Source organism: Caretta caretta, chromosome 13 (assembly GCF_965140235.1).
Source record: "Caretta caretta isolate rCarCar2 chromosome 13, rCarCar1.hap1, whole genome shotgun sequence".
NCBI lineage: Eukaryota > Metazoa > Chordata > Testudines > Cheloniidae > Caretta > Caretta caretta.
In genome coordinates this window covers 21,001,459-21,071,367 of record NC_134218.1, presented here as the reverse complement: position 1 = coordinate 21,071,367, position 69,909 = coordinate 21,001,459, and the positions used below count along the sequence as shown (strand labels likewise).

At 44.2% G+C, this 69,909-nt stretch overlaps 3 protein-coding genes across 11 annotated transcripts in view; 2 read left to right on the top strand and 1 right to left on the bottom strand.

Moving 5' to 3' along the window:
• Positions 1 to 32,101, top strand: part of RPN2 (ribophorin II) — a 32,170-nt gene extending 69 nt beyond the window's left edge. Inside the window, exons 1-19 of one of the 5 annotated variants that reach the window (XM_075118800.1) lie at positions 62 to 76; positions 819 to 901; positions 1,480 to 1,673; positions 4,374 to 4,469; positions 5,893 to 6,068; positions 7,788 to 7,863; positions 10,436 to 10,570; positions 14,473 to 14,649; positions 15,146 to 15,264; positions 16,239 to 16,344; positions 19,327 to 19,418; positions 20,475 to 20,589; positions 21,360 to 21,554; positions 22,152 to 22,238; positions 22,879 to 22,974; positions 24,763 to 24,838; positions 25,630 to 25,759; positions 28,968 to 29,041; positions 31,742 to 32,101. In XM_075118800.1, the coding sequence (XP_074974901.1) occupies positions 1,509 to 1,673; positions 4,374 to 4,469; positions 5,893 to 6,068; positions 7,788 to 7,863; positions 10,436 to 10,570; positions 14,473 to 14,649; positions 15,146 to 15,264; positions 16,239 to 16,344; positions 19,327 to 19,418; positions 20,475 to 20,589; positions 21,360 to 21,554; positions 22,152 to 22,238; positions 22,879 to 22,974; positions 24,763 to 24,838; positions 25,630 to 25,759; positions 28,968 to 29,019 (1,893 nt within the window). In that variant the 5' untranslated portion in view covers positions 62 to 76; positions 819 to 901; positions 1,480 to 1,508 and the 3' untranslated portion in view covers positions 29,020 to 29,041; positions 31,742 to 32,101. Of the gene's footprint in view, positions 165 to 806; positions 902 to 1,479; positions 1,674 to 4,373; positions 4,470 to 5,892; positions 6,069 to 7,787; positions 7,864 to 10,435; positions 10,571 to 14,472; positions 14,650 to 15,145; positions 15,265 to 16,238; positions 16,345 to 19,326; positions 19,419 to 20,474; positions 20,590 to 21,359; positions 21,555 to 22,151; positions 22,239 to 22,878; positions 22,975 to 24,762; positions 24,839 to 25,629; positions 25,760 to 28,967; positions 29,042 to 31,741 lie in introns of those variants that run through there. The other 4 variants (XM_048820095.2, XM_048820094.2, XM_048820098.2 and 1 more) reach the window with 4 other exon arrangements.
• A 2,510-nt stretch (positions 32,102 to 34,611) lies between these two features.
• GHRH (growth hormone releasing hormone) lies at positions 34,612 to 57,863 on the bottom strand. Of its 4 annotated transcripts, none has more exons than XM_048820625.2 (7): positions 57,755 to 57,863; positions 43,116 to 43,216; positions 39,481 to 39,618; positions 36,924 to 37,028; positions 36,017 to 36,151; positions 35,508 to 35,607; positions 34,612 to 35,036 (listed from the first exon to the last, which is right to left on the bottom strand). In XM_048820625.2, the coding sequence occupies exons 2-6, from the start codon at positions 43,193 to 43,195 to the stop codon at positions 35,538 to 35,540; spliced, it is 528 nt and encodes a 175-aa protein (XP_048676582.1). In that variant the 5' UTR covers positions 43,196 to 43,216; positions 57,755 to 57,863; the 3' UTR covers positions 34,612 to 35,036; positions 35,508 to 35,537. The 4 variants fall into 4 exon arrangements, with proteins under 4 accessions (XP_048676582.1, XP_048676583.1, XP_048676581.1 ...); XM_048820626.2 differs by lacking the exon at positions 57,755 to 57,863 and adding an exon at positions 48,252 to 48,986 and having other exon boundaries at positions 36,017 to 36,148; XM_048820624.2 differs by lacking the exon at positions 57,755 to 57,863 and adding an exon at positions 48,252 to 48,984.
• Positions 57,864 to 58,128: 265 nt separating this feature from the next.
• On the top strand, positions 58,129 to 69,581 carry MANBAL (mannosidase beta like). 2 transcript variants are annotated; one of them, XM_048820394.2, is made up of 3 exons: positions 58,129 to 58,306; positions 63,907 to 64,103; positions 67,175 to 69,581. In XM_048820394.2, exons 2-3 carry the CDS (start codon positions 63,930 to 63,932, stop codon positions 67,280 to 67,282), a joined length of 282 nt encoding a protein of 93 aa, XP_048676351.1. In that variant the 5' UTR covers positions 58,129 to 58,306; positions 63,907 to 63,929; the 3' UTR covers positions 67,283 to 69,581. The 2 variants fall into 2 exon arrangements, with proteins under 2 accessions (XP_048676351.1, XP_048676352.1); XM_048820395.2 differs by lacking the exon at positions 58,129 to 58,306 and adding an exon at positions 58,422 to 58,560.
• Positions 69,582 to 69,909: the final 328 nt, after the last annotated feature.

Sequence of the window (69,909 nt, the reverse complement as noted above, 5' to 3'; positions counted from 1 at the left end):
GCCGGCGCCCTGGGCGGAAGCAGACACGTTTCTCCTTCCCTTGGTGAGGCGGCCAGGGGGAGAATGGCGGCCCCGGGTAAGGAGCGGCCTCCCCCTCCCCTCAGGGCAGCCGCCCCTGCAGAGCGAGATGGTTCCGCCTGTCCGGGGTGATCCCGCTCCCTCAGGTGGGGGCCCGGGCCACTCGGTCTGGGGAGGAGCGCTCCCGGGCCGGTACGCGGCAGCCCCGCCCGAGCGCTGTGTGGCCGCCCAGGGAAGCGGCCCGGGCCCCGCCGTGCCCCGGCCCTAGGGCGGCTGGTCTGCCCGGTGCAGGGGGCGTGTGGGAGCCCCAGCCCTAGGGGCCCGGAATGGGGGGGGCGGGCTTGGGGGATCCGTTATCTCCCGGCCCGGGGAGTTTTTGTGGCCCCCGCTTCAAGCGGCCGGGGGCTGACCTAGGCACGAGGGGTTCCGGGTGTCGGTTGTGTCGTGGTGCTGGAGGAGGGAGGCGTCGCGGGTTCCCTGCGGATGGTCAGGCTCGGGACTTGCTCGGGCTCCTCTGGCAGTTCGTTCCCTGGGCGGCTCCCTTCCACCGAGCTTGCTTTCGGTCCCGCCCTTACCCAGGGCTCGGTGACCTGCGCTGTCCCAGGCGAGCAGGGCAGTCACACTGGCTCATAGATTGAAATTGGTCTTTAATGTCTTTGGGGCTTGATCCATTGATTGTTTTGAAAATTAGGTCAAAAGCCGTGAGCCCGACCTGATCCTCTTTCTCTGTTCTTCTGTTCTCTCTTTTTATGCAGTCGTCCCACCCCTTGTCATTCTTTTCCCCTTGCCTTTTCCCACAGGGCTGCCAGAATTGGACTGTCTAGCACTGTCTATTTCTAGTAGTGCCCTTGGCGATTTTCCCATCTGGCAGTGGAAAATACAGGTCAGCAGAGCACAATTGTGCAGTCAGGGTGCAATCCCACACTGAAATCTTTCCTGCACTTAGTTTCCCCAGCTGCCCTCTGACCAGCTCTCCCCCCTTGGGAGCCCTTTTGGTTACCTAGGAAACAAGTCAAGTCTTTAGCTCCCTAAATTGCTCACAGGGGACTCCTGGGTGATCCTGCACCTTAAGTATTGTCTTTCACGTGTCTATAATATTCTTGCAAAGCCTTATGTCGCCACTTCTGACTTGAACAGTTTTACTGGTCACTATTCAGAGTGTCAGAACTATTCAGTGGCTGCTGTGGGTTGTCGCTAGGGATCTGAGAGAGTATCACCTCTGCAGTGCTCCTAGCCTGTGCCATCCAGAAGAGTGAGAGACCAAAAGTGGCCTTCAAACTAAGTTCTCCTGCTCAGTTCTGTGGAGTTGATGGGCCAGAATAGTTATTTCCATTTGAAGTGTTTTCAAGTTGGGTGGACCACATGGCTAGTCCAGCAATGCCAACTATTCACTAATGCCAAACATGCCTTCTGCTAATGAAACAAAATGCACTCTGCTCAATAGCATCTTTCTTTTTTCAGGTTCACACACCCTCTTCCTCTTGGTTTTAATGGTTGTGGCCAGCATCCGAGCCCTGACACCTACCCATTATCTCACAAGGCGTGATGTGGAGAGACTGAAAGCTTCCTTGGACCGCCCATTCAATGATTTAGAAGCTGCTTTTTACGCCATTGTAGGACTCAGCAAGCTAGGAGTGCAAGTATCTGATGAACAAGTGAGGAGATGCTGCAATAAATTGTATAGTCAAAAAAAATTCACTTCTCTCCCTCTCACCCTTTTTTGTCATGAGATCTTTTTCATATGTTGTCAAATCCTAGGTTTGGAGACCAGTTGGAAGCATTTCTGCATATGAGTAACTTGGTTAGGTACTTCCTGTTGCACCAAGTGTTTCCAAAAGCAGTAACATTAGAACGGTGCCTGAAATAACTTACTAATATTAATTATTGGTCTTTTTTCAAGCTAAGTATCTGATTTTTCTTGGCATTTCTTGAGCTATTGTGTTGTACTGTGGAAAAAAATATAATACAAGAAGTGCAGCATTTTGTTGATCTGTGATCAGTAACACTGATTACTGTGAATTTTACCCCTACCATACCATATTACTATATTGCATTTTATTCGGGAAGACGCACAGCTACATTTTCCTCTACAGTAGATCATGCTTAATAACAACCCAGATATTAACAGATTCTGGTTAATAGCAACACTTTGCTGGGAATCGGTCCCATGCCATTTACTTCATTCTTAATGGGGTTTGGTACTGGCAACAGGCATGCAAGCACACAAGGACCTCACAGGAGGTAAGGGTCTGTAGGCTGCGAGGGGAGCAAGTGGCAGGGCAGTAAAAGGGAGAAGAGCTGCAGCTTGAATGCTCATGCTGCGTGGTACCTCTTACTGTGCTCTCCACGCAATTTTGCAGGGATGTAGCCAGGAGAGGCACCATCCCAGCACTTTCTTCCCTGGCTGCAGCCTTGCAAACCTGTCTTCTGCTTATTGGCAACTGCTGGATAATAGCAATGTTTTGCTGACAACTGAGGCGTTGCTAATAAGCTAATACTGTAGTTACTACTCATAAAATGTCAATCCTGACAAGACCATTCATTTTACTACATTAGCTTGTATTAGCATACCTTTCAACTCACTTTGTCATTGCTCCTCAACTGTGGGGAATGGCTTTTTGTCATGCTGGTTTACTCAAAATGTTTCACTTTCATTGAAATCAGATGACCACTTTGCAGTTGTTAAGTTGGAATTTGCACTGTGCTCCTGTCCCATTTCTAGTTGTTTTTTTTAGCGAGTATAGTGGAAAAACTCCCACATAATTTTCTCCTGTTGCCCTTGGCTATAATACAGATATATTTCTAGAGTGTGTATCACAAATATGTCCTAAGCTCCTAGCATCTTTACGCTCTTTTCCTACTACGAATAATTCCTCGATATCTTTAGCGTTTACATCTTTTAAACATGAGTAGATATCACATCACCCTACTCAGATGTCACCTAGTTAAGCTATACATAGTTATCTATTTCAATCCTTCCTCATAAATAGTTCCTCTAGCCCATTAATGGTAGTGTTGTTGTTCTCTGAACTCTCTCCATTTTGTCAGCAGTAGCGTAGCATTTGCTTACTGTCAATATGTGTTCAGTATGTGTGATTTTTCTACTTATTTTTTGTAGGTCTTATACTTTTTCATGGTTAAGAGTGATAAGAACGGCCATACTGGGCCAGACTAATGGTCCATGTAGCCCAGGGGTTCTCAGCCTTTTTCTTTTTGAGGCCTCCCTAGCATGCTATAAAAACTCCACAGCCCACCTGGGCCGCAACTGTTTTTCTGCATATAAGGGCCAGGGTTGGGGGTAGCAAGCAGGGCAGTTGCTCGGGGGGCCCTGTGAAACTAGGTTGCTAAGGCGGTGAGGCTTTGGCTTTCTGCCCTGGGCCCCAGCAAGTCTAATGCCAGCCCTGCTTGGAGGACCCCTTGAAACAGAGCCTGGTTGCAGACGCTTCAGAGGCAATAGGAACAAGGCAATTGTCAAATGAGCCAACCCAAATTGTCCAGTCCCAGCTTCTGACAGAGATTTAGGGACACCCAGAGCATGGGGTTGCATCCCTGACCAGTTTGGCTAAAAGCCATTGATGGACCTGTCCTCCGTGAACTTACCTAATTTTTTGTTTAACCAGTTATACAAGTAGTAACAAAATGCTAGCCAAATAGTCATAATATTTTGATACTCAAAAATACTATGTAGTGTTTAGCTTCATCCAGTAGAATAAATGTATCCAAACCCTGTGGTACAGACTTTCTCTCCAGTTATTCAAGGAGCAGCTATTCATATAACATCTACAAATGGTTGAAAACTCTCTCCTATTTTTAACTTATGTGCCTTATCGTAATGATCTGACCTCTGCTTATCCCTTTAGTCTGTCAGTGAGAAACTTGTCATAGGATGCAGTGAAAAATTCATATTGCTTAACTTCAAGTTTGTATTTGTTGAGCTGATTTCCTTCCTGTTTATTTTTGGAAGTCTGGATTGTCATCTGTTAACCATTTCATGTTAAATTTACTGATCAACTGTGTTTTAATCTGTAAAATCACCATTCACATGGATTTCCTCTGTCCTTGAAGGGGTGGCTCTGCTAAATACATTTTAAGTCCAATATGGTTAGTAAAATTGGACACAATTTTAATTCAGCATTCATTTGCATTGCAGACAACATGCAAATGATTTCATCACTGGGCTTTCTAGAGTGTGTTTTCCTACTTTGGGTTTTTGGTCAATACAGGAATGAAGTGAATTGCATGTAGTTGTCTCCTTTGCAAAGAGTGTTTAAGGTCTTCTTAGAGTGTCCCTGAACTCCATTTTTAGTGGCAACAGGCGTGACTCAAATCATAAATTGACTTCTCTTTCTGCACAGGCTGCATGTAACTTCATCAAGTCTAACATGGATCCCAATAGTGTCGATTCCCTTTTCTATGCTGCACAAGCCAGTCAGGCTCTGTCTGGATGTGAGGTGAGTTCAAGCCCCTAATTATAGTAGTTTCAACATTTGCTCTTGTTCTTGGCCAAAACGACTTCTTCATCGTGTGTTAGCATGCTGTAAAGTGGTTGTGTTTTATTTTATGGTTTACAAAGTATTTTGGGATCCTCTAGGATCAAGACTATGATATAAAATCACCTTTTCCTAGAGGATCCCCAGGCATTTAATAAATCATACATATAAAATACAACAAAAACACAGCCACCTTGCAGGATACTAACAGCAGGGGGAAGTAGAAGTTGATATATAAACAAGTATTTTGATCCTGAACAATTCTGAACATTTGGACAAAAATTTACTTTCTTCACCTCACCTTGAGTTTTAATGAGGTAGAGAGCAATATAGCTTTTTTTTTACCTCAGCACCATCAGCATTTTCATGCAGGGGCATAGCTTTGAGGGCCTTATAATTTGTACATTCAAAAACTACATTAACATAACATTGCATGCTTGATTTTGCAACTTAAAGTTAGAAAATGCCAGATTTAGAGTGACCAGTGCAACCTTAATTCTGCCCCCTTGTGTGTCCATCCTGTGTACTGAATGCAGCAGCGGGCCCCGTAGAAAAGTATTATGTGGTCATATAATTAAAGACTGTGTCACAATACTCATATAATTAAAGACTGTGTCACAATACTCATGTATGCATAAGACCACTTGATTGCTAAGTTAGGTATGTGTCTTGTTACAAAATGTTCTTTAATATGTTCAAAATTCACATACAACCCAAACCTGACTATACCTGCCCCCATTGCTATACAGTCCTCACCATCAAGTTACTCTGTATCTTTTTGCCACGTGGCAACACTGGTGGTCATCCTGCAGATATCCCTTCTGCCCCTAGACGGTCACCCCCTTTTATCAACGCAAATTCCCCTCCACATCATTCCTGATGTCAGAGGATCTCAGGGTTGTGAAGGTTGCTGCCTGACCCTCCACCCCTAATGCCTTGACCAAGCAAACTGCATGCATGAACAGATAGCGGATATGGTATCTGAAGCAGAGCCAGCCTCTTTTGGGGTGGGGGGTAGTCTTCATGTTGTTTGGGCTCCTCTTGGTGAGTTATTGCATAGCCAAAAAAGGAGCCACTATCTTTTTGATAGGAATCACTAAAACTGGTCACATTATACTTTATAAGCACTTAGGGACAAGGACCATATTTTTGTTCTGTGTACAGCACCTACCACAGCGTGGCCTGGTCTGTGACTGGTGCTCCTGGATGCCATTGCAATACAAATATGATTTTTATTATTTAACCTAAAAAATGACAAATGACAGAGGACCTTTTCCCCCTACCAAATTTTGCCCATTCTTAGGTCAAATGTGGAGCACCCGTTCATTCTTGAGGACAGATTAATTTAAACATGGTCTTACATTTTCTGTGTGTTCTGTCTCAGGTTGCCATTTCAAATGAGACCGGAGAGCTGCTTCTTGCAGCTGTCAGTGAGGATTCCTCAGTCAACCAGATCTTCCATGCCGTCGGAGCCCTGAGTGGCTTTGGGCTTCCTCTAGCATCCCAGGAAGCACTTAGTGCCCTCACTTCTCGTCTTAGCAAGGAAGAGAACGTCCTGGCGTAAGTTTTGCACAAAATAAAACAATTCACTCAGCTGCATATTCATCCTTTGTAAAGATGGCTTCTTTTAAAGTGAAGGGCACTTGCACATGTATGGGGTTTTTTTTATAATGCAGATTTAGTGAATTAGACACTGTATTTCCAGCGGTGACTTCTATCCACTCCAGTGTCTATTGCTTGGGAGAATAAAATGCTTGTGAATGAGCGGGTGAAAATATGCTCTCTTCCCTTAATTGTTCACCTTCAGGTTTTGCAAACCAGTTTTTAATATTTTCATTTTAGTTTAAGAACAATGAACTTAGAAGAAACTGACTGGCTTTTTAAAAAAAAAAAAAAAGTTCATTTGTTTTGATCTCTGTAGAATCTGGCTTGTTCTGCCTCAATCTGCTCACAGGTCGAGAGAGCTAATGGGGGGGGGGAAATCCTTTGTCTGGTGACACAAGCATTGTGATATTTAGCATCAGAAGAATTTAATAGCTTTATTCGAGTTGATGAGCTTGGAAAGAGAATGCAGCTGTTCCTAAGAAGGTGGGGAAGAAGAGAGAAAGCTTTATAGGTGCTAAGACACTCAACTCCCACTGACAGACAACGGGAGATCAGCACGTCAGCAGATTGTAGTATTGGGACCGTTGATGGCTCAGACCTCTGAAGTTTCCTCCACTGATTGGCAGTGATTTGACAATATTATCTCACAAGGTGTGCTCCACAAGAGCAATTTCTGTGTTTTGAGCATCCAACTGAGGCTCTAAATAAGAAGCTCTGTCCTGCCAGTATTATAACGTCAATGCAGTTTGTTTGACACTCGTGTCAATCAGTGTTTTAGTTTGCTTATTAGGCAGGAAATGTACTCAAGAAAACCAGATCCTATGTGTAATAAGCACTCACTTTGCCAGTGAATAACTTGCGAATCATGACCAAAATGGACATTTACTATTAAACATCCTGTCAGAAAAGTACATTTGATTGAAAGTCTTGACCCAATCTTTGTATACTTTGCTTGTAATTACACCCATTCCTTTTCCCACACCCAGCTCTAAGCAATTTTCTGCTCACTTTAAAAATATGCTGAGTAATTTTGTGTAGTACAGATAAGTGGTAGCAAGAAAGTAGAGACCTGAACATCCATCTTTAAAAAGGGGAAGAGGGGGTTTGTGAAAACTGTTACACCCCGAGAGTGATCACTGTAATTTAACACTGTAATTTTAACACTGTAATTTACTTTGAATAATGGTAGGGCCCAGACTTTCAAACGTAAGTTCCTAATGTCAGGCCCCAAATCCATATTTAGGGACTTATACAGGTGTTCTCATTTTCACAAGTGTTGATAGCAGTTGTGCCCATCCAAACTTCTGGATTCTTATAGTCTCTGGAAATCCTTAAGCACTGAAATGCAAAAAAATTGACTTAAGGATTTATCAGTAATGCAAGTACAGTATTTTTTTTTATACATGCATTTTCCTTAACCCAAAAGTGTCCCTTTACTTGACATAGCTGAAATTAAATATTCAGTTTCCCGTGTACGTCTTCAGGTTTCTATTGCCCCCTGAGCGCCCCCTCCACATTCCCAAATCGACTGACGGAATGTACTATCTGCCTGTGTTTTCCATTTCAACTGTAATTCAAACTGTGTAATTGCTTTGGTTTTAACAATGTTACGCTTTTAAACGGGTAAAATCACACACTACTTGCTCATCCCTGCTTTGATTTTCATTGTTCCAGAACCATTCAGGCATTACAGACAGCATCTTACTTGTCCCAGCAGGCAGACCTGAATGGCATTGTGGAGGAGATAGAGGTAGGAACTTGCTTTATTCTTAAATTGCTGAGGCAGTCTTTAGAAATCTGCAGCTCTGAAAGATTGTTTTAGAATGCAGCATTGGCTAACTCCCTCCTACCCTGCAGTGCTGGAGTTTGTTCCAAAATTCCTGTCAAAGCAGAATTCTTCCCTGTGAATAAGGTTGAACAAGTATGTGGACTCTAGCTCTAACAAAAGTGACCTTAAATTCACATTAAACCCAGAAAATTACTAGGGTGGTTCAAGCCAATTAATGCCTTTATTTACTACTTCTGTTTTTTTTCTCAAAACGATGCAAGAATATTTTCACACGGTCCTAATAATGTAGGACTGGAAGGGATATTAAGACATCATCTGGTCCAGCTCCCTATGTTGAGGCTGGACCAAGTATATTAGACCATCCCTAACGGGTATTTCTCTAATTTTCCTTTGAAAACCTCCAATGTCGGGGATTCCCCAGCCTGCCTTGGATACCTATTCCACTGCTTACCTATCCTTATAATAAGAGAGTTTTTTCTGGTGTCTAAGCTAAATCTCCCTTGCTGCAGATTAAGCCCATTACTACTTGTCCTACCTTCAGTGGACATGGAGAACAATTGATCACTGTGCTGCTTCTAATAGCCCTTAACATATTTGAAGACTGTTATCAAGCCCCATTTTCAACATTTCCTCATAGATTAGGTTTTCTAAACTTTTTATCACATTTGTTGCTCTCCTCTGCACTCTCTCCAATTTGTCCACCTCTTTCTTATAGTATGGTGCCCAGCATTTGACACACAGTACTCCAGCTGGGGCCTCACCAATGTCCAACAGAGCCATGCAAATACCTCCTGTGTCTTACATACGACACTCCTGTTAATACAACCCAGAATGATATTAGTCTTTTTTGCAACTGCATTACATTGTTGGCTCATATTCAGTTTGTCATCCACTATAACCCCCTTTTCTACAGTACTACTGCCTAGCCAATTATTCCTCATTTTGGGGATGTGCATTTGATTTTTCTTTCCTAAGTGTAGTACTTTGCACTTGTCTTTATTTAATTTCATCTTGTTGATTTCAGACCAATTCTCCAGTTTGTCAACGTTGTTTTGAATTCTAGTCCTGTCCTCCAAAGTGCTTGCAGCTTCTCCGAGCTTGGTGTGATGTGCAGATTTTATAAGAGTACCCTGCACTCCCATCATCCAAGTCATTAATGAAAAGCTGAGCTCTGCAAAACACCACTAGATACATCCCCCAAGTTTGACAGCAAACCATGAATAATTACTCTTTGAGTATGGTCTTTCAACCAGTTGTGACTCACCTTATAGCTATTTCTGTATATAGCTTTTCAGGTATCAAAGTTAGGCTGACTAATCTGTATTTCTTTGGGTCCTCTTTGTTCCCCTTTTTAAAGAGAGGTACTGTGTTTGTCTTTCTCCAGTCCCCTGAGACCTCACCTGTCCACCATGAGTTCTCAAAGATAATTGCAATCATTCCAAGATTGTTTCAGCTACTTCAAGTGCCAAAGGATTAATTTCATCAGGCCCTGCCAACTTGAATACATCTAACTTATCTAAATATTCTTTAACCCTGTTTTTCCTATTTTGGCTTGTGTTCCTTCTCCCCCTTGTTGTTAGTAGTACTTATATTGAGTATCTAGTCACAGTTTACCTTTTAGTGAAGAGTTATGCAAAATAGGCATTAAATGACTACTTGATGTTGTCCATTATTAGCTCTCCTTCCCTGCTAAGTAGAGGACCTACACTTCCCTTTGTCTTTCTTTTGTGCCTAATGTATTTAAAGAACCTCTTTTTATTGCCTTTTATATCTTAGCCTTTCTAATTTTGTCTATAGACGTTTTTGCTATTCTTTTATATGTTCACCCTTAGCAATTTGTCCCATGTTTCTATTTTTTGTAGGAATCCTTTTAATATTCAGGTTATTAAAGAGCTCCTAATGGAGCTATATTGACCTCTTACCATTCCTATCTTTTCTTCTCATTGAGAGAGTTTGCTGTTGTGCCTTTTAATATTGTCTCTTTGAGAAACTGTCAGCTCTCCTTTCCCTTAGATTTTCTTCCCAGGAGACCTTACCTAACAGGTCTGAGTTTAAAGTCTGCTTTGGCCTTGTTCTGCTGCTCTCACTCCTTTTCTTAAAATCTTGAAATCTCACTTCATGATTGTTTTCACCCAAAATACCTTCAACCTTCAGATTTACAACCAATTCCTCCATGTTAGTCACAATCATGTCTAAAATGACTGTCCCTCTAGTTACTTCCTCTACCTTCAGAAATGACAAGTTATCCTCAGTACATTCCAGTCACTTACTGGACATCCTTTTATTTTGCCATACTAGTTTTCCAACAGATATCTGGGTAGTTAAAGTCCCTCATTACTACCAGGTCTTGTGTTTTGGATATTTTCATAGCTATAAAGGTTGTTCAGATTACAGTAGAAAAAATTCTCATAGTGATCCCAATACAAATACTCCATGAATGTACGTGTAATAGATGGAATTAATCTCAGTAGTTCTGCTGTCAGTGGTACTTGTCTTTACTTTTCATACAGTTTTTCTCTCTTGTTGCTGCCAGGACCTTGTTGCCCGCTTGGATGACCTAGGTGGGGTATATCTGCAGTTTGAAGAAGGACTTGAGACTACTGCATTATTTGTTGCTGCTACTTATGGACTGTCAGACCATGTGGGTACAGAGCCAGCGATGAAGGAGGTATGTACCAGATCCTATGATCCAGAGGGTATAGTAGCTGGTAAAAAAACACTTGTGAAAGAACATTAATTATTGTATCTGGAGATCATTAAAAGGTGTAAGCAGCATGTGTAACTGAGATCAGAATTTGACCCATAGGAAGCTGGTAAAAGGGAACTATGCAAGCGCCCATTATTTAACTACCAGCCAGGAGGAAAGTTGGTCTTAAGTACCACAGATATAAAGAATTATTCTCAAATTTACCAAAGGAAAAGGCAGTTGCATCCTAGATTTTCTGTTTATTGAGGGAATTTGTTGAAATAGATTGAAAAAAGAACCCAGTGTTTTGGCGGCTGTTCCCTATATTTCACATTTCATATAGCACTCTGAAACCAAACACCTTAGTTTGTGACTCCTTAAATGGAGAGGTCTACCTGATTTCTACAGAGAAATATACTCGGGAGGGAAGTAGTCTTCCAATAATGTACTCTTAGGACATGAATCTAAGCACAAAAGTTTGGTTCTCCGACACTATGAGCATCAGTAGGCAGAACAGAAATATGTACATAGCGAGAGTAGATAGAAATTAGGGCTGTCAAGTGATTAAAAAAAATTAATTGCGATTAAAAAATGTTTTCTACATTTTCAAATATATTGATTTCAATTACAGCACCGAATACAAAGTGTACAGTGCTCACTTCATATTTATTTTTCATTACAAATATTTGCTCTATAAAAAAAAACAAAAGAAATAGTATTTTTCAGTTCCCCCATTACAAGTACTGTAATGCAATCTCTATCATGAAAGTTGAACTTACAAATATAGAATTATGTACAAAAAAACCTGCATTCAAAAACAAAACAATCTAAAACTTTAGCGCCTACAAGTCCACTCAATCCTACTTCTTGTTCAGCCAATCACTAAGACAAACAAGTTTGTTTACATTTGCAGGAGATAATGCTGCCGGCTTCTTATTTACAATGTCACCTGAAAGTGAGAATAGGCGTTTGCATGGCACTGTCATAGGTGGCGGTGCAAGATATTTACATGCCAGATGTGCTAAAGATTCATACGTCACTTCATGTTTCAACCACCATTCCAGAGGACGCGCGTCCATGCTGATGACAGGTTCTGCTCTATAACGATTCACAATGGTGCAGACTGACACATGTTCATTTTCATCTTCTGAGTCAGGTGCCACCAGCAGAAGATTGATTTTCTTTTTTGGTGATTCGGATTCTGTAATTTCCGCCTCAGAGTGTTGCTCTTTTAAGACATCTGAAAGCATGCTCCACATCTCATCCCTCTCAGGTTTTGGAAGGCACTTCAGGTTCTTAAACCCAGGGTCGAGTGCTGTATATATCCTTAGAAATCTCACATTGGTACCTTCTTTGCATTTTGTCAGATCTGCAGTGAAAGTGTTCTTAAAATGTACGTGTGCTGGGTCATCATCCGAGACTGCTATAAAAAGAAATAGATGGCAGAATGAACGTCATCAGCATGGAAGCATGCATGTCCTCTGGAATGGTGGCCAAAGCATGAGGGTGCATACAAATGTTTAGCATATCTGGCACGTACATACCTTGCAATGCCGGCTACAAAAGTGCCTTCCCAACGTCTGTTCTCACTTGCAGGAGACATTGTAAATAAGAAGCCGGCAGCATTATCTCCTGTAAATGTAAACAAACTTGTTTGTATTAGCAGTTGGCTGAACAAGAAGAAGGACTGAGTGGACTTGTAGGCTCTAAAGTGTAAAAGGGTTTTGTTTTTGAGTGCAGTTATGTAACAAAAAAAATCTACATTTGTAAGTTACACTTTCACTATAGAGATTGCACTACAGCACTTGTATGAGGTGAATTGAAAAATACTGTTTATTTTGTTTATCATTTTTACAGTGCAAATATTTGTAATAAAAAATAATATAAAATGATCACTGTACACTTTGTATTCTGTGTTGTAATTGAAGTCAATATATTTGAAAATGTAGAAAAACATCCAAAAATAGTTAATAAATTTCAGTTGGAATTCTGTTGTTTAACAGTGCAATTCATCGCGATTAATTTTTTTTTTAGTTAATCGCGTGAGTTAACTGCAATTAATCGACAGCCCTAATAGAAATCATTATTGCGAGCCCTCTGCAGGATCATTTACTTAGTGTCTTTTAGGGTACAGTTCACTGAACCTCAATGTACTATTATAACCTGCTTTATGTAAGGACCTCAAAAAAGAAGCTATGCTGAGCCACTTGGTGCATCATTCAGGTAATAGCAGCAATGGAGGGGGTTGAGCATGACGCCTGTGTACGGAATCTGAGTTCATTCTTGGCCCTTTTTCATGCTGCTGCCAACAGACTTGATGCTGGAGTAATTTGGATGTCGCTTTTGACACCGAGGTTCTGGTGAACACAGTCGCACATTTCAGACTGTCAGAGTACCAAGACAGAAAAAAATAAATTGGTCCAATTAGAGAAAATTGTTTAGCGTTGATTCTAAATCAGACTGTCAGGAGCTCTTTTGTTGGATGACTTTAACTGAATGGGGAAAATACCTCTTTTTCAGAAGCCACCCAAGTTATTTTAAAGTTTAGCGGGTTTATAATATTTAAAACAACTCCCCTTACCGTTTTCATGGTGTTAAACCAGTGTATCTGTTGACGATTAAGTCCCCGATCCCTCAAGATGCTCTGTTCTGGAGAAGAGCACTTGGTGAAATTGGCACGTAATAGAGGATCTGATGCTTCCATCTGGGTGCCTTCAGTTGGGGTCTCATGTCCACTGACCATCAGTAGGTGCAAACATGAGAAAAATGAGACATCAGTAGATATGAACACAGTGGAAACTGAGCAACTAGAGGAACTTTAAATGTGTTTGAGAAAACTAAAAGGAGATTGTTTAGGAGGTGACTGTGGCGGGTGGTTTTGGTCCGGTTTTGTAATGATAAACAAACTGTATACATTCCTCGGATATTGGGCGGACACTCTGGGACGTGAGGTGTATATACAGGCCTCTTATTGGCTTTGAGTACAATGCCATTTTCATATCCAAAGTTGGCCCCAATGCCTGTGCTTATATCAAGGGGTAGCCTTATATTTTTAAACAAATAGGAATTCTAAAGATTCTTTATTTATTCAGGCTTCACCCTTGTGTCTTGTGCTGGGAACTCTAGACCCAAGAACAAGAATCCTAAGTCTTTAGTCTAAGAATCTAGTCTGCAGAAGAGAAGAATGAGGGGGGATTTGATAGCTGCTTTCAACTACCTGAGAGGTGGTTCCAGAGAGGATGGTTCTAGACTATTCTCAGTGGTAGAAGAGGACAGGACAAGGAGTAATGGTCTCAAGTTGCAGTGGGGGAGGTTTAGGTTGGATATTAGGAAAAACTTTTTCACTAGGAGGGTGGTGAAACACTGGAATGGGTTACCTAGGGAGGTGGTAGAATCTCCTTCCTTAGAAGTTTTTAAGGTCAGGCTTGACAAAGCCCTGGCTGGGATGATTTAATTGGGGATTGGTCCTGCTTTGAGCAGGGGGTTGGACTAGATGACCTCCTGAGGTCCCTTCCAACCCTGATATTCTATGATTCTAAGGTTCAACCCAGTCGAAGTATAGGTAACTAACCTTCCATTGTTACAGGGCTGACCTAATAATAGTTTAAACAAAATGAATTTAAAATAAAAGAAACATCAATCTTGTGGCTGTTGGGTACTATATTTGTATTTGTATGAGACTATTTTGCCAATCATATCTGCAGAGAGATCTAAGGTAAAATCACCGGCGTATAAGTCAAAGCTTCTATTCCTGCACAAGGAGGTTTTTAGCACTTTGTTAGGCTGGGCCCTTCTCAAATGTTGGGGAAAGTGGCCCTCCCTCTCCTTCCTTACCCGCCACCCCCCCATGTTTGGCTGACATGATTGGTTCCTCTTTGTTTCAGGATCAGATAATCCAGCTGATGAATGCAATTTTTAGCAAGAAGAACTTTGAGACACTCTCTGAGGCCTTCAGCGTGGCTTGTGCTGCAGGTTCTTTATCCCAGAACCGCTACCACTTGCCCATCATCGTCGTCCCTGATGGGCCAGCAGCTGTGTCTCATCATCAACCCATTCTCAGGGTGAGCTCCTAGACTTGCATTTGTCCATAATCTTCTTGGCTCAATCTGCAGTGTTACAGGGATGGGAAGCCTTCGTGCATTGGATAACTCCTTTCACTTCTGGCACCAGGGCTCAAGTGCGTACTTAATTCCTAAAACCCACATTTAGTACCTATGTGAAATGAGTCTTATGGACCCCTGTGTACTGGGGATTAAGCAGAGACACCACCACAAAAAGCACCAGAGTGTTCCGTGTAATTGCTTTTATTAGGAGAATTAATAATGTTTCTGATCATGATAGGAAGGCATCATAAGGAACTAGGTAGATTGAGGATGCTGTGTTTCAAACTTGACATGTTTGTCAATCAAATCATGGGGAATAGTAGTAGAGGGCAGGGGATTCCTACAAGTGAGTTGTCTTTGGATGCTTCTCCGTCTTCCAAGAATTAGCTCCCTGAGGGGTAGCCTTCCCAGAAATGTGAATCGTACTCTTACTAATCACGTTTTCTCTTTCTAGCTGCAAGTGACCAATGTCATGTCACAGCCACTGACTCAAGCAGCTGTGAAGCTAGACCATGCCAAGTCTGCTTCTACCAAAGCCACTGTCCTTCACCAGATGCCGTTTGCCATTTCAGGGTAAGGAACAAACCTGTTTCTGCTGTTTGACATAAAGGAGCAACCTCTATTATTATAATAGTGGATTTTTTCCCCTCTTCTCTGCCTCTCATAAGAAAGAAACGCTTCTTAAATGATGGAATACTCAAGACACAATAATGATTTATTGGTGAGCGTAGTGACTTTGAGTGCTCTTTAGTAATGATACTGAATCATTGCCACATGTCATTTCCCCACTGATGCAATTCTCCCCTCCCAACAATATTTCTGACTGCTGGGAGGGAACTTCTCCTCTTTCCCTAACTCCTTGGATGGATGAAGAATGATTTTGGCAGTACTGAGCTGTCTGCTTAGGACTGCTTTACTTATTTTGGGTAGTGTGGTATATGCTTATCCTAACTGTTTGCTCTGACACCAGACTTGCACCTGGGATGTGGACTTAATGAGAGCCACATATGGTGCTCTAAACAACCACGTTTGGGGTTACTGCCATAATCTATCCATTCAGACTCATCTAGCAAGGGTTTGTGAGGGTGAGATGGAGTTGCCCCACCTTCAAAAGAAATGATCATTCCTGACCTCCATTTTACTGTGTACATCCACTCTGTTATAAACTTACTGTTCCTCTGCTCATGACCGTTAACCATTGCAGTTGCTGTAGATAGAGCATCTCGTACGTCTTTGCCTACAAGAAAAAATGCTGTAATAAAACTACAATGTAGTGTACCTAGAAAATATCAGACTTAAATGTAGAAGATATCTTTATTTTTGGAAGGGTGAAAGTCTCTTCTCACCCAGAAATGCTGTATTCATGCTAATATTTTTCAATTTTTATATGCTGCTTCTCTCAGATACTTGTAAGCTGTAGTAGAGGAAAATCTAGTATACCTTGCTCTTTGGAGTCTTTCACTTCTGTATAGTTGCACAAGTTTCCCATATGGGTATTGTAGAGCATGTGTTTTCTGTTCTTTATATCTCTGCTCTTGTTGTCACAGAGACATCTTTGAGCTGAACTTCATGAATGTCAAACCTGCCAGTGGATATTATGATTTCTCCATCAGCGTTGATGGTGACAGTCGATTAATTGCAAACAAAGTTGAGGTGCGTGTGTTTTGATTGCTGTCTAATTGTGAAGTGTTTATTCAATGGAACTACTTTTAATTTAGACCATATGAAGATCTGTCCCATTGTACTGAATGTGTGCCATCACAATCTTCTGCAAAGCAACAGACTTTGATTTAGCCTAAGGGGGTTGAGCATGGGGCTCAGAGTCAGGAAACTGGGGGCAGAGGGGTGTGAATTCCTCTGCCACTGGCCTGCTCTGTGACCTTGGGGCAAGTCGCTTCACCTGTTTGTTTCCCTTTGTGTAAAATGGGCATAAAGAGCCTGGAAATCTACTGATGCAAAGTACGGTCTAAGAGTTGGGTATTATTATTGTTATGGCTTTGCCTCAGGATCAGAAACTAGATCTGGAGGGGGCAAGGAAGGGGATCAATTAGTTATTTCACTGATTATTAATCACTTAATAGGTAATATTCGTACATCAGATACAGAGCAAAGATTAGTAATGTTGGCGATGTAAAGCAACTGTTTGCATAACATCTATTAGTATGAAATAAGGGAAAAACTCACTAGAAATGTTGGTTCTCCAAGCTGTTCAGAATTTGAGCCCATAAACTTCAGGATGTGGTTAAAGAGCCATGTTACACAGTTCCTTATATAACTTGAAAATTAAGTAGTTGATCTTTTTTTGTCTTTGTATGTACTCTACATCTACAGTCAAACTTATGTTCCTTTCATCCTGAAAAGAGGGAGACATGGATGTTCGGTTCGTGTCAGAGCAAGACTGAGAGAGTCAAGTTGTGGGCGCAAATTAAAAAGCGCTTGTTCAAACACACCTCTGCTAGTAGAAACAGTCGCCCGCTACCTGTTGTTCAAGGAAATGTAGTTGTGAATAAATGTTTGGGATTCTACTTTTTCCCCAGATTTGCTCCAGGGAGAACGTTCCATTCACAAAGTCACTGCAGTGGTGACAGTTGGGAACAATTGTCACTCTCCTCAAGTGATGATGTGTATTCTGGGGGGTTAACTTTTTGCCCTCAGTTGCTGCTAATGAAAAAATTAGCATTTAAAATCTTACCGTTCAGTCGGCACAGAATGGCAGGGAGGAGGACACTTATTTACAAGTGCTGGCCTCTGCCATGCATATCAAATTGGCATTGTAATTGTAGTAATAATCGCACTTAGAGTGTCAGGAAGGGATTGATGGTCTCGCTTAAACTCTCTAGAGGCATGTGGCGCCAGGGGGAATGCATTAATGCCCATGGCTTTGTGTGATTGTCTCCTAATAATAAGACTCATTGTTAGCAGGGAGGGCTGCGGGGGAGCTGTGTGTTCGGAGGCTGTCATTACCATTAATTGTCCCTAATGCACAGTAGTTTTTGACTGTAATGAGCTAAACTGCAGGGTTATTACTCCATGTGGAAAGACTGCATTTCCTGGCATTAAAATATTTGTGAGATGGGCTTGTGTGTAATAGTCAGTAAAGGGAACTTTACAGAATAGCACTGAGGTGCTCTCAGTTGCCTTTAAAACTGGAAGTGGATTGGATTCTCACTTCCTTTGTTCCTGTCCTAGAACCAATATGAAGTTCTGTTCTCTGGCTAGTTTGGGGCAGGATCCACTAACAAGGAGAAATCTTATGGGTAACATCCCTATTGAAATCTCTAATTCTCAGCTGTAAAGAAACAGTCAAGATTGGCAGAGCCAATCTTTTTTTCACTTCGAACAGTGCAAATAAAGTTCTTTATGTAAAAAAATTCGCTTGTGTAGCAGGGTTTGGCGCTCATGAGCAACCGTACAGTAACAAACCGTAGTACATGATGGGAAATCATCTTGGCAATGAACAGATTTTTAACTCTCCAAGGAATGCTTTTATAAGATGATGTGAAGGCCAAAATTATAACAGGGTTCAAAAAAGAATTCTAGAAGTTCATGGAGGATAGGTCCATCAATGGCTATTAGCCAATGTGATCAGGGATGCAACTCCACACTCTGAGTGTCCCTAGCCTGTGACTGCCAGGAGCTAGGACTGGACGACAGGGGATGGATCACTCAATGACTGCCTGTTCTGATCATTCCCTCTGAAGCACTTTGTATTGGCCACTGTTGGAAGACAGGATACTGGGCTAGGTGGACCAGAGCTCTGACCCAGTGTGGCCATTCTTATGTGAGGAGAACAAATGTGCTAATTAAAAGCTCTACTCTGTAGCGACTATTTATGATTGGGAGGAAGCTGGATGTAAATCCCACTTGATTTGTTTGGTTACTTGGATTGTCAACTCTTGGGGCAGGGGCTGTTCTATTTGTACAGCACCTAGCACAGCAGGGTCCTGGTCTGTGACTGGGGCTCCTTGGGACCACGGCAGTACAAATAATAACTTGACTTTAATCATAAAGGAGAATTTGCTAAATCGAAGTAGAGGCCAGTTGCATTTCTGAGTCTTTTGGCTTTGCCTGGTGGTAGGAGATTGTGCAGAAAGACCTACCAGAGGTCTAAGGCAAGAAAAGTATAGCAGGTTACTGTCAGACTTGTTGGCTAGATATTAATAGGAACTGAGAAAGGTAGAAATGTATTTTAAAAACTGCGAGCAGAGTAACATGCATAGTTTCCATTAATTTTAAAAAACTTATAGTGGGATCTAGTTGCTTGAACCATCTTCCTATCCTGCCCTTTGAAGAGGGGTACTGTTATCTAAAAAGGGTCAAGTAACCACCTGACCATAATAGACAAGCTGTACTTTACTGATCTCAGTGTGAGGTCTGGATTGTTGGCGCATGAGTGCAGGGGTTGGTATGGGAGTATATTCTTAATGAATGATCAGTCCTGGTCAGATTTGTTTCTGTCCTTCTTTCCTCTCTACCCCACCCCCAAATTCTGGCAAAGGGGGTATTTCAAACCTGTTTTTGATTACCTCTTAGGCATCTGGGAGTAAGGGGGATTTCTAGACTTATAAAGGAAAACGCTGGCATGAACTGTCTGTGTACGTGTACTGTTAATTTCCCTATTATGCTTGGCTGCAGTTGAAAGTAAAGGTCTCCACAGAAGTTGGCATTACAAATGTGGATCTTTCTACTGTGGATAAGGATCAAAGCATTGCACCAAAAACCACAAGGTAAGGCAATAGTGTGTGAGATGCACTGGTAAATGACAATATTGAGCCGAGGCCACTGCTCAGTACCTCCTAATCTTGTGCTATGGAAGCTCAAGTAGTCTTTTGTTTCTAAACATCATCAGAAGTGTATCTGTGCCTTCTCCTTTCAACTCACAAATCCTTGAGAGCTCACTGGGGGGAAGTGGCTTTTTTTAACTGAAGAAAGTGGTGACAGAAGCTAGACAAGCCCTCAGTTATTTCTATGCAGCTATTTCATATTGACAATGCTCAAGTTAGCAGATATAACTAGTTAAAATAATGGCTTAAGTGCTCGTGGTATTGGCAGATTTCATCTAGAGGAACCTCTGAGACGAATGTGTGGTGTAGGGTCATGCTACTGCAAATAGAGCTGGGTGAAACTTGTCAGCTGAAACTTTATTTTCAGGGAAAAATGCAGATTCGGCGACTCTGAAATGTTTTGCCAAATTGTTTCAGCCAAAAAATTCTGAAAGTTAAAACCTCTTGTTTTGTCATTTCCAAAACATTGAGTTGGGGGTGGTAAATTTTCATTTTGAATTTTTCTTCAATTTTATATTTTTAAAATGCAAACGAAACATTTTGTTTCTGGTCAAACAAATAGCTTCGTTCGACCCCAAACCAAATTTTTTTTTACTTTTCACTTTTCTGGAAATTTAGTTTTCAGGGTTGTTGGTTTTTTTGAACTGCCAGCAAACCAAGAAATCCATTATTTGCACAGCTCTAACTGTAAATCATTTTTTGTGGGGTTTCTTTAAATCCAATATTTTTCCCCTTAAAATACACACTATACAAATAGCTTGCAGAAATAAATCATGCTAAATCATTACTTTTTCCCCCTCAGTTTTGTGGGAGGGTAGTGATGGAACAGAGATCCATTTTAATTCTCTGAACTGATGGTCTGTTTTATCAAGTAATCTGCAGTAAGTCCCCCATGAGTAAATCATGACACTGTTAGCCAGACTTGCATGTCAGTCACTCCAAACACTCTGTTGGAAAACCATCTCTAATCATTTTTTTATTCCGCCGCCTCCTCCCTAGGGTAGCTTATCCAGCCAAAGCCAAAGGATCATTCACAGCTGACAGCCATCAGAATTTTGCCTTGTCCTTCCAGCTGGTGGATGTGAACAGTGGAGCTGAGCTCATCCCTCACCAGGTCAGAATGAATTTATGTAGTTATCCTGTCATCTGGATGCTGCTTCTTGAGGCATCTTAGGCAGCAGTTGCTCTTTGAAAAGCTTTCTTAGGCTTTGAAAACCATCCTGTTGTCTGTGTTTGAAACAAATTGTGATGGGAAAATGGTAGATAAATACTTTGTGCACCCAAAAGGGAGGGAAATAAGATTGGATCTGAACAGAGTGAATCTAGTTCTCTTATTTTGTTTCATTTTAAATAAGCCTCTGCTAAGCTTTACTTCATGGCTTATTTAGAGAAACAAATACAGAGAGGAGGAAGTTTCATCCTGTGCTGTAAAAGTGCATTTCTACCTGGGACACAGAATGTTCCCTGAAACTCTGATGCCTAAGGGTTGCATTCGATGTAGCAACCTCGTGGTCCATAGACCAGGCATGTGTCGATCGTAAAACATTGCACGTAGAGCTAATTGCAGCCACAGCAGGAAATGCCTGGCACCCAAGAGACTTTGTGGACTGCTCTGGTTCCTGTATTAGAGTGTGGCTACATTGGGAAGGATTGTGCTGAAGCAATTCAGTAAGGTGCCCAGTAGTCAGGACTCCTGAATTCTATTTCTAGCTCTGCCACTGAGTCACTAACTTTAGGCAAATCACTTGCTACCATGTGCCTCAGTTTCCCCATCTGTAAAATATGAATACTTGCCTGCCTGCCTCATTTGTGTCAAAACCAAGATTTCTTCCTGTGATGAAAATCTCTCTCTAAGTATTAAGCCATTATCACTTTCCTTCTCAGACATTTGTCCGTCTTCACAACCCAAAGACTGGGCAGGAGGTGGTGTTTGTCGCAGAACCAGACAGCAAGAATGTGTACAAGTTTGAACTGGACACTGCTGAGAGAAAGACAGAGTTTGATTCTGCCTCTGGTACCTACACCCTTTACTTGATAATTGGAGATGCCACTCTGGAAAATCCAATCCTGTGGAATGTGGTATGTTGCCGACTGTGCAGTGACATGGTTGTGGGATCACTGACAGTGTAGCGAGACGCAATAATAGACGCCTAGAAGAATAAAGAGACAAATGCTGTAGTTCTGTGTGGCTGATCTTGCTTCCTTTGATGGCATATGTAGACTCTTGGTTTTAAAAAATATAATATATATACATACTGAATCAGTGCAAAAGCAAGACTAGAATGACTTTTCAGCTCTGTGTATCATGGTTGAGCAGCCATGGAACAGGCTCTCTGAGATCAATCTTGTACTGACTGGGCATAGGCTCAGAGGCAAGCCTTCCCTGGAAGTAACTTGTGTGTACCAGCTGGGATTTGAACATATCCAGCTGAACAGTGCTAAATGAAGGGCATTCCCTTCCCTGTTCAGAAAAGGAAATGTCAGTTTAAAATGCAATTCAGTAGGTCTGTGTGGTAAGTTGTTCGTTGTAGTGTGGCTGAATTTCTTAGTCGTCTTTAATGCTTTCATTATGTTGGGGAATCTGTCTCGGGGGTGTGTGTGAAGGGGGGGTGTAATAGCCTTTATAGATCATACACCAGAGTCATAGCTTTGTAAGTTTGTTCAATTCCATTTCAGGCTGATGTTGTTATCAAATTCCCAGAGGAAGAGACTCCATCCACAGTCCAGTCAAAGAAGCTTTTCATTCCCAAGCCAGAAATCCAGGTACAGCTCAAAAGATGGGAATGAATTCTATTTTTGATACCCAGTTTCACTTTTACCCTTATCAGTGACAGTCTTAAAACGTAGCCTTCCATATGAGAGCATCGTCACCATGTTAGTGATGCCCATTGGAGGAAAACAAAAATAACTTCTTGGTGGATAGGGGCTTGCATTACTTATCAGTAGGCAGAAATAAGCTCTGTGTCCCAGTGGCGTGGCAACAAAATATTGTGCCATCATTGAGGAGATCCAGATCTGAGCAATGGGAACACATAGTTTTGTTAGAGATCACACTTTCTATGCTTCATCAAATGGAGACCAACGAAAGCTTCCAGCTCCTAAAGATCGATCTCTCTCACACTCTCCCTTCAGGTCAGCTCATGGAGTAGCATCCATGATGCATGCTGAGTAGAAGGAGATTCCCTGTTTTACAGACTACAAGGGAAAATTGACACCGCAAGAAAGCAAGGGATTACGTTTTGGAGGAGGGAGACACTTTCACAAGAAAGACATGGAGAGGGCCTTTGATACTTAAAGGGGCCACCCCAATCAAAATTAGTGTGTGGGACCTGTGACCAGGACAGAAACTGTTGAGGTGAAAGCTATTCTTGTGAAGTGCTTCTAAAAGGACTTCTCTCTACAGCACCTGTTCAGGGAACCTGAAAAGAGGCCTCCTACAGTGGTATCCAACACATTCACAGCCTTGATCCTCTCCCCGCTGTTTTTGCTCTTAATTCTGGTAAGTTGAATAGATTCCATATAGAATTTCTCTTCTGCCCACAACCCAAAACTAGCACAGTAAACAACTTCAGCCACACCTCTTACCTATTCTCTGGTTAGGAGTAATTAAGCCAGTCTTGCTGTGATACAGAGGGAAGAGCAATGTCTTTCTAGCGGTCCCTTCTAACTCAGATAACTCTCTGGTTCTGTTTCATTCTATGCTGGTCTCCCAGCAAATCATCTTAAGGCACTGAACAGGTTAAAGAAAATGTAATAAAGTCCCTTGGCAGAAGTGCAGTTTTGATTCCCAGGCATCAAGTGAGAGGCTATCAGGTGACTAGAGGAATTCTTGCCTCACTCACTAGCATTACTTGTTGACTGATATAGCTTCTCTCCAGTCCTTAGGAGGAGCCTGATGTTAACAAGGCAGGGCATTATGGAAATGGGATGTTACAAGCAAATTAATGGAGCTACTCTGGTCCCAATCTATGTGCAAAGGGTTGGACTAGCTTGTCAGTTCTAACTCCCTGTCCCTAAATTGTTTATGCTCCAGTTAGAAAACTAATAGCACTGATTAGGATGAGGCATTGTACAGTTTAAGCTTCTCCCACATGGCTCTGCTGACATTCTCAGTTCTGACCTCAGTTGCCCCTGCTGTTCCAGGTTTAGATTCTTCTAGAACAAAGACAGTCATACCAAACTGCATGGCGATTTTTTGTGATGTGGACATGCTAAAAGAGGCTGAGAGACCACCAGATTGATTCCCACTTTTGGACCTAATCAGCATTTGAGTCCCTATTGCTGGAGCTGAAATGTACAGCATCAGCCAAGCACCTGTCGTCAATTAAACACCACTTTAGAACTTGCTTAGTATACTTTACAATCTCTCTGCTCATCAAGTTAAATTATACCTGATTTGGTGGGAAAAACATATGGCTCCTCTTTGAACCCTCACCCTTACCTCATAGTGCGTTCCAAATGCAACCTCTCCTCTTCTGAAGGCTGGGGGGCAATCAGATAGAGCCGTGTCCAGTTACCTTCAGAATCCATGGTGCACTTGTTGATGACTTACCCAACGCCCCCTCAGCGATGATTCTCCTTTTCATCGTCTCTTCTACTCCCTTCAAACTGACATTATTACATGGTCCTTCATAACCTTTTATTTCTTCTAGAACTGTAGCTAGTTTCATCCTGGGTTCAGTAACAGAACATCATGTTCACTTTTACCAGTTTTATTCATATGAATTTAAGGCACATCAGATTTTTCTGAGGGAAGAATGGGTTTGGAGGCTTTGTTTAGCAAAATACTTGTGAGATCCTGCAGACTCCAAGATAGCTGGTATCTAACTCTTAAAGAAATACTAACTGACTGGCTGCTTTCATGAAATCAGAAACAGATTCGTTATTGCAACTAGGAGCAGTGTCTTCTGCCTTAACAGCTTGGCAGAAGCGAGATGGTATCTTGGGTTGACCACTGTTTAAGGGCTTGTCTACACGAGGAAGCTGTTGTGAAATAAACTCAGGTGTGAATTAAAGCTACACCACACAAAGACACTGTTAGTGCGGTGTGGGGAGCTATTGTGGAATAGCGGTTCTGCAGTCGCTCTCCCACAGCAACTACTCCAGGCTGTTTCCTCCTGTGGACAAGCAAACACGTTGGTTTTGCAGTCTTGGCCATTTTAATTGATGCATTTGAAGTAACTCCAGTTTAAAAGGCATATTGAAGAACTTTGTGGTTAACTGATGACAAATAAAAGCTAGTGTCTAATAAAGCCATTGTGATTGGGGTTTTATTTTTTTCTTTCAGTGGATAAAGATTGGTGCCAACATCTCCAATTTCAGCTTTGCTCCCAGCACCATTATCTTTCACCTGGGACATGCTGGTAAGTGTCAGATGCTCTCTGCTTTGTATGAACTCCTTCCCACATGGACTTTACAGATGAGTACTCTGATGATAAATGGACTCACAACCTATTAACTGTAATGACTTAATAGCATAACATTTCTCTCCCTCCTCTTTCTGCCTTTCAGAATTGTTAATATGGTGATAAACTTGTTTTGTCCATCTGCTTATAACAGCTGTCATTATACTGGGCTCCTCTTGCACACCACTTACCTACACTTAATAGCACTCTTCATATCAGAGGTCACTATTTTTGTTGTGTATTCACCCTTTGGTAGATGGGGAATTTTTTTGTGGCAGTGGAGTGGGGACGAAGGCCTATGGGATCTCCCTGTACTCCTTCCTGAGTCTATTTATACACACACGCACACACTGTAGGCCAACTTGTCCTGGTCAGGAATGGATGGGACCTAGTTTTCTCTGAGAGCTCCGAGTTCTCATTTGTTTTTTGGTCCCTCACAGAACCCTGGAAGATCCTCCTCCTCTAACACACTCAGATGTTCTTATTGCATCCACCAATCTTCCATTTGAAGAGAATTAGACATAACTCACCAGTGCTACTCTTTCATCACCCACAATGGCACAAGGCCCTTGTTCCCATGGAACTGACTGCAGAGGCCCTCTGGTTCTCCTGGGCCAAGGTGCCAGGGAGAGACTGGAATCCAAGGCTTAGGGGTGGCAGCACAGTGTGTTTTGTCTAGTCTAGTGCCATGAGCAGTTTTAACTAGGGTCTTGCTTTAAAATGAGACTTCCTGTCTTATCTCTTCATAGCCATGTTGGGGCTCATGTATGTCTACTGGACTCAACTTAACATGTTCCAGACTCTGAAGTACCTGGCCATCTTGGGCAGTGTCACATTCCTGGCAGGCAACAGAATGTTGGCCCAGAAAGCAGTAAAGAGGTAAGAGGAAGGGAGGTGGCTGTAACTGTGTAGGGTCTGGTTTCCAAAAAGCCAGGGGAAGGAAGACGGCCATGTTGGACATCAGCAGATGATCTAGTGCTGAGCACCAAGTTACTAGTTTCCAGTTCCTGTCATATTTAGAAGCAGGCAGCTCTGCCATGTTCCACTGGCCATTTTCAGCACAAACACCTGATGGAGTGCTAAATAGCAAGTAGTCTAGCTGCTTGCAGTGGGGGTGGCTGGAGAATTACCAGCTGTAGGGTTTTGAGGAGAGTGGATTATAAAGCAGTTCAATGAATTGATCAAATACTTTGAATTTTGAGACGGAGTTTGTGCTTTTCCTTTGGCATTGACAGAACATGGGTTTTCCTCATAGGCCAAGACTTTTCAACTTGGGGCCTAAATTAAGGCACCTAAATGAATGGGCTGTTTCTCAGAAGTGCAGAACAGCCAGCAGTAAGCATGGCGGATAGTAGGGTTATAAGGAATAGCCGGCATGGATTTGTCCGGAACAAATCATGCCAAACCAACCTAATTTCCTTCTTGGACAGGGTTACCGGCCTGGTGGATGGGGGGAGCAGTAGACGCGATATATCTTGATTTTTAGTATTGCTTTTGACACAATCCCACATGACATTCTCATACACAAACTAGGGAAGTGTGGTGTAGATGAAATATAAGGTGGGTACAAAACTAATTGAGAGACTACTCAGAGTAGTGATCAAAGGTTCGCTGTCAAACTGGGAGGCCGCGTCTAGTGCGGCCCCACATGGTGGGTCTCTCTCGTGTCTGGTACTATTCAATATTTTCATTAATCACTTGGATAATGGAGTGGACAGTATGTGTAGAAAATTTTGTGAATGACACCAAGCCACAAGCACTTTGGAGGACAGGATTAGAATTCAAAATGACCTTGACAAATTAGAGAATTGGTCTGAAATCAACGAGATGAAATTCAGTAAAACAAGTGCAGAATACTTCATTTAGGAAGGAAAAATCAAATGTACAACTACAAAATGAGGAATAACTGGCTAGGCGGTAGTACTGCAGAAAAGGATTTGGGGGTTATAGTGGATGACATTGAATATGAGCCAACAGTGTAATGCAGTTGCAAAAAAGGCTAATATCTTTCTGGATTGTATTAACAGGAGAGTCGTATGTAAGACACGGGAGGTATTTGTATGGCTCTATTCAGCATTGGTGAGACCTCAGCTGGAGAACTGTTTTAGGCACCATACGTCTATGATTCTAAGGATTTCACTGAAGCTGTTGGTGGCTTAGCACTTGTGAGAGCCAGCCCGCTCATTTAGATGCCTAAATGCAGACTTGGGAGCCTAGAGATCTGAGGTATCCAGGTTTGAAAGTCTCGGCCATAACGCTTTCCTTGGAAAAACTGTACTTACAACAAAGCACATGCTCTGAAGAGTGTTCACTCCATGGTGTATTAAACTATGTGGATGCTTTACATCAAACATTTACAGTAACTTTCATTGTAAGGGTACTCTGAAGTTTCAACCTTCCACAGCTCCACTTACTGGGTAAATGCTTTTGTGGTGAAGGGGATGTTGCTTTGACTTCCTGTACTGGTATAGGGTTGATTCAATTCCCATTAAAGCCACTGGAAAGACTCCTGTTGGATTGGCCTTTAAAAGTCATCAGCCATGAGACCACTGTTCTAACTTGCTGTGCATGTGGAATTTCCCTCCCTTCCCCACTATTATAAAGACCACACTTCCCAAGAAAGTTGGAAATGTGAGCATGTAACCAGCTACATTCCTGATGTCCTATGCAAGACCGTCCCTAGCCTGCACAATTGCTTTCATTCTTCCCTGTGGCTTACCCATCTGCACAAACCTTCCTAGTGGAAGCAAACCTTTATAAGAACATAAATCTAAAGCTTAGTTAGTTGTCCTGACCCCGTAGATGTATCCTTGGCCCTCTAATCAGAGTATCCGTAGATCCTTCTCATACATACCTCGCTACTGCAAAGTCATCTTGCAAACACACATGCACTTAGGCTGCCTTCAGGTTGTTGCTCCCTGACCCCAGCATCACTACAGACTGAATCTCAGCCATTTTCTTTCTCAGAGCCTCAGGTCCCCTCAATTGCCAGACTCAAGTGCTGTCACTTTGAGTCTAATTTAAAGAGTCAGGCTTTGATCCCTGTCTTGCTAGTGCAATGCCTGGCTGCTGGGCTTACCCCTTGACATGTTTTTAGTCAAACTTGTTCTCTTTTTCTTACCTTGCCCTTGATAGTCCCCTGGAAGGAGTTTGCACATGCATGTTCACACATTTTTTACAAAGCAATCTGAACCATAAAACCTGAGAGAAAAATAGTATTTTCAGTAACTTTATACTGATTTATTGCCTTTAAAAATAAGCAGTATTCAGATACTGCAGCTGGGCAAAGATAATCAGCTAGATTAACAGAGCTCAGTCCCTTCTCAAAGCAGCATTTTCCAGCCATGCTTGGGATGCTCAATATGGTATTTCCCCTCTCCTTCTTTGCATAGAGTTCTCTAGCAAGAGTTCTTTTCTGATGGAGCTGTATTTTGTCATTCCTGTATTTCAGTTGTTAGTCTGAAGTTTGCATCTTGCTAAGACGATAAATATAAATGGTAAAAGTAAAACCAGAAATTGTTGGTGTCTATATTAAGAAATCTTGAGAATCAGGGAAAGGAGATTCATTGAAGCTTATCTGACTGTTTCAGCTCTACCAGGGCTTCTGTTAGCAGATAAATGGGGGATGGCTTACTCCCTACCCCTCTCAACAGCCTCTCCATGTTGAGCCATATAGTTTCATTGGTTGTGACAAATAAGAGCTTTTACCAAAATGCCAACTTTAAAATAGTACTTCCACCTAACGGTGGAGGTGGCCTCTCTTCAGGTTCTCATATGAGAATAAGCTGCTAAAATGCATCTTTTGTTGGCTTACTACCACCCCAGTGTAACCCTTGTTGTTAGCCATTGCTCTGAGTATCTGACATAGGCTATCTGACACCGACTTTGAGTCAAAGCCACTCTCCTGGTGTGGGCCGCGCAGGAGAGGTAGCAACAGTAATGTTTGGCCCACCCCTGTGTCTTTATTGAAGGTATTGGAAGCCCTGGTTTTACTTTTTGCATTTTCTTTCATCTGCTCCAGTTCCTGGAGCCGGGCTGCTCTCCTCCTCACTGTCCTCTGAATTTTTTCCCTCTCTCCTTTCGGCAGGATTGCTGCAGAACAGAGCAGTAGGTTGGCAAAGTATAGAACACTGCGGTAAAAGGGGGTTGCTCTTCCTAGAAGTAAGGGCTCTTCTGGAATTTGCCTTTCCCAGGCATTCTGGCTGCTTCATTTCATTCTCATCGCTCGCTTGCTCCTCAGCCAAAAGAAATCTTAGCTGAAGCCACTTTCCAACCTGTCACGTACGGCTTTGAATCTGGGGTGGGGGTGTATTACAGCTGTCTTTAAATGTTCTGTTATCTACGTGCATTAAGAGAAAATGACTTCTGTGTGAAGCCTTCATTCTCCCAAGTTTATGTGACACATACATATACAAACACACGTGCTTTTTTTATTGTGGGCCTAAGGATTCTATACAACAATGAAACAAAAGCTAAATTAACCATGGAAACCGGGGGAAGGTGGGGGGGCGTGGCGGGGTTATCATGCCTCTAAGTGAATGGAGAATGTCGTCTAGAGGTGAGTGTAGTGAAAGTATTCGCTGTACAAACTTCTCTCACACAGCTGTCATTTCCCTGGTCCTGACCTGCACTGTTTCTGCTATTTCATTCCTGGGCATTTTTACCAGAGACTTGCCAGTCAGGCTGAACTGGGTGTGGCTTTGAGGAGTGGGTAATCAGATATCCAGTAGCAGCAAGGCCAGACCACCCACCTCTTTTGACTTGTGACCCAAGCCGTGATTTATACAAGTATCAAATCAGACTAGATTTGATGGCTCCCACTGTGGCATCATAGAGTTTATGGCCAGAAGGGACTGCTACATCTAGTTGACTGCCTGTATATCACAGGCCACCAACACCTCCCAGCACCCACACACTAAACCCAACAACCCAAATTAGGCCAAAGCATTACAGCCCACAGGAGACTAGACTGTTATGTGCCACAGGCAGGACCAAGGTGCACCAGTGCTCATGGCCTATGTAATGGTAGGAAAATAAATAAGATACAGCCAGATAATCCTCCAAGTGACTTGCCCTCCACACTGCAGAGGAAGGTGAGGAAAAAACCCAAATTCCTTCCTGACCCCACATGGCGAGCAGTTAGACCTGGAGCATGTGAGCCAAAGCCAGCCAGCCAGGCACCTGCGAGAGAGAATGTTCCATGCCACCTCAGAGCCCTGGCCCCCATGTCCGCTGTCCCCTCTTCAGCCATGGCCATCCTTGAGGAAGGAGATACAATTAAAAAACAAAACTCCCAGAAAACTATGAAAATCCCTTCCTGGCTTTCTGCATCAGAGGTCAGTCCCTTCTGTATATGAAATCATTTTCAGATCTCCCCCACATCACTTTCCCAGTATAAAGCCCTTCATTTCTGCTGTTAATTTGGAGTGGGGAAGGTTCTCATTTACCATGTCCACGTTGGATTTACCATGCAATAGTCCTGTGGGGGTCAGACTGCCCAGCATGCTGCCGGTCTTTCTGCGTGTCTCTTGTTTCTGTGCCTGTGTGATATCCTTCATTTCTCCTACACTGTGCATTCTTTCCGGGCTGAGAGTGAGAAAAGAGAGAGAATCAGACTGTAATACCATTTATCTGATAGAATTGAAACCCTTGCAGAATACACTGTTGAAAGATCTCTCAAGCTTCTATTTGATTGTTTTGAAGTATATACAGTTGTACCTATCCAGTGCTCTAGGCACACATAACTAGGACCCAGGATTCAAATTTTCAAAGAGGGGACTAAATTTTATGTGCAAAAGTATGGGCACAGGTCACTGTATCCTGAAACCAAAGCACTGTTACTTGTGAGTACAAATTCCTGTTTACGTTTGTAATTGCCCGATCTGTATCAAGTGTGCTTTGTGAGGGCAGTTATATGTGCATGAGTACATTTAGTGTCCACAACATTGAAGATTTGGCCTCATGTCCCTTTTCAGACCCTTTCAAGACACCCCAATCACAACCTCTCCACTCCCTCGTGGGTGCTTTTGAACCTTGGACTGCACATACAAAAAAGCTGATATAACTAGAGAGGTATTGGCTTGATGACCATATGTGAGCTTAGTGTCAGTTTGTCTGGCTGGTGAATGTTCGTAACATTAAATTCTTGGTGCCCCAGTGTGTAGTAGGCAAGGAATGGCACTGTGTCCCCTTTGAACACTTCTCCCTTAGCCAGAGCTAAATGCAGCCCCTCAAAAACCACAGCCAGGGTTGCTCTGATACTCCAAGAATGCATCAGTTTGCACTTTCCTATAACAGAGTTCGGTGTACATGCAAAAGTGCTGAGCACCCAAAGCTCTAACTGAAGTCAGTGAATCCTGCAGGTGTGCAGCACCTTGGCTCTTGTCCCTTCCCAGGACATGGGTTTGTCATGTATGTGTTAGATTTCTCTTGGCTCAGGCTTTACTCTTCAGTTCACATGGAGGTGGGTGTTAATTTGGAGAAGACATTTTAATTCTTCCTTTTAAGAGCCAAACCCACTCATTCTAATTGCATAAACCAGCAGTTTCTTGTAAGTTTAAGAATTGGGCAAAGCCTGTTGAAAGCTTTGCACTCAGCCACCATTTTTTAATTCAGTTTTTGTTTTGCAAGGCTGGTCACCTCTGCCATTTGCCAGTAATCCACCTTTGCGTTTTCTGGACATTTCACTGTTCCTTCTGTTTGTCCCCGCCTTGCTATGTAATGATACAGTTTATTACATCTTTGCCATGTAAAAAGAAATCCCATATCTTCCTTCAAAAGAGCATGGGAAACTTAATGAGCAAGGAATTTCAACCTTGCATTGAAAATGTTAATTTTGTTCGGATTTCTCTTTCCTTTCAGGACACATTAGTACCGGAAGAATGGATGAAATAGGAGGGAAAAAACTCAAATCTATACAGAAAAGTGGCCAAGAAACTGTCCAAAGGCCAGAAGTTGGAAGGCAGAAAAGAATTTTTTTTATGAAGTCAAGAGAATTGTGGTTATACTTTTTTCTTTTTTTAATGTTTACCCTCATTTGTTTTTAGTGGCTGTTTGAGCAATTTTGGAATTAAACCAGCAAAGCCCATGTCTTTTCTTCCCTCCCTCTCCCCCCCTCCCACCCCCATCCCCAATCCAAGTGTTTAAATTCTGACAATGCAAATTTTGTAATTCTGACATTTTCCCCCCTTGTGGAATAAAGAGGATGATGAGAGGAAAGAAGGGTTCAGTGTTTTATTCCCAGCTGCTTCAGAGGCTGTGATGTAACATTGGGTTCCGTTTGAGAGTGAAACATGTTTTCGCTAGCTTTGCTTAGCCCATAATGTCTTTATTCTAGGCAAGGCATTATGTTGTGTGAAGCATCTTTTCATGATGCTGCTCCTGCAGTTTGCCTGGCACTTGCTTTCAGGTCCTTCCTTGGCCTCGCCCCATTCTATTCCAGTGTCCTGCTGCTTGCACTGGAAGGCTGTGTAGACAGAGCCTCTGTTTGTTTGTATTAATGTTAGATTCCCTGATCCTAGAACCAAGAGTCAAGAGCCAGTTCTGTGCCTAAACTGGGGAAGAAACTGTCCATGGTGCTGAAACATGAAGACTAAAGTGCATCCTCCCTTTTACTCTCAATTATTAATTATTTTTAATGGGTCCCATGCAGCATCAATGAAACTCCAGGGAGGGATGTTCAGCCTAAAGCTCTGCCATCAGCAGTTTTGTTAGCCTAGCTCTGTTTCCATTCCAATACTGGGTACAGACCTTGCCACTTCAAGGGTCATTTCTTTGTTTTGTGTCTTTTTATAGTAGGTTAATTTCTCTGTGTGTGTGTGTGTGTGAGAGAGAGAGAGTGTTTTTCTGATAAATTAAATGAATATCAGGAGTCTGCAGTGGGCTCACTGGCTGTTACATAGCGATGTCTGATGGATTTGTTTTGAAGTCTGAAGGACTGGTTAAACACTAAGCCACTCTGGCTATATATTCCTGGGCCATTGGAGCCCAGTCTGAGTGCACTGGAAGGCCAAAGGTTAGAAGCTTTTAAATACCTGAGTGGTGCCCTAGCAATCCACACCCCCCTCGTGACTTATCACACTGATCTTTTAGCTCCATTATCTTCACCTTTTTGTGAGAACATGGAATTGGAAAACAGGTTTGGGTGGAGTTTTATCTCCATCCTTCCTCTTCAATCGACAACTCCTAGCATAGGAATAAATTGAACCCTGCTTTTATTTATTTATTTATTTATTTTAGAGACACCTTTTCTGTTTTGAAAATATATATGGTTTGTTTAATGTTAGTACTCTGCCTGAACTCTTCAGTTTCCCCCCTTGCAGCTGTCGCCTATTGCTGCAGCTGTAGGACCAAGGGTCCAGGAGACACTCAGCTACCAGAGGGCAGGATGGCTCAAGGAAACACTCCGTAGTACCTCAACTGACTTACATGGAACTACACCAAGGATCAGGGTGGTCCTCATCTACATTTATAGATGGGACATGTAAACTTGCATCAACCATCAGTTACATCCATAACTGGGAACAGATGATTGATAGGCTTTAGCTTCCTACCTCCTTGATTGCACATGTGGGTGATAATTTAGCTGTCTGCCATTAATGCCCGCAGTGGAATGTGGCTGCTATTAGTTGGAAGGGAAAAATTGTTCCCACAAAACTAGAGGCCGAGTTGAAGCCAGTTTCAGATATTTAGCTCTTCATGTCCACGATGTGTGATATAAACATTCGCTTTCAGGCATGTAGGCTAGACCCCATTTTCATATGTCACCTCATGAACTGTGCTGAGCAGAGGGCCATGAAGAAAAGCAGAGAAAAGATTCTCCAACCCAAATTTGACCTCGGTAAAGGTCTAATATAATGAGACCTCTACAAAGACCTCATCTCCACTCGTATGTACAAAATTATACCTGTGCCTAGAGTTGGCAAGTGCAGATACCACCATGTGCTCTTTTAATAGTATAGCACAGCTGTTAGAATTAGCCTCTGCAAAACCAGTTGGCAAACACTGGGTCCTTAATGGGAATTGGACAGAAAATGTAGCTCATGACCAAGAAACAGGCACATCTCAAGAGACAAGGAGAAATCTTGACTTGCTGTTGGACAGGTTTATTCAGAACAACTTTTATTTCTGCTGTGATGATGGAAAAGCGAAACCCACCCGGAATTATTTACATATCATCTGAAGGCATAACTTCAGTAGTAGTAGGAGTGTCATGATGCCAGAGTAGGAAGCAGAATAATGTTCTTGTTCTGCCTCTCGGACACTGTAGAGAGGGGTTTTGTGGCACTGGGGAACATACTAAAATATTTCCCCTTCTAAAGGGCAGTGGGGAGTACTACAGACATCACCCTAAATGTGGGAAATAATGTTGCAATGGAGTTAGGAGTAGAATTAATAATGCTCCATCATGAAAGTTAAAATATATTGACCAGTACAATCTGAAATTCCCCTCTGATGATGCACAGGAGTCTCATTTATACCAAACCAACCCCAGGCTGGACTTGCTGGTAAGTTCAACCCTGCTGCAAGAGTTCTGGACAGGACAAAATAGCCATGTTTGAGGCCAGTGCTGTTTCCAGTACATTGTGTATGTGTATGTTTTCTTAAGAAAAAATAAATTGTTCATTAGTGTGCAGTCACGTAATGCTTGGTCTGATCTCCATTGGACGTGTATCCATAAGGGGGAAGAGTCAAATCAATGTATAGACTAAATCTATGTGGATACCAGAAAGTAGTTTTTAGTAGCCTGCATGTTTATTGAGTGAACAAACTTTCAGACAGAGCGGTAACTCAGCAGATTTTTCTATAGCATTTGATTCAAAAATTTTATGTTGCGATTGTAGATAATCAAATCTCTACCCTGGGCGAGGTGTGCACAGGATTGAGTAGCCCTATCCAGGGTACAGACCAGTAGCAGATAACAGTGAGAGATCTGTTTGGTCAAGTACACCTGAAGGGAAGTAGGGAGAAATTAATTTAAGGACTGATTAAAATTAACCTGGGCATAATAACTTTTAAAACAATCTTATTCCTTTAGGAAAAGTCTCTAGGTTCCAAGAAGAATATGCATGAATTACAGCTGTTCATGTCCAGGATCTTCTCTTTGCTGCTGTGGGTTGTTTACTCTACAGCCGGGTCCATGATCTCTGAATGACTCCTGTGCAGAAGGGAAAAAAAGAAAATTATGAGGCAGCTGTTTGTGAGTAAAGACATAACAAATGTGTGAGACGTCAACCACAGGCTCGCCAGAGCTGTCATCACTTGGCTGCAAGAGTCAGACGTAAGTAAGTCAGGCGAAAGAATTGAAGGGAAGCGAGGTGGGTAAGGAGGGTGCCCAAGTTTGCTGTAGCCCTCCATTCATGGAAGCAGTTGATTTTGAAACAGTTCTTCTAAACAGTACCGGTCTTCATGGCCATCATTTTCAAACTAAAGTTAGGCTCTAAATCCATGATTTTCGTACACAAGAACTCACCACTCATTGCCTTCAGTGGGCACTGTCCGTGGTGAGATGGAAGCTTAATCATCTATCTGCACAGTAACGCTTGTCTTAAGCCTTTCTTTTTCCACTACAGAGCACTGCAAAAGCAGGATGTTGCACAGAGCTCAGCAGCTAGGGATTGGTACTCACCAGAGCACAGTGGGGAGAAAGGAGAGAGATTTACAGTTTCATGAGCTTGGCCAGGGTGTTGGTAAAGTCCTCTACATGCTCACTGTTGACATCCTGAGGCCTGAATAAGAGGAGAGAGCTGGGTAGGTTCTGACATAATTCTGTGTGGAAAGCAACTCACTATTGTGATTGCTCTCAGAAAATAGAGTTGGGAGAAGAGACAAGTTGATGAGGTACAGGACTAGTATCAGCCATGCTGTAGAGGGGAGGCTCCATCCAAGTTTCCCCCAATGCAGCTGTGCTATGCTTATTGGAAAGAAAGATGCAGGCTTTGATGCACAGTAGAAGCTTTATTCTGACCAGGAATATACTGGAGGAATATTACCTACTGCCATCTTTTCACCCGCATAAGTCAGATAGGAATAAGGACCTATTCCCACTCCCATTGAAGTGTACAGCAAAACTCCTGTTGACTGAAATGGGGTTAGGATTATAGGGCCCTACATTTCAAGGTAAAGCTTTCTACCTACCTTTGATTATGCAATATGGCTCCCAAGAAATTCCTTAATACCATCTGCTGGTGGTAGCGGCTGTCCATCAAGATGCTCTCAGACTGACGTCTGGTCAAAAATTCATGCTCCCCTTCTCCTGGGCTGCGTTCGCTGCTTCGGTTATGCAAAGAACAAGAATGGGCTGCTAGAATGGCTCTCTGCAGACAGGTTTTTTACAAACAGTTTCTCCATCTCTTGCTGGAAGGATGGGGAACCTGCTGCACTTGCAGGGATGGCTTAGCTATTGCCTGATGGATCAGGTTGTTGCAGCATCTTACTTCTGATTTGCAAATCATTTGCCCATCCATTGCTAAGATGAAATAACTGAGCTCATTGCTCAGTCTCTTGAGTAGGAATGGGGTTGGTCGAGTGGGAGACCAATGATGAGCTGCAGTTGACAAGGGTCTCCTGTCTTGTTTAGCAACACTAGTGTATGTGGTCAAAGCTGGGGGAGCAGCAATGTGGATTTTGATTTCCCGCACCTCCCTGCTTTGGGGCAGGGTGAAGCCAAGTTTCTTTCAGTGAGCAATAGCAGTTAATGTTTCACACAAAGGTTCTAGCTGGTTCCTAAGGCGGTGGAGGTTAAGAATAACCCTGAAGCTAATAGGTTGGGAAGGAAAGGATTAAATACAATGCCCAAAGAAAACTGTGATTGTGGGGATCATTACAAAATATGGGGATGCAGGGCTCTCTTAGACCAAAGGGGAAGAGGCTTGTTCTTGTACTGGTGAAACAGTGAGAAATTAATGTGACTAGGAGAGATGATGATTCCATCAGACTGGATGGAAAGGTTTCTACTTGAGCCGTGTGCATGGAAGAAATTGCCTGGTGTGACACGCAAAGTCTCAACTCGGTAACAATAGACAAACAGGAAAAGTGGTCTTACCCCAGCCGTTTGCCTATAATGGTTTGTAAGATCTTCCGGGCAGAGATCTGCCCCAGGACCTTTCGGTAGTGGTCAGTGAATATGGCATCAGCATGGCGCTGCATCCTAAAGATGAGAGACAGATGCTGGATGCATAAAACACCCTGGATAATCCACCCTTTTGGTAAGAAATCAACTTCAAAAATACCAAAAAAAATTCACATCTGATAGTGCTGAGAGGGGAGCTGATTAAGGGCCAAACAACCATCCCAGAATCCCAGTATCTGACTTTCTTTTTTTCTCCAGCAGTAAAGCAATTGTTTTTTAAAAAGTCCTGACATGGAAACAGCAGGAAAAATCTACCAACCAATCAGGAACTGCTGGGGAAAAGTGGCTTCACATTTAAATAAAAAATGTTGTAAAGGGCCTAAAAGTTTGTGTGGGGGGGGGGGCAGGGAGGAGGCTGGGCTGGGGAAGTGGGGGGTGGCTAGGATGTTCTTATGCCCTGGCTATTCCCCAGCAATGCCATGGGACCGTTAGGAGTGAATGCAGCTGGGACATGAGTTTCAGAGAAGCCCTCAGAGGTGCTCTAATGTTCACTGGGATCTGGGTCCCGGAAGTCTCAGGAGAGGGGAGGTGCAAGCCTCCCCCTCAGTCCCCACATCCTGGCTCTGCACCAGGACAGGGATGAATCCACCAACCCAACCCCATGGCTCTTGTCTGCCTCAGTTCCCCCACTTGCTTAAACAGGACTAACTATACTTCCGTGCCTGATGGGGGTGCTGTGAGGATAAATTTGTGAATGTTTTGGAGGTGAACAGATGCTGCTACAATTCCCAGAGATGCCTGGAGCTCTGCAGAATTGCTGCTTGCATGAAATAGGGCAGGAAAGGAGTATTGATCTTGCCTCATTTTGCTATCGGTCAATAACTGTCTCTTTGGAAAGGTTGGAAGAGTTAACCCCTTCCCCAGGTGACTGACTCAGGTGTAGGGAGACAGCCTTAAAAGAGTGGAGAGAAAACACAGCCCGCTGACTACACATTGTCTGGCTATGAGCACAGACTTCATCCACTACAGCAAGGTTTTGTCGAGTCAGCACCAGGCGGGGGAGACCTTTTAAGGAAGATACCGGCACTTTCAGATCTGCCTGCATTAGCGCTGGACCAGTGAGGCAGTGTGCTGGGAGCAAGCTCTGTGCCGCTGGTGATGTCTATCAGCAGGAATGTGCAACTGTGCTGTTGCTCACATCAGCTCAGTAAAAATGCTGTAGGACTTCTGGCAAGAGTTGGGGTGATAATTCCAAGCATCTTGATCAAATTCCTGTGTGCATGATTACACGCTACCTACCTACCCTTCCCTCAATTGGACTTAAAATTATTCTGTTCCTGACCTAAGTTGCCACAGTCCAGGGAGCCACAGAGCATGGCTGTTTTCAGTTTGATTCCTGTGTGTTTAAACCACTAGAGAAATCAATGAAGGTGGCTGGAAAATGGTTAGACTTTTTGGCAAAATATTAAAACCTGAAAAACCTTGGCCAAAACCGCCCCCTCCCTGCCAAAAAAAAAAAAAAAAAAAGGAGGTGACTGGACATTTCTATGGAAATGGTGCTGCAGTGTCTCGTGGGAGTTGTCGTTTAGGTGCGTTATGCCCCCTTTCTTTTCTGTGGGCAGGTCTTGGTGGCTGAGCTAAATCTCCCATAATGCACCATGATTTCCTTTCTTGCTGAGTCACCACAGTGCATCATGGGAGATGTATGTTGTCCAGTAGAGAGTGAGACCAAGAGGCAGCCCTACTACAACTCCCAGGAGGCACCTTAGCTGCCTTTCCAAATTGAATGGAATAACATGATTTTGGCAATTAATTGATCTTTAACTATTCATGGTAAATAGGCCTAATGGCCTGTGATGGGATGTTAGGGTGGGATCTGAGTTACTACAGAGAATTCTTTCCTGGGTATCTGGCTGGTGAATCTTGCTCACATGCTCAAAGTTCAGCTGATCGCCATATTTGGGGTCGGGAAGGAATTTTCCTCCAGGGGATATTGGAAGGGGCCCTGGGGTTTTTTTGCCTTCCGCTATAGCATGGGTCACTTGCTGGAGGATTCTCTGCACCTTGAAGTCTTTAAACCATGATTTGAGGATTTCAATAGCTCAGACATAGGTGAGAGGTTTATTGCAGGAGTGGGTGGGTGAGATTCTGTGGCCTGCATTGTGCAGGAGGTCAGACTAGATGATCATAATGGTCCCTTCTGACCTTAATATCTGTGAATCTATGAAACTTTTCCATTTTCAGGTGAAAGCTTTTCAATTTTCAAATGTTTGGGTTTTTAATATCTCCTACAGAAAGCAGACAATTTTTGCAAAAAACTTACTTTAATCAAAAACCCAATTTTCCATCAAAAAACAGTTTGGCTGGAAAAACTTCTATCAGACCTAGAACCCAATCCTCACTGGTAATTTCTGCAAAATACCCTCAAGTGCCCTCAAATCCTCTTGCTGTTTCCCTCATGGGCTGCAGTGTAGGAAGAAGTTAACTGAGGCTCCCTTTGTGTGTTGGGATTGTAGAATGAGGCACCTACCTCTTTTCAGCGGGGTTGGCTAGAAAACCCTCCTCCTCTTGCTGCTGCTCCTCCACAGAGAGATTGTTGCTCTGCACAGGACTGCCATCCTGTAGCTGAAAGCTCACTGCCTTGCTAGAGATGGGCAGTGGATTGTACCTGTAAGAATGAGCCAGCCGCACTGAGCACAGCCAAACTGCAATCCTCACCATCTCCCCCACCCCCACCCCCATCACCATAGCCTTCTCCACTGGGCCAACCACCAGCAGTCCTTAAGTAGCACTTGCTGGGTTCACCTCGGTATGGCTTGTATTCTCTCTTTTCTTCCCTTCCCTTCCCTGTCTAAGGGAGACGGCACAGGTTGTCTTTCTATTACTGTCCTCCAGATCTGGAAGCTGCCTAGATGCTACTTATACCAATATGCTAGGCACCTTTCGAGATTAGAAACATAGAAGTCCCAGGCACAAAGCAGCAGACAGTTCCCCCTCTCCAAAATGCCAACATACCCAGGCAAAACATAGCCAATTGGGTTCTCCCTGTGCCAGTTTTTGAAAGCAAAGCCTAAAGCATTTTCCATGGGGAAAATGTGAATGTTTGCTCCGGAGTCCAATTGCACTCAGTTTCATAGATATACTGATTTGTGAACTTACAAAAATAAGATAATTTCAACAGGTGGCAGAGTGATACTTAAATGAATTACAGGGAGGCCTTAGTACATCCCTTCAATCCATATAATACCAAAGCTCCTATACCTCTCACTTCAATGCAAGTGGACAATAATACAGAAGAAGCAAAGACAGTTAACCTTACTTACAACTTTTTAATAAAAGGAAAGTCTGGCTGTGCCATCTATATTATTATGGTTGCTCAACACCGCCCATTATAAGACCCAGTTTTCAATTTTTTATAATTTTGCCAAACTTCAACCATTTAGGCTGAAATTTTCCTTGCCAGGCTGAATTGTTTTGAAAAATTTAACCAAAATAATTCAGCTATTTCCAAGGAAGAGGCTAGGGCAAAATGTGGTTTTCCTGTGTAAAAAAATTTGTGAGACCTTTCCTTTAAAGTGTCCTAGCACCCCTGTACTTTGGAGCAGGGACTCAAAATTTGGCAAGGGGGTGGCCTTTGTGTCAGGGATGTCTCTTTTGCCTTCCCATAAAAATCCACTCAAAGTTGGCCAAGTTATAAGCATTTGAAAAACAGGGGTTTGGAAATGATCAGAGACCTCTTTGATTTGAGCAACTAAAATCACCAAAGATTGTCCTCGCTAAGCACGCTCCAGCCCCTCGCTGCTCCTGTGTATGACCAGACTGCCCATGTGCCATCCCCACAGAGTGACTGAGGCCTGGTCTACACTAGAAAATTAGGTTGGTTTAACTACATCAGTCAGAGGTGTGAAAAATCCACACTCCTGAGTGGATAGTTAAGCTGAGCTAAGTCCCTATGTAGGCAGTGCTAGGTCGATGGAAGAATTCTTCCATCCACCCAGCTACCACCTCACAGGGAGAAGAGTTGCCTGTGCCAATGGGAGAATCCCTCCCATCGCTGTAGGAAGTGTCTACACTGAAGCACTGCAGCAGATCAGCTGCAATGGCGCAACTGTGCCCTGTAGCATTTTAAGTGTTGGCGAGCGCTGAGCCTGTTTCAGCCCAGGGCTATGCGGGGCTCAGAAGGACTTTCCCTTTCCTGTAATGGCTGCTCCCAGGTGCTGGGGTGCAGCCAGGCACTGGGACTGAGAGCAGGGAGTCCATCTCTCGTGTGTTTTCAGTGATCCCCCTGCTGGCATCCAGCCAGCACAGAGGAAGAAGCTGTCCAATTCAAATGCAGAAGGGACAAAAGCCAGACTGGGGGTGGGGGAAGGAGTAGATTGGGGCAAGAGAGTAGGGGAGACAAATGAACTAGCTGGGCAAGGAGATTGAGACTGGGAACCAGTGGAGGACATGGGGGCAGGGACTGAGACTAGATGGATGAAGTCTGGCACTGGCTTTGGACTGGGACTAGGAACCGGCGTAGGGGCTCAACAGGGGTAGGAGAGACGGCCCTGACAAGAAGTTTGGTGTGGGGGAGAACTTGGATTGGCTGGGCAAAGGGACCGGGTGGGAGGAGTGGAAGAGGTTGGGAGTAGGGGGAACAGCAGTCGAGACTTGGACAGCAAGCCCATAGGAGGAAGCTAACATGGAAAAAGTAGTTTGTGAGCACTTAATGAATACGCACAGTGGGGCCAAGTTAAAGCTACACTGGCAACCCTAACTTTTGAGTGCTTGACTTCGCAACCTTAATAATGTCAGAGGAGTGAGAGAGAGATGTTGCCTGATGACTTGGGGAACTGCTAATGGACTATAGAGATAGTCCACTCTAGGTCACCAGTTCAAATCCAGCATGGCTTGGTAGCAACAAAAAACAATTACTCTCTGATGACAGTTTGGCTCATATGTAGGAGCTTGTGATTCTAGGCACTGTCCACTGGCTCTATCTGGATTTTTATCCTGCACCCAGCCCTGTGGTATCGGAGCACCGTACAAGCAAGTGTCTATTGCTACCCCATTGGTTCCCCAGTTGGCCATCTCAGTGGAGTCTGAACTCTAGGTCGACCTGGGGTCTGTTGCTGTGGCAGTGAGTGGGTAAGCTGCTTGTGCTGTTGTTCGTGTACTTGTTCTGTGAGTAAACAGAGGACTTAGGCTCCAGGGCTACTTCCCTGGCTGCTATCACCAGCCCTGAACTTACATATTTAGCTTTAAAACTGTTTGGGGCGTTTGACCCTGGCTGTCCCTTGTTTTGACTGCATCCAGTTTTCTCCTCAAAAGCCTTATGTTTACACTTCATGTTGTCAGACACAAGGTATGTTAACAATGACAGCAAACCAGTATGGTCCATTATACCACCTCCTGACTGCACGCCCATCAACAAAGCGTGGGCAGGGTGTGAATACTGGACTCTACATTGTGCCATGCGTCTTCAGTGAGCCAAGGACCCAGATGAATCAGAAAGCTGTGGGTCCCATAATAGCCATGTAAACAGCTGCTCATGGAGACTTTGCAGGCTCCGCTTTCTCGTCCCAGCCAGAGGAATGCGGAGGAGGAAAAGCTTGTTCTCACTGAAGCATAAAGTAATGTTTAAACAAGACAACTTGGCACAACCTGCAGGGTGGCACAGAAGACGTTCAGCCCCGGTATAGCAGGGGGGGCTGCAGGTCACGACTGACTTGAACTGCCAGAGCCATGTGTGGGAGGCACTCCAGATGGAAACAGCAGGAGGAGGTGTGGGTCAGGACTGAGGTGAGCTGACAGGGCTACAGGCAAGGGGCAGAGATCAGGACAGAAATAGCACTGGGTGCCGCAGGTCAGGAGTGAGGTGAGCTGACACAGTTGCCTGGGGGCCCTGGAACCCTGGACTGAAATAGCAGAGGATGTTGCTAGTCAGGATTAAGAACTGCCACAGCTTGTGGTGGTGGGGAGACTGAAAAAGCAGAGAGCTTTGCCGGACAGTATGGAATGTGCTGTCAGAGCTGGGGGAGAGGGCACTTGGAAAATCCTGCCTGCAGTGTCATGAGCCTGGTACAAAAATCCACAAAATGCCCAGGCCAGAGAATAGGAGTGAAGTCAGAGGGATGGGGGGAAATCTTTGGGCAGGCAGGAAGTTAAGGGGCTTGAGCCTACCTGAGAGCTGGATAGAGAGGAGAAGAGATGGAGCACATGACTAAATGGAGGAACAGGAGGAAGATGGCCCTGTGCAGCATCCTTCACCCTTCTGGAGTGACCTGAAATCAAGAGAAATCCAAATCAGTGATGGTAACAGCCAGTGTCTCCTGACCTCGCACACAGCATTTGGGGGCTCTGAGCACACCACTGCCAGTGAGTTGGGAGAAAGCTTCTTGAATGTGCTTGGGAGCTCTCAGCTACATCTCCATTTTCTCAGTCAGACTCAAATCGTTGCATCCCTGTGTCATCGGCATCAATGGGAGAGAAATCACCCTGTGCAGCCTATATTTATAATACCCGACATACTTCACCTTGCAAGACAGCGGACTCGGCATGTCAGTGTCTTGGCATTGCATGGTATTTATCATATAAATACCCAATTAACAGCCACCGTCTCAACAAAGAAGCCTCTTCCAATGCCTGTCTCTGCCTGGAACGCTGTCCCAGCAAGTTGATTCCCTGCCTTTGGTGACTGATGGCCAGACTCTAGAGCCCATTTCCAGGAATGCTGCGGGTGATACAAATGCCGGCCTGGAATCCATAAACCCCTGCCTGTGAGCTGGGATCAGAACATACTTCCCTCTCGCCAGGCCCTTCCGCTCTCACCAGCCTCCTCTGGAGCATGTTTTACCCAGACGAGTCAGAGACCGGAAGCAGGGAGTGTGGGATTGTCCTAATTAGAACTGCTTGAACTACTTTGTTAGGAGCTGAGTTCTTTTTTCGGGCTAGTGAACCCAATCCTGATTTTCCTCTGAATGGATTTGCTCTTTGTAAATATTTGCCTGATAGTTTGCACAACTAACTTTCACCCTCTGAGGAGCTGTTTGGATTACAGGAGCACCTAGGGGCCCCAACTGAGATTGGCGCTCCTTTGCATCAAGTGCTGTATAAACACAGTGAGAGACAGTCCCTGCCCCAAAGAGCTTACAGGCTAAATAGACAAGATGGACAAAGGGTCGGAGGGGGTAAAAGAGGCCCTGGTAAGTAGAGTGATTCACCCAAGGTCACAGGCAGAATTAGGAAGGTGTCCTGGGTTCTAGCGCATAAGCCTAGCATCTGCCGACACACTACTTGTGTTGTGCAGTTGGTCATCTTAGTTGCATAGTATGTGGTCCTCCTCCCGTAATGGATGACTGCAACACCTGACACGAGAAAACAAGTAACATATTTCTGGAGAGATAACATTCCATGTGGACAAGGGGATCTGGTGGATATAGTGTATTTAGATTTTTAGAAAGCCTTTGACAAGGTCTCTCACCAAAGGCAGTATGAGCAGGGATGGTGTCCCTAGCCTCTGTTTGCCAGAAGCTGGGAATGGGTGACAGGGGACGGATCACTTGATGATTACCTGTTCTGTTCATTCCCTCTGGGGCACCTGGTATTGGCCACTGTCGGCAGACAGGATACTGGGCTGGATGGACCTTTGGTCTGACCCAGTATGGCCGTTCTTATGAATGTTTCAGGATAGGTGAACACTTTCATGATTGTTTAGCAGCTGTCTGGATACTTGGGAAGAGGAATAATCCAAGTCCATGGACCAAAGTGAACTGAACTCTGTGCTTTTATTTGTGGAAATTAGAGCTGGTAGAAAAATTTCCATCAAATCTTTTTTCCGGTGAAAAGTACCTTTGTGATCAAAATGAAAATGTTTGCAAAATGTTATCATTTGGATGGAAATTTGTTGTCAAAAATATTCCAAAATGGAAAAATGCTTAATTTTTTTGAAGAAAACAAAAACAAAACTAATTAGGTGTCAATCACAGGTTGGGTAGAGCTGGGTGTGGCATTGGTGGGAATTCTGTGGGGGAAGTTGATTAGTTTAGTTACAATGTTGCTGTGTTATTTTATTTGATCAGAAATCAAATTTTATTTGATCAGAAATAAATAAAATGTCAAATAAATTTGACAGGTCTTTTTATGCACTTGTGTGTGTGTTTAATCTGTTGCCCAGGGCTCCGGAATACCAGATGGTTGCTATTTTATTGTAGTTTAGTAAAAATACAAATACATATTTATTTCTAGAGCTGTGAGCCTAGACAACAGCCGGCAAAGTGCATAAGAAGCCACAGTCCTGACTTCAGAAGCTTTCAGGCTCACTGGGACAGATCTCATATGGAGGGTATTCGTCCAAGACACAAGAGAGCCTGGAGTGATTGTCAGCAAGAAAATACAGGTAAGGAGCTGCTGTGAGTGAAAAGGGATCTGAAGAAGAACAAGGAGGGTGCATGGCACACGGGGAGGGGGAAGTTGTTCCAAGCAGAGGAATGAAGGAAGGTGCAGAGCTGTATGTAGAAAGAGACACAATGACCAGTGAGGAGCAGGAGGATTTGAGGAATGGGGCTATTCCTGTCTCTGCACTGGCATCTGCAGGAGGAGAGGATGCTGTGCCCTTTCCATGGGTGGAGCAGCAGCAGAGTTCCTCCTGTCCTCCGGGACATACTGTGCTAGGTCCGTCACACCTTCCTGCAGAGCTCCAACCGGGCTATACTCCTCTGTGCTGCCCACAACAGGCTGCAGCACCTACATGCCTCTGTCAAGCCCTAAATGGCTTGTTTATCACCTGCTTACAAATTCAGGGATAGACCCCAGGTCTCCTGTCCCTGTGCCATAGCACAAAGGCATCCTTCCTCTCTTCCAGTGCCTGAAAGGATCAAACCGGCAGCAGGAGGCTGACAGTGAAGGAGAAGGAATCTAACTGCACATGGAAATGATAAGGGATGAGAGATGAAATGGAAATGCAAAATAATACCAAGGACCGTGTGGGCGAAGGAGAGTGAACCTCGAAGATTCAGTGGAGAGTTGTGTGAACGTGATCCAGGTCTGCAAGGCTGGGCTGCATATCTGACCAGCACAGGCAGGTTTCTCTATCCCTAAGGACAGGGCATTGTTTCTACTGTTGATCATTGATGGAGTGCCATAAGTGCATGTGGTACTGCACAGACATGATCCCTGGGCCAAGGTGCTCAAAATTGAAATCTGAGAACACGGTGATGACACACAGCAGCGTTGGGTGTATTTGTGCTTTTGATAGACACAAAGGGGTGAAGATCCTCATGGACGAATTGTGTTTTAAGGAGCTATTTGACTGAGGAGAGGAAAGTTGTTTGGGGAAAAATGAGTAGGAAGGTATTCTGGGCATAGGATCTGATCTCTCTGCTATTGATGTTTGTTTATTATTGTAGTGTCTGAGTCCAAGTTATGAACCAGAACACATTGTGGCAGGTGCTGTGTAAACACAGAACACAAAGACAGTCCTTGCCCCAAACTTAAGCCCCCACTGACTTCAGTGAGCGCAGAATCAGATTCCCAGGGAGCAGGATGGCACTATTAATTACTGTAAACAGTTCCTCAGCCTGCTTTCTGGTTTCCCAGTTTACAGCTGCTTACACTTCAAACCTGCAGGCTGGGTCAGCCTTCAGCACTGTTTCCATCTGTTGTTGTTTTGGAAGTGAAGCAGCTTGACCTAACTTTAGAACAGAACTGACTGTTGGCAAAAGAGGGGACTGAATCCACCTTCCAAAGAATTCTTGCCTCTTAGAAACCATCATGTCAGCCCCATGAAGACCCTCAGAATGCCAGAGAACCGAATCAGGGACTTACTCCTGTGGGACAGAATTATAAGGCTTTTGGTTTTAGGTTTACACTGCTGTTTTCTGGAGGAAGCATGCCCCCCTCCCTGATACCCCAACATGAATCCTAAATTATATCCATCCACTTCTGATAAAGAAAATGAGGGTGATCTATACACTCCAAAAGGAGCGTTAGCACCCAAGTCTGGGACAGTGTCAATCAATGTTCTTTATATTATGAACAGCCAAACCACTGTGAGAGCATGGCAATGGGGTTGCACAAGTGCAACCAGGGGAGAATATAGCCCTTTGCTTTTCCCTTCCTTCCCGTTTGTATTCCTAGGGTAAGACACCCCGCCACACATGATTATCCCCACTTTCACTCTATACCCAGCTCCTCTTTTTTTCAGTGCCAGGTGTTCCTCCAGACTGTTTTTATCCCTTTTGAAATCTTTATTCCGCACCTCTCTGACCCTATAAGTTTCTTAAAGACGCTTTTTTGATTTTCCTTTTTCTCTCCTCATCTGTTTTTACCTTCCTTATCTTCTCTTTCCCCTCTCCACTCTTCCATTCTTTCTCTCTCTCTCTCATCCCTTCATTTCTGTCCCCTTGGTCCTCTCCCCTTTGATCTTTCTCCCACCCCATACACAAAGGATACTGAACCTGAAGTCCTGCTCGCCTTCACAAGTGTGGGCATTATTTCAGAGGGTGAACAGAAGAATGTTTAAGTTTCACACTCTGAACATGGCCAAGTTGACAGCCCTGGAGGGTTAATTTCACTTCTCTGCTTTCCATTCTAGCAGTGGGGGGCAGGGGAATTAATAAATTTTAAGATGAAAAGCATTTAATGTTATTGTAAAAGATAAAGCACAACACCCTCCCAACACCCCCTCATGAAATTTCAATGTTGCAGTGTTTGTGAAAATACTGATGGATCGATTAGCTCGATCACTCCTTCTGTTCCTTACTGTGTCTGGGATACATGTCTAATCAGTCCTGAAAATACTGCTGTGGGGATGCAATGAAACCTTAATCACTCCTGCAGTCTGATAAGGTTGACTTTTATACCGTACTATCTTGCAATTAAAAGTACAAAGATATTTCCAATTGCTTCCTCTGCTATCCTGTAATTGGATTTGTGTTGCCCGTAAGTCTTTCAAATTTCTATTCATCCCTTTGGTTGGCTCGACTAAATAGTTATTAATGGATGAGTAAATTATTGGTTTTGTGGTGGCTTTCATGAATGTTGCAAGAGCAGGAAGCAGGTTCTGTGCCTGGGCTCATAAATTTCCAAACTGTTTTGCAAAGCTGTTCTATAACATTACTTTGTAGATTTACATGTATCAGACACTTCAGTTACTAATAATTGTTTCAGTCTATAACTTAAGCTACAAAGCCCTTTCAGATTAGTACTGAGGCTGCTGATAAATGCCAAATCTGATTGTGTTTTAGTGTAATTGAATTGTCCCCAGTTTCCAAATAGCAAGTATCTTGTTAAAACACACATGCAAAGGATCAAACTTACCGTTCCCTGAGGAAATGGGATCTTTCCAGCTCTCTACGTGATTTCCTTTCCCTGTTAAAAATACAGCTTCTTTCTCTCTCGCTCTCTTGATAGCTTTTGTTGCTTCAACGAACTGGTTCCTTCCTCCTTAGTTCTTTACCTGTGCAGGGTCCCAGTGGACTGGGACCAAGACTTGTTCAGATGTCCCCAACTACCGTGGTAGTTGTCCTGCTGCGAGAGGTGCACCTTCTCTTTTTATACCTGTGCACCCTTAAGAGTTCTGTGGGCTTCTCAACGTCAGAGGATCAATTACCCTCCAGTTGTTCAAAGGGCTGTGTTTAGCATCCCCTCTTTTAGCGGATGAGGCTGCAGGCAGGGAGGTGGGAGGTAAGGGGGGGGGGTTATGCCTGCACTTTGAGGATGATATGCATGCTTTCCCTTTATCTTACAGATATAGAATAACAACAATAATTTGACACAATGAATGACCAATTAGCTTTACAAGGTAAACTTCTCTTCCCTTTAAAATGTCATTTTCCTTGTAACCCACAATGGGGGAAGGTTAACCATTAATATTCTCTCCTGCTGCCTTTGTAGGAAGGTTTATCTCTTGGCCTTTTTCTTTTCCTCCCGATTATCAGGCTTTTCCTCCTTCTCCTTTGTTGTTGGTACCTGCTGTCGTTAGCAGGGCAGTTCATGCTTCAGTCCCTCGCAAACATCACAGCCTCACGCCAGGCAAGCAAAGCATCTTTCTGGAGAACCTTGCTCTGCGCGTGTGCACTGTAAAAAATCAGAGGTCCTGCTCCATTTGCCATGTCATCCCTCCATTTTGGTCTCCGGTGGCCTGTTCCATTCCTGTAGGAACTGTTAGGGAAATGCTTTTTATGAAGCCTCATTTTGGAGGGAACTGGATGGCTCTGGGGGCTGGTAACAAGACTTTCCTTCCTCCACGACCAGTGTGAACCCAGACTAGAAAAGTGTTACTACCAAAAGATTGGAAGGAATCTAACCCCTCCTTCTTCAGACCATAAGCCAACCTCCAGCTATTTTGGGTGTTAGGAGGAAACTTTCTATGGGGCAGGTTATCCCAGAGCTGCCTCCTGCAGAGTTTCTAGCACCTCTGGAGCAGCTGTGTTCTGGCTACTGTCAGACAGGATGCAGGACAAGATGTCCCACTTGGTCGTCTCTGGTATGGAAGGAGGGGATTTTCAAAAGCATTCAGTGTTGGCCTAACTCTACTCAGTGGTCTCTTTCCTAGTGGCTCAGCAGCCTCCTCTCAAAACACACCATCCCAATAGACACTAATCCTCAGTCTTCTCTTGCAGCCATGGTAGAGGGCAAGGACTAAACTCCTCTGTCGCTCTTAGAGGTGGTCCCTCTGTCAGGGTTGATGCACATTGGCAGGGTGGTGTGAGGGAAGCTTGCATTGCCACTGCCTGGGCTGTACCTGCTCTGTAGATAAATATAATGCTTCCATTCCTACGACGGTCAAACCGATGACATGGGCCCAATCCAACTCCCAGTGAAATCAGTGAAAGGCTCCCATGGCCTAAACAGGATCTGTCCCTAAAGGGGATCTATGTAATATACTTGCACTTCTGTAAGGCTTTTGACTTGGTACTGCATGACTTTTTGATTAAAAAAAAACTAGAAAGATACAAAATTAACATGGGATACATTAAATGGATTAAAAGCTGGCTGATAGGTCTCAAAATGTAACTGTAAACGGGGAATCATCATTGAAGGGGTGTTCCTAGTGGGGTCCTGCTGGGATCCCTTCCTGGCCCTAGGCTACTTAACATTTTATTAATGCCATAGAAGAAAAGTGGTAAATAATCAAGAGGACAGGTCACTGATTCAGAGCAATCTGGGTTGCTTGGTAAGCTGGGAGCACACAAACGGTGTTTTAATATGACTTAGTGTAAATGTCTACATCTAGGAACAAAGAATGCAGGCCATACTTATAAGATGAGGGAGACTATCCTGAGAAACAGGGCCTCTGAAAAAGATTTGGGGGTTTGGTGAATAATCAGCTGAACACGAGCTCCCAGTGTGATGATGTGGCCAAAAGGACAAATGCGAACCTGATAATTAAACATGGGAATCTCGAGATGGAATAGAGAGTTTATTTTACCTCTGTTTTTGGCATTGGTGCGACCGCTGCTGGAATGCTGTGTCCAGTTCTGGTGTCCACAGTTCAAGAAAGATGTTGATAAATTGGAGAGGGTTCAGAGAAGAGCCATGAGAATGATTAAAGGATTAGAAAACATGCCCTGTAGTGATAAACTCAAGGAGCTCATTCTCTTTGTTAAGCTAAAGAGAAGGTTAAGTGGTGATTTGATTAGTCTGTAAGTAGCTATAAAGGAAACAAATATTTAACAATGGGCTCTTCAGTGTAGCAAAGAAAGGTCTAACATGATCCAATGGCTGGAAGTTGAAGATAGACAAATTCAGACAGGAAATAAGGCACACATTTTTTAAGTGAGAGTAATTAACCATTGGAACAATTTACCAGGGTATGTGGTGGACTCTCTATCCCTGACCATTTTTAAATCAAGACTGGATGGTTTTTCTAAAAGCTTTGCTCTAGGAATTATTTTGGGGAAGTTCTCTGGCCTGAGTTAGACAGGAGATCAGACCAGACTATCATCATGGTCCCTTCTGGCCTTGGGATCTATGAAAATAAAAATATTTCTTAAAATGTGATTCAGGTGCACAGCAACTGTGGGAAGAGCCCCAGGAAGAATTATTCTCTTTATTCCAGATCTGAGTTAAAGAAGTCTCCACTCAAACCTGTTCAGAAGGAAAAGGTCTGCTGTGCAAATCAGACATTTGGATATAGATATTCCTGTTGTCTTAACACCAAATAAGGGAAATGTTCTGAATACCACACAGCGGAGCTTTAAAAATCAATGTGCTGGGCCACGCAGCTGTGTGCTGTCTTTCAGCACTGCAATGGGATCGTTCAGCTCTACCTTCATTGCCAGCGTTTCCGAAACACAACCTCCTGCTCTTTCATGGGTGAGGCTGGTAGCACCAATTTTTCAGCACAAATTGTTTTTCCCCGGCTGTGAATTGGTGCTACGCATCCCTGTCTCTCACACGAATCACTATTTTGTTAAGCCCTGTACCACTCTGGAGCAGTTATCAGCTGTCTCAAGGTATTTATTTGTGCTTCTCAACCATTCTATTTTATGAGGGAGTTTCATATCAGCCTTGCCTATTGCCTGAGACCAAGCTGCTGCAGATAACTGACTTGTACACTGACCCTCTGCACAAGGAGAATCCATGCTTATGAAGGGTGTTATCTGTTTAACTGCCATACTATTAGTTATCCACCAAGCATTTCGGATTGGGGGCTTAGCCTCTGTTTTTATTTCAGATCCCAACTGCTTTCCAAGGAAGGTTTTAAAAATCCCATTGTCTTATTCTGCACAGCTGGACCCAGCTGGGAGCCCAAGTTAAGCAATAAGCAACCCCCTCAAGATTTCAGATTCATGTACAGGTTCCAAACAAAGTAAAACAAACATACAGGGTCTCTGAGCATGTTCCCTTCATGCCGTTTAGGCGTCTTTAAACAAACAATATAAAGGCAGTCGCTCTTATATTACCCGCACTTCCTGTCCCAGCTTGTACTCAGAATCCCTTCCATGTTCCCAGAACTGAAAGGAGTCAGCCTAAACACCCTTTCCTGAATCCTTGGTCTTACCCTCTGGCTAGACACTGCAGGCTGCAGTAGGTGCCTGGATACAACTGGCTGTGATCTGTATTGTTGCCTGAAGTTCTGGCTTTGCTCCTGAGCTGGGGCTTATCCAAACAGGGGCTTGGATCTCAAGGATCTGTGCATTTGGCCTTAATCCACCACAGCCTATGAAGGGGTGTGATCTGGTTCAGAGCCTGACCCTGCATTCATCCCTGCTGCAGTCAGTGGATGCTCATCACTGAGAGCATTTTATGATCACTGTTTTAGTGTTTAACTAAAATAGTGGCAAAGGCGGATCTGGCACCGCACAGACCTATAGGAAAACCCCTGCTTAAGGGGTTTAGGAATCAATCCTGCAAGCACTGAAGTCAACAGAAGCTTTTCCTTTTGTTTCAGTGGGTGAAAATTTGGCCATTAAATGTGACAGAGGTATTAATGTATTTTTTTCCTGATAAGTAGTTTTAGAGAGAGTTGTATGGTGTATGTCTGTAGTCGTATGATTTCATTTGTACCTAGAACTTTTCCCCTCTTGCCCCACCTCTCTCTTTCTCTTGATCTCCTTCATTTCATTAGAGTTACAGCCAACCCCAGAGCACAATGTAATTGATGTGGCAACTTACCTCCCATAATTCAGCAGTCAGGCTAGGTGGGTGTTACGGGATATATTACTTCCTGTACACAATGGGCCAGCTCAGCTGGTGTAAATTGGCTCAGGTCATAGAATCATAGAATATCAGGATTGGAAGGGACCTCAGGAGGTCATCTAGTCCAATCCCCTGCTCAAAGCAGGACAAATCCCCAATTTTCCCCATATCCCTAAATGGCCCCCTCAAGGATTAATGGTTCTACACCCGTTTACACTGGTAGAGGATCTGGTTCCCTTTCTGACTGAAATTCTGCTGAAGTTTGAAGTTGCATTTGCTTACACCCAGTCTGATTGTAGCCCACAGTGTGAGGCAGACACCTGCTGCAATTATGTTCTATTTCCTGTTCTTCATTGACAAAGGGCAGAGCCTGAAAATCCTGATGCAATTCCCTAGATATTGATTCCCTTTTAGCCTTGCCACCTACGTCCTTCATGCCATGTTTTTAAAAAATAGTTGCTGTTCACTCCCTATGTACCATATATGCTCCCAGATTATTTTACCTACATGGTAGATGACCCCCCTCCCCCCACTTAGTGATGTTAAAACTAACTCCATTGGGTATTCAGCTAAAAGGCCAGAAAAAACTTCCCTGGACCTTGTTGCTATCTCCAACTGTCCTAGCCTTTTCTCCAGCCTCCCCAAAGCTTTCCTGAACGTGGCAGTTGGCTCATGTCTCCTCTGATCCCCATTACCCCCTATGCAGCAGCTCAGGACTTTCCAAACCCCATGTGGTTTTTCTTTTCATCAGTTAGTGAGGCAATTAAGTTACCACAAATGACTTGTTAGCCTAAAAAGCACCCATTAAGCTGACTGGGAGACCTATTTTAGCATCCATTTCTCATCTTACATATGAGTACAAATGGTAGAGCTATTGCACATCATCAAGAATTTAATTATATTTCTAATGAATTGGTATTTATATACTACGTTTAATCCAAGGGAGTCTAAAGTTCTTCACAAGCCATTGGAATGTAGCAATGCGGCACTTCTTGGTGGGGGACGGGACATGGCAACAACCCAGCACACAAGAACAAAAGGAGGGAAAAGAAATATTGGTGAGGGCCATTGGAAAACATCCCCTGTTCTTCCAGAGGAGCCATAGAATCTGTAATGTCTAAGCACAGCAAGCAGGATGTATTTTTTTTTAATTAAAAAAAAATCCTTGGTAAATTGTACTGGACTCCGTTTCTCTACTTTGGAAGGATAAAGGGCCAGGATTTGGTGGCTGTGGATCCTTGGAATCTCCAGATTTGATGCTTAGAACACCAATATATTTCCCTTGATGAATTTGGGGCTGGAGCACAGTGAATACAAGTATTTAAGAAAATAATCTCCTTAGAAAAGGGTCACCATGGAAGAGAAGCAGCCAAGCTCTTGGCCATATACTTTGCGTTTGTAATCATGAATGTGAAACAATGTATCAGATTAAAACCTGACAGAATAAATTGGTGGCATGCAAAAAGTAAAAGAAGGGGCTAGCAAAATGAAGGACTGTCTCATACATTTAAAAGCCTGTTTGAAAAGCCTGCTTAATCTTCACATGTTAAGATATCACTTAGACCACAATAGAGCAAGTGGCACCAGCCTGCATGATGTGAATCTGTCAGGAGCCCTGATGTGGCAGTGTGAGCGAGATGCCATTTTTAGTGCTTGTGCCTGTCTGGTTCTGTTTATTTTCTGATGGAATCACAGAAATGTTTCACCAGCAGGTGGGTGAAATGCCCCCAGCATTGGCCAGCAGATGTCAGTATTCTACAGTCAGTTCTGTATTTCAGCCTCTCAAAATGACTCAAATTTATTTGAGCATAAGCTTTCGTGAGCTACAGCTCACTTCATCTCCCCACTGTATTTTCCACTGAATGCAGCTGATGAAATGAGCTGTAGCTCACGAAAGCTTATGCTCAATAAATTTGTTAGTCTCTAAGATGCCACTAGTACTCCTTTTCTTTTTTCATTCTTATTGCAATTTTGAGAGATAATTTTCCAAAAAGCTGACAGGTCCTAGTCCAGCACTGGACGGGGAGCTAGGAGATCTGAGCTCCTCTTGCTCTGTAACCTTGCCCATGTTTTCAAAACTAGCCTCTGATTTTGTGTTTCTCAGATTTTGGGAACCCAGATTGAAAGGCCTCGGATCGTGGTTTTCAGAGGCACTGACAACCTCATATACAAACTGAAAGTCAATGGGAGCTGTGGGTACTCAGCCTGTTTAAAAATCAGGCCCCAAAGGTCTCAGGCTAGGGAACCAGAAATAGAGCCCCCTCCCAAATCAAAGGCTGTTTTTCAAGATGTTGGCATAACTGTGTTGTGCCTCAGTTTCCCCATCTGTAAAAATGCAGATCTGAATACCCATCTTTGGAAAGGTTTCAGAGTAGCAGCCGTGCTTTGAGAGCCTCAGATGAAAGGTGCTATTTAAGTGTCTGAAAAGTATCTGAAAAGTAAAAGTCAAGTTTATGGACAGAGAATCCTCTCAAATTTCCCAAGACTTTGCTAAGCCATCATTCACACAGTATATTCAATCTGATAAATGCCCTCCTTTTTCTATATTTTTAAAATACACTTCAATTGGTGGGTTCTATTCAATGTCTGGGTTTCTATTGAAGTGTCAGGCTGCTAGCTTACGGAGTGGATGGGGCCTTTCCAAAACCTGCAGCTGTTGTCTTGATATTTTGCCATGGCAAAATGCTGGGGGAGGAGAAGCAGACATTGGTATAAAGTGTGGAAGCTGTATATAGCTGCCTCTGCTCAGAGATCTCCCTCTACAGGCATCTGAAATGCTGTTACCAGAGAGAGCTCTGATGGTATTATGGTGATATGGGAACATGAAGATCCCATGGAAATTGTTAGGGCAGGAGATCCAGGTTAAAGTTTCTAAAAGTACCTAAGTGAATTTAGGAGCCTAAATCCTATTTCCAAAAGTGACTTAGGCCCAGATCCTCAATCAAAGGTATTTAGGTGTCTAACTCCCAGTTGAACTCAGTGGGGAGTCAGGTACCTAAATATCTTTGAGGAGCTGGCTGTTAGGTATTGAGGAGCCCAAGTCCTACTGACTTTTAATGAGATGTAGGGTCCTGTGGGCATAACTCACTTTTAAAAATGGGATTTAGGCCTTGAATAAACAAGTTCCTGTGCCGAGTTTCTCCACTGGTAGAATTGGGATAATCATCTAGTTGTGAGTTTTAGTTTTTATGCGGCTTTCAAATCCTTGGATGAAAGGGATTATATAAATCCAGAGTGGTGATTCTTGTTATAAATGCAAGACCTGGAAAGGTGAACTTTGGTTTTCTGAGTCACGTTGACTTCCATTTGATATTTCAAAACATCTAGTTGAATTCTTTTTTGGAAAAAAGACCTTTTGCCTGTAATACCTGTTTGCATCAGGCTGAACATAAGCAAACAATAGTGTATTTTGCTCCCTTTAGCCAGAAATTTCTGATTCTGAGAGCCAGATTCTCAGGTGGTGTAAATCTGCAGAGCTCTATTGAATTCAATAGATTAGGTATCTTTACACCAGCTAACAACCTGACCCTGAGTCTTCTCTCAGTCAGGAATGTCATCTGGCCACCTTTGCCAGGACATTCCTTGATCTCCATTTCCACAGAATTATTGGTAAAAGGATTTCTTGGTCCCAGAGATGATTTTTTTAATTCAGTGTTTTGGGTCAATAGTAGCAGATCTCACTGCCCTCCCCAGTTCAACTCTAAATGTAAGCAGCCATGGGTGATGTCAGTTCCCAGAATTGTTTCTAAGGTAGGGATTTTTTTCCTGAATGTTTTTCACGTTATACATCCAGGTGTCCTATATACCCTTTTTAACATGGATATCTCTATGGAAAACCAGAGAACTAGTAGGACTATGACATCTCAGGTACCAAATAAGTGAAACCTGTTACATGAGGGAGGAAGTGATTATTTGCCTGTTTTTACTAACACCTATTGAACTCAAAACACTTGACAAGCAGTCATTTATTACATACTCAGTTGTCTGACCCTTCACAGGGCTCAGAAAACTCCCCACACCCATTTAGGATAGTCAGTGAGTTCTCAGAAGGAAAAAAAAACAAAACAAGGAAAACTAGATTTGACATTACTGATATTTCAAAGGTAAAAAATAGGGAGAAAAAGAAAAATCTTTCAGACTTTTTATACGTGACAAAGAAGCGAAAACGTTGTTGTTATTTTCCCCCCTTACCTTTCATGATTGGGCCCTGAATCTGGGCAACTAAATGACAGAGAGATTCCTTGGACGCAGCACAGACTGATGTGCAATTCATAATGGTTGTGCCAAAGCACTTTAAGGAGACAAGCTCAGGAAAATTACAGGTAAAAAGAAGCCTGTGGAAAGGGAAAAGTCAGGTGATTGATCATAGATGGGAGGGTGGCCTGTGTTAATTATTCATATATATTTAGATAACACAACAATCTTGAGGGGAACATGTAGACTGAGGAGGCAGCACTGTACAAGATTTCTTCCTTAGGCAGTTTGTTGAATACAGACAACAGAATCACAAGCTATTTTGGACCTGGTATTTGGAAACATGCCCTTCTGGATGTTACTGCTCCACAGCTGGCCCCAACGTACAGCGTTCAGGCTGAATGCATGGTTGAAAAGAGAAGTCTTGAGATAGTGGTCCTATGTGAATGTGAAGAAGCAGAGGGACTTCAAAGTGACTTTACCTGCGTATTCAGAATTATGAAAGGGTTTGACATAAGACAGAGCCAGACTAGAAGGGGTTTCCAAAACCACCTGCTTTCTGAAAATCAGGAAAGTAGCATTAAACAGGGTGCCAATTATATACAGAACAAGACACATCTGGAATAAATTGCCTGAGGCCACTGAAGCAAACAGTAGAAATAAACTTAAATGACAGCTAAATATTTTGAGGGTGAGATAAGGGATTGCAGAAGCAGAACAATTGGGTGGAGATGATAAATCTAAAGGAGACAGGCTGCTGCATCACCTGAGCAAACCTATGAGAAGGAAGAAAGAGGAGGGACCAGGAATTAGGAGTAGAAAGAAAGAAAAATAACCCCAAAACGAAGGGAAGGGGGGGGGATAATTAGGACCCCACTTAGATTTTGCATAGTATGTTTATGGGACAGAGTTAAACCCTTTGTTCTATTCCGGTTCTCTGGTGTCCTCCTCACCATAGTACAGGGGTGGCCAAACTTACTCACCCTCTGAGCCACATACGATAATCTGCAGAAGCCCGAGAGCTGGGTGCACCTGCCACAGCTGGAGACTTCAGCCATGCGGGGAGCGCCTGCTGCGGTTTGGGGCTTCAGCCCCACTTCTGCTGAAGCCCCGAGCCCCAGCAGGTGCCTGCCCTGGGGCTGAAGCCCCATGATCCTCCCCATCCCCACAGGGCAGAAGGCCTGAGCTCCACCTGCCCCAGTCTGATAGGTGGAGAATGGGGGGCAGTGGGATGGGGCTCCCACTTAAAGGAGCCACCCCTGCAACAGTGCCTGAGTCTGCGGGACGTCGAGGGCCAGGACAAGGGCGGAGGAGAGAGCAGGCTCAAATATCTCATTTTAAAACACCCCACTCTTGGAATAGCATTGGCGCACACAACCCCGCCCTTGCCCCCTGGGGGGCCGGCTGCAGGATCGGGGGCCCCAGTTGAGTCCGACCCCTGTACGTGACACCCGGGGCTCGGGCTCTGAGCGCGGCAGCACGGGCCCAGCTCCACCCTGCAGACTCGGTCCGGGCACAGCAGCGCCGGGCCCGGGGTAAGGACCGGCCGGGGTCTGTGCGCTGAGCGCGCGGCCCCGCTCCCCGCTGGTGGCTGCGGGGTCACAAAGCAGTTAAACGCCAACAAGGCTCGCGGCGGGGGGCGGGTCACATGCGGCGCGGCGGGGTGTGGGAGGTCCCTAGCAACGCCGGCCCGGAGCTGGTTGCTACGGGAGGGAAGGGAGGAAGCGCTTCCTGCGGCGCTGGGAGGAATCACTTCCCGGGCGGCGAGGCCTGGCCGCTGGCGCGGGAGGTGAGAGGCGGGGGGGTGGAAGATCGGGAGGGAGGGGGAGTGTGAAGTGGCTCAGAGGATGGGACGGGGCTCAGAGGATGGGGCGGGGGTCAGGATGGGGCGGGGGTCAGAGGATCGGGGTGGGGATGAGGGGGGGCTCAGAGGATGGGAGGGGCTCAGAGGATCGTGGTAGGGATGAGGGGGGCTCAGAGGATGGGATGGAGGTCAGGATCAGGGTAGGGATGAGGGGGGCTCAGACGATGGGATGGGGGTCAGAGGATCAGGGTAGGGATGAGGGGGGCTCAGACGATGGGGCTGGGGTCAGAGAATCGGGGTGGGGATGAGGGGGGGCTCAGAGGATGGGGCGGGGGTCAGAGGATCGGGGTGGGGATGAGGGGGGGCTCAGAGGATGGGAGGGGCTCAGAGGATCGTGGTAGGGATGAGGGGGGCTCAGAGGATGGGATGGAGGTCAGGATCAGGGTAGGGATGAGGGGGGCTCAGACGATGGGATGGGGGTCAGAGGATCAGGGTAGGGATGAGGGGGGCTCAGACGATGGGGCTGGGGTCAGAGAATCGGGGTGGGGATGAGGGGGGGCTCAGAGGATCGGGGTGGGGATGAGGGGGGCTCAGAGGAGGGGACGGGGGTCAAAGGATCAGGGTAGGGATGAGGGGGGCTCAGAGGATCGGGGTAGGGATGGGGGGCTCAGAGGATCGTGGTAGGGATGAGGGGGGCTCAAAGGATGGGACGGGGGTCAGAGGATCAGGGTAGGGATGAGGGGGGCTCAGAGGATGGGATGGGGCTCAGAGGATCGTGGTAGGGATGAGGGGGGCTCAGAGGATGGGATGGGGGTCAGAGGATCAGGGTAGGGATGAGGGGGGCTCAGAGGATGGGACGGGGCTCAGAGGATCGTGGTAGGGATGAGGGGGGCTCAGAGGATGGGACGGGGGTCAGAGGATCAGGGTAGGGATGAGGGGGGCTCAGAGGATGGGATGGGGCTCAGAGGATCGTGGTAGGGATGAGGGGGGCTCAGAGGATCAGGGTGGGGATGAGGGGGGCTCAGAGGATGGGATGGGCTCAGAGGATCGGGGTGGGGATGAGGGGGGCTCAGAGGATGGAACGGGGGTCAGAGGATCGGGGTGGGGATGAGGGGGGCTCTGAGGATGGGAGGGGGTCAGAGGATCGGGGTGGGGATGAAGGGGGGCTCAGAGGATGGGATCCGCTCAGAGGATCGGGGTGGGGATGGGGGGGCTCAGAGGATGGGATGGGGGTCAGAGGATCAGAGTAGGGATGAGGGGGGCTCAGACGATGGGATGGGGGTCAGAGGATCAGGGTAGGGATGAGGGGGGCTCAGACGATGGGATGGGGGTCAGAGAATCGGGGTGGGGATGAGGGGGGGCTCAGGATGGGGCGGGGGTCAGAGGATCGGGATAGGGATGGGGGGCTTAGAGGATCAGGGTAGGGATGAGGGGGGGCTCAGAGGATGGGACGGGGGTCAGAGGATCAGGGTAGGGATGAGGGGCTCAGGATGGGACGGGGATCAGAGGATCAGGGTAGGGATGAGGGGGGCTCAGAGGATGGGATGGGGGGTAGAGGATCAGGGTAGGAATGGGGGGCTCAGAGGGTGGGACGGGGGTCAGAGGATCAGTGTAGGGATGGTGGGGGTGCTCAGGACAGGTTGGGAGGGTGAGATACAAACTCAGGATGCTCAGAAAGGTTTTTGTGCAGCTGGGGGTGCAGAGGAGAGTGCTGTGCCTGGTAGGAGAACGGAATAAGGAAGGGGTCTGAGTCACCACAGCTAAATCAGGAAGTGATTTTTGTTTTTAAAGTAGGGATTGGGGGACTGGAAAATGTCTCCCCTTTGTTTATTATAGACAGGAGAAGTCTCATCAGGTTAATGGGAATCCTCCCGCCCACCCCGTGCATGGCTCACAGTTGAAAACATGCACCAAATGAATCCCCTTATTTCGTTTCTTCTTTATAATCTGCCTGGGACCAGGTGTCCTCTTAACAGACTTTATCAAAGACTGAATAGACACCCTGAACGTGAAGGATGTCACTCAGCTATGAGGCTGCTTAGCTGTTTCCATTAAAGTCCCAGGCCAAAACTGTCAAACATGGGTACCTAAAGTTAGGCCCCTAAACCCATAGCTGTAAATAGAAGTGGTCTCATTTTCAGAAGAGCGGAGCACCTTGAAATCCCATGGAAGACAATGGAAGCTGCTGGCTCCCAACACCCTTGAAATTCAGGCTGTTTCTATTAAGGGGCCTACTGACTAGCTTCAGATACCCAGATCTGGCCAGATCACTGGAAACATTCACCTTTTGCTCTGACACTGTCATTCTTTGTCTTTACCCATAGATGGATTTATGATGCATTGTTTCTTAGTGGTTTTGGTGTGCGTGGTGCTGTATAGCTATATTGTGGTAGGCCCCAAATGAGGGATTGTCCTCCTCCCCCTTATTTTAGGCACTATACAAACATCATAAAATGACAGTCAAATTCATTCCCTCCTCTGTAGAGCTCATAACTTGTGGCCCTGATCCTGAAAACTCTTAACCACTGGGCACAGGGCCTGATCCTGCACTCAGTGAAGTCAATTGTTACACCTTCCATTGACTTCAGTGGGTGCCAGATTAAGCCCATGGTATCCACTACTGTGACTAGTTCCTTGTTAGCTTCAGGGTTACAACTCTGTGCCTATGTCTTCGCTTCTCCAAAATAGTGTGTTTTTACATTGAGATAGCCAGCTTGATGTAAAATCCTAGTGGAGACAAGTTCATGGAGGATAGGTCCATCAATGGCTATTAGCCAGGATGGGCAGGGATGGTGTCCTTAGCCTCTGTTTGCCAGAGGCTGAGAATGGGCAACAGGGAGTGGATTGCTTGATGATGACCTGTTCTGTTTGTTCCCTGTGGGGCACCTGGCATTGGCCAATGTCTGAAGACAGGATACTGGGCTAGATGGACCTTTGGTCTGACCGATATGGCCGTTCTTATGAGACAAGGCACAGCTAGTTTTTACCTTGATGTAGCTACTTGATGTAGCTAGTTGAAGTCAGCCCCACGGCTCACTAGGGTTTAGCTTGACTAGCGTTTTGAGATGAAAACTACTGTGCCTTGTCTTCACTAGGATTTTACACTGAGGTAAAGACTTGGTGTAAAGTAAAGGCTTTACATTTGGTGTAAAGACTCACTTTTTTTGCAGTGAAGACAAAGGGCTGGAAGGGTTCTGCCAAGCAGTAAGGCCCTGATCCTGCAAAGACTTATACGTGTATTTAACTTAGACCCTCTGGGAGTACTAATGTGTGTAAAGTTAAGTGCATGTGTAAACATAAATGTTTGCAGGTTTGGGCTTTATGTTAGATGCAGGAGCCTTATCTACACTAGAAAACTTTTCTGTGGTGGGATTTTTTTTTATTTTTTTATTTTTTTAACTGTATAAATTAGATCTGCTGTGAGCAGATCTAGTGGCACAGTGCTTAAAATGGTGGTGGCAGCTGATATGCTTTCTACACTCAGGCTCCTGATGCCGCTAACACCCCGGGGAAATTTTTAGAAAACTTCCCTAAGCCACAATGAGATATGAAATAGATAAGTAGGGATGGAAGGGAGATTTGTGCTGTATGAGATCAGGAGTTCTCTATTTTCACACTGTATGTATCAGTTCCCTTTTTTGGTTTATTTTTGCACATATATTTTTGGTAGGTTGACGTATCAGTGGGGGTTAGTGGAAGTGTGTTTAAAAATAAAAAAAGTTATTGTTGTTTGTTGAAAGCTTGAGCAAAAATCCTTTTTGCTGTTTTTCAATTTGATGAGAAGGATGAGGGCAGGGAATACAATCTTTAAAAAAAAAAAAGTTCTAACTTTTTTTTTCTTTTTTAAACAAAGTCAGATAACAAAATAACTGAAATTTAAAATTTTCCCTGCCTCAGTTCTTCACTAAGAATTGCTGACTTTGCTTGGTTTGGGTGGTGATTTTAAAATAAGAAAGTTGAAAAAAATTACTTCTGAGCATGCTTGCTTGACACCACCTTGGACTTAGTCCTGCATTTGGATCTGCATAGGTGCCTGTGTAGAGCCCCATCAGCCCTGCTCTGAGGGCAGATCCAGTTGAAGGACTGGCCTCTTGTATTTTAAACAGAGTTTAAAGAAGCCATTTACTCTTTTGTCATATCTCTCCCAGTCAGACAAACACAGAGGTTGCTTTGGGGATGACTATCTAACTAAAACACACCTATAGCAAAATCCCGCAAACAAATTGCCTTAACATTGGGGACAGGAAAATGTTGTGTGCACAAGTCAATAAATCACCGGTCCTACTGTTTTAGTCCCTGATCCTGCACATATCTATGGACATGGGAACCTTTTAAGTTGACCTTGCCCCTTTAATGTTGTATGTCAGCATAACGGGATGTCTTGTTAAATCAGCTCTGCCGAGTAGAAATAGGAAAACTGTGAGCATGCCTCTCAGGGTGCTGATAGCATCTCATATCACTTAAGCTTCACTCGTGTGACTACCATGGCAGGTGCAGCCTCTGAATTTATCAAGCAATTCTGGTAAGAGACTTAATCATTATTATAGAAAGCTGTTTCCCTGATTCACAAAATGAATAGGCTTCTCCATTAACAAATGATTTGGAATAAAATTTAAGGAGAGGAAGAATGGTCTTGTGGTTTAAGCACCCAGCTGGGATTCAGGAGATCGATTCCCATCTCCACCACAATCTTCCTGTGTGACCTTGGACAAGTCACAGAGGTCTCAGTTCAGCCAAGCACTTAAGCATGTGAGTAGTCCCACTGACTTTATGGGTCAACTCACATGTTAAGTGCTTTGCTGGATCAGGGCCTATCTGTCAAATGGGGATAATAATACTCTGTGTTGTCTATTTAGCTAGTACGCTTTTCAGGGCATGGACTGTTTTGCTATGTGTATGTACAGTGTCTAGTACAATGGGGCTGTGTTCATGGTTGAGACCTGCACGCTCTCCTGTGATGCAAAATGTAAGTAGTAATAAATGTCCAATCACATGTTCCGTTTCAGGGGTAAATATATACTTGCTCATTGCTTTCCCGCTATCACTGTATGGCCAGCACATACGTGGCAATTTGTTTAGCCTCCTCCCACCCATAAGCAAGCTATTCTGATCATCGGAAGGCTATTCTGGTCAGCAGCTTGCAAAAGATTAAGGTGTCTGAAGTGTGAATTTCAGTCCCCTCCTTGTTATTGACTCTGAAGCATGACAACGCCTTTAGAGGCACCAGCATCATTTATTCTGTGAGGTTGTTTTTTAATGGAAAATAAAATTGACTGAATTCTAGAAACTATGCCTCAAAATAAACAATCTTCTGTCATTATTTCACTGTAGAAACTGACTTCTTGAGAGTGTCCATGAAGGAGGAAGGAGCTTCTGCCATGGCTGCCGAGCTGGATTTCTCTCCCCCTGAAGTCCCAGAGCCCACATTCATGGAGAACCTGCTGCGCTATGGACTCTTTTTTGGAGCCATTTTCCAGCTGATCTGTGTCCTGGCCATAATCCTCCCAATTTCAAAGTCCCATAAGACAGTAAGTTGCTCTCTGCAGTGCCAGCATGAGTGGGCACAATCGAGTGGTGGTAGCCAGAACCTAATGGTTGATCAGTAATTCTGTAGTTCAGTGCATTCCTTGTCTTTTCTGCGAGGATCCCTTTCCCTCTCTTCCGCCCTAACAGTCCCACGTCACTGCAACCCACTCCCCAGCCACAGAAGGTGGGAACAGCTGAGCCTGCCAGGGCTTCTCTGAGCATCAGCACAAGGGAGCAGCACTTTTCATGTGGGCTAAGTGTCCTTGCCTCTGCATTGCTCCCAGTTTCTTCCAGCACACAGACAAAGGGGTGACTTCAGTCTCAAATCTACATTGCCATATTAGTATTGGTCTTGTCCATTCTTTACCCTGTTGGTCAAGAAGCCAATCAAGGCGTACCCTCAGTAGAGTCTGCCTTTTCATAATCCTTGATAAAGGGTAGCGCTGCATGTGATACAGCTGAATTTCCCGGTGTTTGCTGGCACCAGCAACACAGCTCTCAGGACTGACTCCCACCTCTGGGCAGCCATGTGGAAGGCCACCTGGCTGTAGTCCGCACAAGTGGGTGATGATAATGTAAACTACAGGGCACAAAGCAAACGTGAGATGGAGTTAAAATGTAAAATATGGGCTAAACTGGAGTGATCAAAGTCCAACTGGCTGTTCTGATAGAACAAGATTCAAATGCACTTGGTAACCCATGTATTTGTAGGGTCTTTAGTCGTTACACCAACTTTTCCTGATGGCAATCAGACCGCAATACATAGTGATTTTATGTATATGTATTTGTCTTGATGTGTAGGGTGGAGGCCAGTATTTACTGGAACAACTTAACTTGGGAAGTTTTGTTCTCTTTACTGCTGGTAATAGATTTGTTTAGAACAGGGGTCGGCAACCTGCGGCATGTGTGCCAAAGGTGGCATGCGAGCTGATTTTTAGTGGCACTCTGCTGCCAGCCGGGGTCCCGGCCGCTGGCCCCACTCAGCCCGCTGCCAGCCTGGATGGACGGAACCCAGAGTTGGCAGCGGGCTGAGCAGCTCAGTCTGCTGCTGATCTGGGGTTCTGTCTGCTGCCCCCACTGCCAGTCTGGGGTTCCATCTGCCGGCCCCGCTCAGCCCACTGCCAGTCTGGGGTTCCAGCTGCCGACCCCTGGCATGCAAAACCTTAAATTACAGTAAATAAATGAAGACTTGGCACACCACTTCTCAAAGGTTGCCAACCCCTGGTTTAGAAAATCTGATTCTTGTTGTGAAAGGATGAGGGGTATCTTTATCACAATATTAACTCTACTTCGTGTGTCTGAAGCCTGGAACACCGCAATAATGCATTGAATGTAAAGTATCTTTAGATATATTTCTAAGATGGAAGATGCCGAACCTACTCAAGGTGTGTTTGTGTGTATGTGAGAGCGAGCTGCAGCTTGAAGGGAGATGTGGTTTCTTTCATTTTCTTGATCCTGTTATGTTTGGGGGGGAACGTTTAATGGCCTGAACTTTGAACGTGAACAATAAGGAGAGTTCACACTTTGTCATAAGGAGCTGAAAGCCAGGCACTGAATGAGAGTTGTAATGCTTAAGGAACCATCCCTTGGTGTGCACATGCTGTATTTAAATTTTCAACACACATATGCTGCCCTCTTAGAGAAGCTGCAGACAAGTCCCATATGATCAATTTACAAGCTAATAAACAAGAATAGATGTCTCTGGTCATGGGAGTGACACCAACTGCTTGAGTCTGTGTAGAATTCAGAACAGCCTCCTGCACTTGAGGAGGCTTCAGGCTTTGAAGATTACCTTGCTTTGAACATTAGAAGGCAGCAGTGATCATCGTATGGCAGCAGTGAACTCTGTGTCCCTGAATAGGAGCTGCATAGTGCTCTATTTCTCCACAGTATTGCTGTACTGTTTCCCAGCTCCCCATGCACCGATTACATCTTTCAGCAAGCCAGCCAAGACTCCTCCCTTGGAAGGCCACACAGATATGGATAGTAATAGCGCAGCAACTTAAGAACCATTTGAACCAAGCTCATTGTAACTTGAGAAACATTTGAACCAAGCTCATTGATTAAAAGGATACTGTCAGCTACTCCCCTCCCCCTGCATTATCTGTAACTCTCTCTTGGAAGCTTAAAACTAACACATCTTTCTCTGCCATTTTTGTGTGTCCTTTTCCAGTTGGCACATATTGATTGATAGAAACGTAGAAGCATAAGCAATATTTATGTCCAAACTCATCTAATGAAACGAGGCAATCTGCATGTGTGTGCCTTCTGGGATGAGACTGGCTCTGCTCCCTTGCATTTTTCCAAGATGACTAGAGTTTGGTTCCCATAATAGAAATGTTATCTATCATCTCCCTTGAAGGAAGAGATTGGGATGTCTCTAAGCTATCCTTCTTAGTCCAGGTGAAGAGAGCTTTGTCTCTAACTTCTCTCCTAGATCTGGGGGCTTGATTACAAACTCTGAGCTTTAAATTCCTGCTGCTGGTTTGTTTTTGTTTTTTTGGAGGAGTGGGGGTTGTCTGATGATGTATGATGCATGATGATGTTTTTCTTTTTGCAAAATCCCTGTTGAATGTTTCAGCACATGTTCAGCTGATTTCAGAATTCTTTTTCTGTTCTTCCCATTTGGAATTTTTTTTATTTTCACTTCTCTGTTTCCTGCCCTCCGTCCTTTTGTTCTTCCTCCTCCAAGTCTTCCCTAAAGGGTGTCACAAATTCACTGGTAATGGAATGTGGTTCTGCTTGGCTTCTGAGGTCTGGTCTATACCCAGAGTTGCATCAGTAACAGTGTATGATTTTAAACCAGTGTAAGAAACAAGATAGATACTCCTAAATCAAATTAAATCTGGATAACAAGGGGTTAGCTTGCATCAGTAATTTACAGACTGCATGTTTAAACCGATGTGACTAGGTTTAAACCAACAGGTGCAATGTGTGTGTTGACAAGGCCTTACATTAGTTGCTTGCTCCTTTTGGTATAGATACTCAGATTCTGAACTGGGATGAGATGTGAAATACAAATCTCATGCCTGAAAACATTACTGACCGTTCCTTTCTTAATTGACTGTTGTAGGACTCTGACAGTTTTGAGTCTAAAAGTTCAGAGGTGGTGAAGAAGCCAAAGGGGGCTGCTCCGCAGCTGAGCAAGAAACCCAAGAAGGAAACCAAGAAAAAGAGATAAAAGGCCTTGTAAAGGAGCATTAAAGACAAGTGGACTGCACACAGCCAGATGGTTAATTTAACTGTCCTAGTCAGCATGGATCATCTCACCTCCGATGGGGAGGGAAAGCTTACACTTCACATCCCAGCCAGCATGGAGGAGATGCAAGTGAGGGCATGGAATGGGGGGCATGTGTTGTGCCACTGAGGATACCTTTTTCTACGTCATTCTTTTAAAGACTGATGGATCAAGGACATCACACCACCCAGCTTTATATTCACTTGTATTGTTGTTACATCTAAAATACATCACTGCATTTTATGGCTTAGTAGTAATGGCTTTGTTACGTTTTTTAAAAAAAAAAATTCTCCTTAGGTAATAAGTCCCCTGAGTCCAGAGTCGCCCAGCTCAGGGCTTTCACTTGCCCCTATCGCTACCACTCTGGGACTGCTTTCTTCAGCCACTCTAGTCATGGAAACACCTTTCCCCTCTGCTTCCAACCTGAAAGAAAAAAATATGGAAACCTCAACTTTCTGTGGTCAGAAGGGCTGAAAAAATGCAAGGACTAGGTGATTACTGGGCTCTTAAAAATACAGAGATGTTCCATTATAGGAAGCAGCAGCAGAGAGGTTAGGAGTTTTGCAAACTGTCTGCCCACAACAAACAGAAACTCTATGTACCACGTTCTGCTGCTAGCAAAGCATGGAAATCATTCTATCAGACCTCCCATCTATAATGCTCTTAGGCAAATTTTGGGTGTGCATGTAGCTTTGCCTAGCATGGTATCCTGTGTCTCCTCTCACTGAACTCCTTCTGAAGTCAGCTATTATCCTGCCCTGGGGAAAGGAGGCAATGCAAAATCCACAGGACAATAAGCTCGCTATGAAACACAGCATAGATGATGATGTGTGTTGCTGTATAGCCATGCACCTCCAGGGTCTCACTTTGAGGCCAGAGACCTAATGTTAGATTTAAATGTGGCTGGAAAGGATTAGAAACATACATGGTGATACAGCAGCAGAGCCTCAATAGGGCAGCACTACCCCCTGATGAGAGCTCACATGCCAGCTTGTTTGATCACTGGTGGGTCATTAGTATGAGAACCACTGCTTAAATGCACTCAGAATTCAGAGCAGCACTAGGATCTGCTTTGAAGGAAAGTGTTCTATTGATTAATGCCTCAGTCCTGCAGTCAGATCCACGTGGGCAGATCCCTGCCACTATGCTGCATCTTAGTGATGTTAATGGACACAGGATGGATCCAGTTGCAGGACTGATGCCTGTGAGTGGGTATCAGATATTACACTGCATTTGGTCTACAACGTAAGCAAAACAATATGTTTGCACTTCTACAGATTACCACTGCTGAAGAGAGAGACTGAACCGTCTGTTCCTTTTTGTGTTTCTGGGGTTTTTTTGGACTCAGAGGGGTCTGACTCAAACTTCTGATCACTTTTCAGTTGTGCTGTAGGTACTGTCCCAGATGCTCTGCCTCCCTGCTTACACAGAATGTCACTGTCATTGGTTGCTGGAAGCACATTAGTGGTGGTTAAAACCTGACTTGGAGAATCCTTCTGTGAATTCACTCTTCATTTGTTCTACAGACAGTTTTCAACAGAGTACCGAATGAAACACTAATAGACAAAAGAAGACCCCACCCACCCTCTACCCCAACTCCAGAGCTAGAATGATCTCTCAATGCAGCAAAGAAATGTTATGAAACAGATGATAGAGAACAGTGATCTTTGTAGGCCACAAGTTCCTTGTTTTGCTCCATATTCCTGCCCAGAGACTCCAAGGGAATGAAAATAATTGTTGCTGTCCCAGTGTAGGTGCAGTTAGGGTTTGCCATTCTTTTTAAAATGAGGACAGATCAGCACTGGTCATGTGTCCTAGCCCAATGAAGCAGTCCCGCTTCTTGTGATTTGATGGGTTTTTTGATTTGTTATAACAGAAGCACAAAGTATTTGGTGGTAACATTCACATAGCTGGAAAGGCAGAGGCTGTGTTGCATCCTAAATAGCATGCTAGTTAATGGGGATTGTATGGCCATTGCCCTGAAATGACAGGCCTCCATGTCAACCCATCATTTTATTGCCAGTCCGAATTTTAGTCACTCTTTGGTAAACAGGAATCGTGAATATTTAGTTGGTTGTTATTTAAAAATAGATGAGGTTCCAGTCTATTCCTTAGAGTAATGTAGTTCAGCCCTCTGATTAGCTAAACATATAGTCTCTGCTCACAGATGAGTAATACAATATGTGTTGTATTTTAACTTCTCTTGAACTGTGTATGTAATAAAGATAACTGGGAAAATGCAGTGACGGACTTTTTAGACTTTGCTGCCTCCTCTTGAGCATTCAGTGTGAAAATAGCCATTGATTTGGGAGTGAGTGGGTAGGGGCATAAATAATGTTCGTCATAAGAATGGTCTGACTGTTAGAAAAAAGCTGCTCAGATCCCCTCACCTGTAAGGAATTCGTTAATTGATACTGTAAGGTACTGTAGATGTTTGTGTTGAGCTCCTTTTGAAAGATGGCAAACGGTCCTTTAATATACATTCCCCCCGAGAAAGGAAACGATACCATGACTAAATTAATTTGTCTCATGGGATATTTTTGCTCTGAGAGCTCTAGGGAAGGTGTAGT

What these genes read in the sequence shown, in the direction of transcription:
- GHRH (XM_048820625.2), bottom strand. Translation starts at nt 43,195, where the DNA reads ATGCTGCACAGGGCCATCTTCCTCCTGTTCCTCCATTTAGTCATGTGC. An exon ending in CCTCTCTATCCAGCTCTCAG is followed by an intron (nt 39,619 to 43,115) that starts GTAGGCTCAAGC and finishes TCATTCTTACAG; the next exon opens with GTACAATCCACTGCCCATCT. An exon ending in GCCAACCCCGCTGAAAAGAG is followed by an intron (nt 37,029 to 39,480) that starts GTAGGTGCCTCA and finishes TCTCATCTTTAG; the next exon opens with GATGCAGCGCCATGCTGATG.
- MANBAL (XM_048820394.2), top strand. Translation starts at nt 63,930, where the DNA reads ATGAAGGAGGAAGGAGCTTCTGCCATGGCTGCCGAGCTGGATTTCTCT. An exon ending in TTTCAAAGTCCCATAAGACA is followed by an intron (nt 64,104 to 67,174) that starts GTAAGTTGCTCT and finishes TGACTGTTGTAG; the next exon opens with GACTCTGACAGTTTTGAGTC.